Source organism: Ostrinia nubilalis, chromosome 14 (genome assembly GCF_963855985.1).
Source record: "Ostrinia nubilalis chromosome 14, ilOstNubi1.1, whole genome shotgun sequence".
NCBI lineage: Eukaryota > Metazoa > Arthropoda > Insecta > Lepidoptera > Crambidae > Ostrinia > Ostrinia nubilalis.
Window position 1 is genome coordinate 10,782,315 of NC_087101.1, and position 64,835 is coordinate 10,847,149.

At 37.4% G+C, this 64,835-nt stretch overlaps 4 protein-coding genes across 4 annotated transcripts; 2 read left to right on the plus strand and 2 right to left on the minus strand.

The window, feature by feature from the left end:
* Positions 1-17,109: 17,109 nt before the first annotated feature.
* Positions 17,110-17,783, minus strand: LOC135077875 (helix-loop-helix protein delilah). The gene has a single exon (XM_063972415.1). It carries the CDS (start codon positions 17,766-17,768, stop codon positions 17,436-17,438), a length of 333 nt encoding a protein of 110 aa, XP_063828485.1. The 5' UTR covers positions 17,769-17,783; the 3' UTR covers positions 17,110-17,435.
* A 3,575-nt stretch (positions 17,784-21,358) lies between these two features.
* Positions 21,359-24,147, minus strand: LOC135078156 (inhibitor of nuclear factor kappa-B kinase subunit alpha). Its single transcript, XM_063972739.1, has one exon. It carries the CDS (start codon positions 24,082-24,084, stop codon positions 21,745-21,747), a length of 2,340 nt encoding a protein of 779 aa, XP_063828809.1. The 5' UTR covers positions 24,085-24,147; the 3' UTR covers positions 21,359-21,744.
* A 176-nt stretch (positions 24,148-24,323) lies between these two features.
* Positions 24,324-27,701, plus strand: LOC135077876 (zinc finger protein ZFP2-like). The gene is made up of 6 exons (XM_063972416.1): positions 24,324-24,554; positions 24,631-25,480; positions 25,683-25,865; positions 26,316-26,469; positions 26,784-26,930; positions 27,330-27,701. Exons 1-6 carry the CDS (start codon positions 24,420-24,422, stop codon positions 27,619-27,621), a joined length of 1,761 nt encoding a protein of 586 aa, XP_063828486.1. The 5' UTR covers positions 24,324-24,419; the 3' UTR covers positions 27,622-27,701.
* A 4,223-nt stretch (positions 27,702-31,924) lies between these two features.
* Positions 31,925-56,059, plus strand: LOC135078166 (arylalkylamine N-acetyltransferase-like 2). Its single transcript, XM_063972751.1, is given in 5 exon segments — positions 31,925-31,969; positions 38,021-38,223; positions 51,371-51,382; positions 53,498-53,767; positions 54,264-56,059. Coding segments are annotated over 4 exon segments (918 nt in total). The 5' UTR covers positions 31,925-31,969; positions 38,021-38,028; the 3' UTR covers positions 54,705-56,059.
* Positions 56,060-64,835: the final 8,776 nt, after the last annotated feature.

The window sequence follows — 64,835 nt, forward strand, 5'->3', positions numbered from 1 at the left end:
TAATTATCATCGTAAGTTTTTGCGTTGCCGACCTCGCATCGCAAAACTGCTATGATGATTAAATCTACATTTAATTTGCTATAATTTATGATTATTAGATAATTTCTTTAAGTCTACAAGGTACATACCCTGTTTAATACAGCGATTACCTTATAACTTACTAAAGATTTTACACATGCGATGCGATGCCAAGATACCAAGTGGGTACACTATTAATTACCTACGAATGTCTACTTAGATTTTGTTTTTATTACGAGCGTAAATTTTGAATGAGCTTGGTAATGCATACAAATTGGTAAAAATGGAAGTATCAAACAAAATATAAATTCACTAGAGTTGAGAGTGTTGAGACTGTTTCAGTCATTGCGAAACTTTTTTTATTCGTTACCTACCTACTTAAATTAGATGTCGTACATAAGTGGTCACTGTTTTGGTAGAAAAAAAATGTTTCAATTAAAATGTAAACGTTAATTTACGCGAATGCTGCGACTGAACATGGCGCCAGTGACTGTGAGAAATACCGATTATAACCCTTGAAAACTAGCGCGTTGAATGCATTCGATTAAGTACTTAATCATATTAGATGAAGTACCGCATCATATTGCTATTTATTTATCATACGTATTTATTGAATTTCTAGTATTAAAAACAAACGAGTTAATTGGTTAATCTATTTGTAGTCCGTCTAGCGTGAAATCTTAAGAATAATGCTGTATCTTCAAAAGAATTAACAGCCCGTGACGCGCAGACGCGTGAAAAAAATATGACCGACAAAAAATATTTATTTTCATTAAATATTTATAACGAAAAGAAGATAAAATTCAGGGTTATCTCGTTCGTATGTTTGAGAAAAAATATTTAAACTGGGTAAGTATAGGGTACCTACAATACCTGCTGAAATACCTTTTTCCCGGCTTTCCTATCGAATATTTGATTTTAAATTGGCTACATAAATAATATTCTGTTTAAAAGTTACGTCATCTTTATCATTTTACATTGTTTTAATTTAAAAAACATCAATGAACGACTTTCATTGATATAAAACGTCGATATAATTATTTAATTGGGACCAAACACATAATCATTTAATTGTGAAGGAGAAATACTACGACTAATTGAAGTGGATATCTTACGTGGGAATTGGAGTATTGGACAAGCTGTAATTACGTTTAATATAAAATAATTGTTATTTTTCTACTACGAACAATCTACAATAGTTTAGAGTTAGAATAGTGAGATCTTTTCAATGTAAAGATTCGAGTAAGTAAAGGTCTGTTTGTGCCATTTTTTCAACTTTTCAGTAAATACCCTAAGCATTGGTATTAGTTTTATTAGTTAAGCATTTATTTTGGTTTCTAGAGAGAGATCAAGTTACCTATATTGTAGGTAGGTAAAGTTTCTGGGATAGGGACAAGAACAAAACTTACGATTTTTTAAATGAAATTGGCAAACAATTTACTGAAATGAAGGTATTAAGTAGGTTTAACCTACGTTGGAAAAGAGCTTTCGCGGGCGCAATTAACGGAGGAAATGTAATTAAAATGACTGTATGTGAACACAAGAATGTAAACTAAAAACCTCTTGCATTACAAATGCCATTAAAACTCGAGAAAATATGATAAATGACCTATAGACCACGTTCTAAGTATCACTGACCGGGTTTTTGTTGGAATTTTTTGAATTACAAACCTTGCAGACAAGCGAGTGTTCTGCAGTTGAGAAAAACTTGTATGATGGAAAATGTGTCGTGTATCTTGTTGGATAGAGGTGGTGTGGTGTCCTGTTAGCTGTAGAGATGGTTGGTGATGTTAGAACTAATGTCCAATTAGCGCAAACACTAGAGTTTTCTTCAATGAAGAGAGAATTCTGTTACAAAGACGCGCGTTTTTGCGCGAGATAGGTGCGCTGGCGCTGCTGCTGTCTGGCTAGTTAGTGAGGTGCTCAGTGAACGAACTCATGAATGAAGTCGTGTGGAACACGAGAAGTAAGCGCCGTGAAGATTAAATGATGTTATTCACATCTTAGCTTGGATGCTTTTGCGTTTCGTGCGTCAAATTAATTTTAGTTGAAACAAGCAACATTGTTAAAACTAGGCGACTTCGCTCGAAAAGTTAAATATTAGGTAAAAATGGTCTTGGTATAGTCTTGATTTGCGTCATGGGTACAACTGTCACCGCTCTATTTGGAGCACTGCTACCTGCACCTGAATTTCAACCTGTTACAAAAAGTCCCGACTCGCGGAAAAGCTTTTTTGTAAAATTTATGGCTCCAAATAACTAACTTCCATACACACAAAACCCTCAATCAATTCAATATCAATTTAAATCTCTAACACCAAAAGTAATTGGAATTGGTAAGTTAATCAGGCGTGAAAACCATTAGTGTAGAGTAGAGTCACTATTATTTGTTACAAATATCAGTCATTAAGTGGTAGGCACCTAACCACTTGCTGACACGTCGTTTTCTGCTATGATTGTACATCGTCATGATCTGCGCTAAAATCTCAAACCAAGAGCTAGAATTAAAACTATAAAGGCAAATAAGAATTTAAATAACTAATTAATTAACATGGTAATGTAATGGGCTAGATAAAAACTCTATGCTACCCATGTGCGACTAAAGCACGAGTTAAATTGCATTCTTTTATCTAACTTATATCACCTTCGCAAACTTATGTAATTGGATCCATTCATAAAGTAATATCTTTAAGCGTTTCAGATATATTTGACGGTGAACTATTTCAACTCCTATTCAAAGATTATTAACGTTTGAAATCACAAACACTATTTACTCCGATAGTTAATTTTAATGTACGCAGTTTGTTACCTAAGACAGGGTCTAGTAGGCTTTACAAAGTTGTTCTTTCGCTTGATAGTTTTGTTCGTAGTCTTTGTTGCTTATACAATAAGCGTTGAATCCGTGATAATTTTTATGAGACAGCTGTAGAGTGGTTTGGTCGTTGTCAGGTTGGTTCCATCCTTTATATGGTAAATCTGCATCATTATGCAATAAGGGAGGGCGATAAAGTTAGGGCTCAATACTACACACCTGAGTGAGTAATGATTGACGCCGAGCTTGGGCAAGTGTGACTCTGACATAGGTTTACCTAAAAGAATCGATGAAGATGACGAGACACGGCTCCAAGTAATACAATTTTTGTTTTCAACGAACATCATCCAAATCCAAAGCTGAAGAACTTGAACTTTATGTTTTGTTAAGTGACATTTCCAAACGACTCTATATTTCGGGAATGAGACTTTCGGATTTATCTGTTTAAAAAATGTATTTCATAAATATTTTTTTAAACAGATATTAATCCGAAATTTTTTAAACAGATATTAAAAAAAAAATGAAATCACAATAACTATTATAGATATTACGAGTATAATGACAGCCCTAACAAGTTTGTGATACTGAAGATGTACAGGGTGTCTGTGTAACTGTAACGGACACTTTGGTAAAAACTTAAAACAGCCCAGCAGACCATGTTAGCTATACGAAGCACAGGAATTTTGAACGTGGAAATTTAAAATTCTTTTTTAGAGTTAAATCATAAATCTAATGTAGGTACTCATCGAAATTAATTATTGAATGTAATGAAACACTTTAATTTTAGTGCAAGATAGATAGAGCGGCTTGAGAATGCAGAGTAATTTTGTCAATTACTTACACCCTGTGTGTAGTTACATTAAATCTTGCCGTAAATGTAGAAATTCGACATAAAGTTATCAATCAGTAGATCTTTTAATCTCGGAAAGCCGTCATAATATATTTCGAGTCAGCGCGTATGGTCCTAGGCCATTTATGGCGATTGGCGAAGCTGCCGCTCGTGAGCACACGATTGACTCACTGCGTTAAGTTTAAAATTATTTATTTGTTGACAGTACAATAAGTAATGTCTATTAATGGATTATGAGTAATTTTTAGGTCGAAGAATTCTCATAATAGGTATTTTAAAAACATTAGCTACATTATGGCTCTGAATTATCCTTTAGGGCTGTATTTCAGTTACAATGTTTTAAATAATAAAAAGCTTTTAATATGCGACACTGGCAGCCCTAAACGTCTTTCCCAATTGGCCACACGTTCACCATTCCTAATACGACAATGTCAGGTGGACAAACCCTGTAATTTGGCAAATAGACCACAGCACGTGAACTGCAAAAGTACGAGCAATTTTAGGACCTATGACCTCTCTATAGAGGATATCTCAGCATCTGACACGGGCAAACGTAAAATTGTTTTATCGGGAGTGTCACGACGTGTGCAAAAGCTCACGATCAATAGATCATATTGTATTTCTTTATAAACGCTAACAAAAATGAGCGCATGACCATATCCTAACCTAAGCTGCCATTATGGATAGCGTTAGCGACTGGCAGGCACGTAGCAATTTTTACTGGAATAGAAAACTGTTTTGAGCTTTGGAGGCGTGGGAATACGAGCTTTTAATAGAGAACCCCTACCATCCAACACTAGGGTAGACGAAGTTAGTAATTTGACCTGACCTCTATGTAGGTGGGTACCTAAGTGATTGATAGTCGATTTTATGACCGGATTTGACTTAATGGGAATTTGTTTACCTACTCTGAAAGCTCTGCCTATTTTTTTACGTACTTACCTAACATCTTTTTGGTAGCTCTACCACAGAATATTAATCAGGCTCTACGTAAAGTATGCTTAGATTTTGCATTAAGTACCTTATTAAAATTCGTGACTCCACCGAGATTATTGTCCCCTTTTTCGGCTAAACAGGCATTTTAAACACAAGTTACGATATAATTAAGCATTCGTAAACGTTGAAACACGTTAATTACAAACGCAAATAGCTGCCTACCCACATAAAAAGTTTTAGCATGTCTAAGCACTAATTTGAATTTCGTAATCGCGCGTCATCGACAATAAGTAAAAAGTTGTCGATGAGTAAGCTAGATGATTGAACAACTAACTAAGACAGGTCCATAAATCCTTACCATCATCTGACAGAAATCAGTGGAATCGTGCAGTTCGAAATAGCACTTTATTGGAAAGGGTTAGAGTTGAAGGAAATGCGCTGTGTGCTGCTTGGTATCTAGGTGAGGGTTAGGATATTTTTCTCACACTAGATGTCAACGCGGTCGGCGCAGGCGCCCGGCTTCGCGCCTCCCGCTGCGTAGGCGCAGTTCACAGCCTTAAAAGCTAATATGGAGCGTTATGGTTTTTTCTAGATTAAAATAGTTTAAATTCAAATCCAAATTCATTATTAGTGTAGGTCCTTTTTAGCGCACTACAAATATCGAGTAGGGATCTAGGTAGATTGCCCTAATACCATTTCTGACTGGTGTTGAGACGTTTCGTTTTACATTTGAAATTGAAATGCTTATTTTTTTATCGTTATTTGCTGATTTGTTTCTCTTACTGAGCTGTTAATAAAGAAAGTAGTCAAATACAGTATATTGTATAAGTAAATATAAAAAACCTAGACTCCGAGTCAGGCAACAAGCAGAATTTTCTTTCTTTTTCCATTACCTGAAAGAAAAATGCGTCAGAAAATTAATATATCGTTCAATTTACCAGTCTACACTATGCCTTATCAGTGACAAAACAAAATAGTAACATATTACGAGTAACTAAACCTTCCAATGCACATTTATCTTTAATTGATCACGCATTACACGGCTCCAGTGCACTGAGAAAAACCTTAACTCGCAGTGAGAGGCTCTACCTACTGAATAAATAACATATTTTAGCGATTTATCTGCTACTTGATGATATAAAACTTCGTGTTCATATTATGTTTATGATTTGTTTATAATTCAACAATCTTGTAATTTGATAAGATTAGAAGTTTTAGTCGTCGTTCTCACGAGCTTTAAACAAGCTTATTTTGCGCGCTTTTACATCATTCATGTAAAATAATCAAATGTGCAAATACTTAGTTACCCAGCAGATAAAATAATCTTGATTTTTATAGAAACTCGATGGAGGGTAAAAATTTTAAACAGCCTAGTAGAGGTAGAGGCGTTCAACGACTCTAATCTAGCAGCTCTATGTCCTATCTTATCTCCGAATAATGCAATATCACTAGTGGTAGAGCTCACACAGTTTCAATTAAAATGTAAGGCAGAGAGCCAGAGACAATATTGAAATAAATTAACACTGTGTCTAATATATTCCCGATCCTAATATGGCTGCAAATATTATCTACCCGCGGCAATTAACGACTTAATATCGCATAACGTGTGGCATTATAAAACTGGCATGTCTACTTTAGTATAATACACAGTAATTGAAAAAAACAACTCCAATGCCCTTTTAACACCAAAGGCCTCATTTAAGACATGTCACACAGCCCAAGTTCTTTTAATTATCCGTAATTACGTTTGCGGTTTCCATATTTGTGATAAAATGTCTTTGTGCCATGTTAAAATATTTTTAAAAATATCCCCATATTGGTGTGATACCTTCATAATCGTTTTCATTTTTATGTGTAAGGGAGTAAGTAATAAAATCCACCAACTTGATTTTGTTAAAAGTTTACAAATCTCCGAAGTTTAAACAAATACGAAAATGCTTAGTTACACTTAGATACGTGGCTGTTTATATGTATAACACTAAGTGAAGAAACTAAAAAATATTTAGCTATATAGGACTGCGAATTTTTAAAATGGTTCATAGCGGTGAAGTAGTTAAGTAGGTACATCCACGATAGGCAGCCACGATGCTGTTATGAATATTTCATGCACCGTCTGACCACCTGAGACGAATTCATTCCACGACACTGCAAACATTATCCGGTGTAAGACCCGAATTTATCGCCAAAAACGAAGTCCATTGTACCAACCGAAAAAGACATAAAAGTCTTCGGAACTTTTTTGCCATAACACCGTGTTCGGCCCACGACACCGCCCGCGCATTTTGCACAATATTCAAAAATGTCGACCTGCATGACTGACGTCACACGACCTTGCAATCGTGATTATTATTCGTAAAAATCATCCTACACATTTTGGACGGAACATAACTTTTATTTAGGCATGAGCTTTTTCAGGAAGAGAAAATTATTTCGAGTTCGCGATGGAATCTGAAAATTTCACTATTACAGATTAATGAAGTTTGACATAATTTGTGTTTACGTTGTCTAATGATGGTCCTTCGAGCCTTCGATTAAATCATAGGTAACCTAAAAATGGTTAAAAAAGTAACAAAAATCAACCTCCGAATTAAAAGATAACGTAGAGTCGAGTTGAGGAAAAAATAAATTAATGTTTTTCGAGAAATCTGTATGCATGAGAAGATTATTCATTCAATGACGCCTCCCAAGTAACATTTTACTCCATTTAAGAGTTCACATTTAGTTCCAATGTGTACTTAAAGCATTAGTACAGTTCACTCGTGATGTATAAGCTGTATTATTGCAATTAATTACACCTATACCTGTCTAAGGGACTTATAGGAGTGTAGACTAGTGTAGAGTTATACTTTTATACGATTGTTGGTGTTATAATACTCTAACAACTATCCTTTAGTCAGCCATCTGACTAAGAGCATTATAGGAGGGTAGAGATACGGCAACCACTGTTTAACGGCCTACTTGTACGATGTTATAGAGCTAGCATTTTAATAGAACACACGTGGTCATTTATAAAGCCAAAGGCTGTTATGTTTACTTGTTTTAGACTGTTATACAGCTAGTAGCTGTAGTAGGACTTGTTTGTGATAATTAAAATAACCTTTTTTTACTATCTGTACAAAAGTGTTTCAATGGTTCGCATGTACACTGTAGGCTGTTAAAAGGACTATATGTGTTGTCCATTAACATCAATATCAGTTTATTTGTCCACAAGTACTACTCTTATTTGCTTTAAGCTGAACACGAATGTGAATGTGATATTCTATTACACATTTCCCCAAGCCTGTTTTTAGTTGTTCATGGTGGTTCTGTACATGATGCAGAGGAAAATATTATGCCTGAACCTGAAATTTCCCTTCAAAATATACCAGATATCAGAGTGTGATGATTGCAGTTCTTGTGATAGTGAATACCATTTTGATTTGGACAATTATTTAACCTTTCGCAAAAAAAAAATAAGAACATGGGCTATTGAAAATCGTATTCCTCATTCCGCTTTGAATAAATTATCAAGCATAATAAACGAATTTAAACCGGGAACACTACCGTCTGATGCTTTAGGTATTCATACTTGACTATTAGTCTACCTGGGCTAGGCGATTTAACGGACATTAATAATTTTTATTGCGGATCTCTAAAATTTCAGTATTTGAAAGAATTAAAGATACACAATTGACCTGAACTAGGTACACCTTAAAGCTGTAGGTACATAAGTTCACATTAGAATAAATTTATAGACATTAGCGCTGTAGTGGTACAAATGTGGAACTTCATATAGATAACAGCATTCTAACAGAACACATGTGAACCTAATATACGCTCACCGCATTAAATTGGAGTTATAACAGTTCACATAGCCGTATTTCATTTCCACCATTTTGTTCTACATAACCTAAAATATTTACCAAATAAATCTCCAAAATTAATGCAGATTTATCACAAAATTCGCAGATAGAGCGATTGAGTTTTGGTTTCATGTTATAATTAATTACCGTAATATAATTATAATGCCAATCCAATATCAAAAACTGAAAATTGTAGATTTCCTCTCAGCCAGTTTTAAATATTTTAAAATGAATATCGCGTTTTTACAGAGGCGCGTGTGGTGACGGCAGAGTAGAATACATTTGTCACCAACCCCTACTCTTCCCGCGGGTGTCGTAAGAGGCGACTTAGGGACTACACATCAAACAGAGAATGGGCAGCAGCGCTCTCTGAAAAACATCAATCTTTTAAACTGCGATCTCCAACCCGCCTGCCTAGCGTGGAGATTATGGCAAAACCCTCCACTATAGTGAAGGAGGCTCATAGTCCAGCAGTGGACTGTAAAGGGCTGATGATGATGATGACAGAGGCGCGTAAATATTTTAGCTGTAAATATGTATACATTTCACGATAAAGTTGCATTCCCAATGGCATTAACATTATTAAGTATTTAAAACCCGTGTTATTATTTGCATAAATGATTATCCGCCCGAGTTGTTTCCCTCTTGGCACTCACGTACAAATACCAAACTAATATTAAAATGTGGAAATAATTTAAGACACACGTGAACTTTAGGTAGCATTGGAGTACTTTTGTCGGACTTTATAACTTTGAAAGCTGTGCATTTAGCCACTTGTTACTCTTTATTGTCCTCACGTACGTTGTATGGTTCACACTGCGTCCCATATAGTGCCGTAAGTCAGCCTTAAGTACGATGTTACTACTTAAACTGCTATTGTAATGCTATTATACTGCTAATGTACAGCCATAGTGAACTTAAAGCTGTCTAATTTGTGCCCAAACTGGTTCTATAAAAGCATTATAGCAAGCTATACAGCTCGTATACAGCTGACATACACAGCTTGTGGAGTACATGTGAACGACTATTGAACTCTTAAATGGAGTAAAATGTTACTTGGGCTACGCCTTTGATGTCTTACTCATTTTCTCGCTATAGTATTGCTTTTATATTAATATAGTTATAAAAATAAACTGCATTATGCTGTGAGGTAGGACCCGTTTTAACTTTGACCCCTTTACAACTCTCAACTCATGTTACCATGAGTAATTTTGTGTATTCTTCCAATATTAATTCAGGTTAATTGTGTTGTTTTCTTGTTAATTTTGACGTATTAAATAATTTTCCTGTTAGATTTATAGTTGCTATTATAAACAAGTCTGCAATTTTACGATACTTACGTAAATCGTTCCTAAACACCTTACTTAGGTACATCTTATTCATTGATAAGACCGGTAACTATATCAGTAGAATTTGATTGACAATCTAGATATAAAATGACTATATTATTATTAACTAAGTTATAACCTAAACTTCGCAAACGATTCTAATAAAATTACAATAACATGTCCTTATCTGGGTACCTCACCTAATCCAATGATTGAGCTTAAATCAAGCACCGAAGTTGGGACTTGTATTGCGTTGGCATCTACTTACATACTATGTTAGGCTAAAAATGCAAACTTATGCAATGGACGTGTAATGCTATAAAGAACCAACGAGCAGTATCCCAACTCTTGCCCGTTTTGGTTTAAGCGGATTGCTTTCCCACCAAATACGGAACGAATGACAGTCCACTGAGTTATGTTATTAAATGACATGACATACGTTCCAGATGCGACATCGGCTTACCCACATATCATTTTGATTTTCGGTTGCGTTGATAGTGGCATAATGCTGTCCATCAAAGTGTTAGTAAATGGCGGATTGATTAAACTATTCCCATTGCTAAATTGAGAATGTGCGATCGCCTTTAAAGGAAAGTCTACTTAATATGTTGAAATAGGAGTAATCAAAAGCTTATTGAAGACGCACAAATTATCCTGGATGGCATTCTTGGGATGGGAAAGATGTTCGGTTGATTAGGGCAATGGCAAGATCGGGTTCTGAGTTACATCGATCAACACAAGCATAAAAAACTGTTTGGATTGCAGCGACTTTGCTTCGTAGGTATACTGCTGAAGCATCGAGTTATAAATAGGGGAATTATAAAACGAGCGACTAAAAAAAAACTTTGCGACTGATGATGGCATACTGTTTTAATACCTTGAGCGGTATGAATTTGAGTAAGCGAAAAATTTACCAAACTAACGACGAATATTGATCAATAATAAAATCCAGAACGAGCTTACAAAATGTGGGTTTTGATTATTACATTTCAGACATAAAAATACTATCCGGGCGACTAAATTACTAAGTGAGCGACTAGAAATACAGAGAGGGCAACTTTAATATGAAGATACATTAGATTTTTCTAATTGAGGTTTTACTGAACGAACTACAAAAAAGTTAATTGTAAGCAAAGTTTTGTGAGCTGCTTTATTAATGATTATTGGTTACTGATATTATATTTGAGGTCTCATGTTTTTTATTTTGATACGCTTTATTAACCCATTTAGACCGATAATTATTTTTGTAAATAAAATTTTATTTTTCAGCAAAAACTTTCAAAGGGAAGCATAAAAATCATGAAAAAAATATTTTAAAAAATAATCCATAAATAGGGGGCCGTGGGGAGCCCGTACCATATAGGGTACAGTAGGTCTATAAGCATGCAAAACATACTCGTCGTTCAAACAGTTTTTATTGATTTTTGTATGATATAAATTAAAAATAAAATCACATAATCACCAGTATCATACTTGGCATATCTTGTAACACGTTTTCTGTGATACTAACCACGTTTGGTTCTTTTTTCCTACTATCTCCGAAGTTAGTGAGGATAGCTGAAGAAGACCTGGCTTCTTCTGACTTGTTACGTTTGGTGCTATTTGTAATCGCATTAAGCAACACGACGATGGAAATTCAGCAAATCCATCGAAGAAAACTCTGAGGGTAATTATTTACATTGAAACTATCTTTATCGCCTGAATCTTCGTCAGTCTGATCATCATTAGCGGTCATCAGACAAGACAGCAGTAGAAAAATACCAAAATTGTTTTCTGTTTGCTGAATTTACCAAATTTTTCATGAGTTTTGGCAATATAGTGAAGCATCAATAGCCTAAAACAAACAATAATAATAAAAAATAAATTCTGTTTTCTCGCATGATTTGCTCATGCATAGACCTACTGTACCTTATACGGTACACCTATTTTAGACTGGAATAAACCATACAAAAATAATCTCAATAATATTTTATTAGTAATCATGATATATATTGTACTCTATTTTTTAAATAAAATTGATAAATAATATAATTTACCATAAATAATAAGAAATACACCTTCTTGAATACATTGTAAATATTTTTTTTATTTTCTGTCGAGAGGTTTCGTAAATATTTCCAAAACCACTTGTTAAAACATATTTTTAAATATTTTTATGTAAAATAATCACTTTAAGCTTACTGTCACCATCATTTTTAAAACTTAACGACAGTTTGGTATTTCAAAATATTTTCAAAAAGATACTGTACCACATAGGGTACGGTAGGTCTAAATGGGTTAATGAAAACTACAGATTGTTACAGCACGCGAATTCGAATGGGGGCGGGGCGACTCACGGTGGTCCCGATTTAATAAAACATGGACATTGATGCTAGAAGCACGAAATTTTTTTTGATGGTTACTGCTATGATAACTAATAAGGCAAAAAAATATTACAATCCTACGACGTCTATTTCGTAGTAAAAAAAAATAAATACATATTTTTTGTATGGAAGAAATTACGTTTCTGTAATTTTTTCGAAATTCTTAAACGATGTCAAGATGCCGATCACACATGTTATAAAACAAGTGATTCTGAGTATTTCATGCGAAGATACTTCTCACTTATCTCTGCGTACTTTTGAGTTATCGAGGGTTGAAAAATCGATTTTTTTATATTAAATATTTCCACGAATAATTGCCAAAATTAGAATATGGTGTATAAGGGACACCTTTGATGACACATAACAACGACTCGCACTCGCGCGCGCTCGTATGCATCAGCTTTTAATAAAATAAAATAAAAAATTAAGGGAAATATTTAATACAACGTTGTATGTATAGGTCCGCTGGCCGTCAAAAAGTAGCTTATACGAGAGGTTGCCCAATTTACAATATGTCCATCATTGATAACTCACACAAATATCATCTCTCTCTGAAGGATAACAAGTTTTTTTTGTTTCCAGAAGCTTTTGATAGGATGGAAGCTCATAAATACTCTTTGAAATGAGAATGAATCTCAAATTGCGATATTGCCATTTTGACAAATTACATGATGTAACTAGCGCTAACGTTTATCTTCAGGTAGACACAGTTTTAAGTTAAAAGATTGTCTACTATTTCACACTGTTTTTCGTTTTGGAACAGTTCTTTGATTATAGGTAGTCGCTAATTTCGTTTTGTTAGACTCTTTCAGTTTAGCACATAAAGCGTAAACTAATTCCTCCTCAGAATGATCTAAAAGTGTTAGAGAGCGCCTCTTCTTCTGCAGAAGAAGAATTTTGCATAAATCTTCAAAAGGTTTTTTATTTATACCAGAAGTCGATGGTTGCACATCTACTTCCGCAGTCTCATCAACTGGAGCGTCTTCCTCGGTGTTAACGTTGTCTATGCGTTGTGTTAACTCGGTAAAAAAATTTTTTTAAATCTATATTTTTACATTTCGGCCAGACCATTTCAGACTAAAATGACGAACGTATTGGCATTGAATTTTCTTCCGAAGATTTGAGTAATTATCAAATCATTAAGTCGTAATTTTACAAGAAATATATCAAAGAAGATATGGTCTGCTTCCAGCAGAGCCCAAAAGACATTTTTGCACCAGAATTCGCATTGGCTAGACTCTGAAATTGTCTGGCCGAATTGTAAAAATATAGATTTAAACAATGTTTTTTACCGAGTTAACACAACGCATAGACAACGTTAATACTGAGGAAGACGCTCCAGTTGATGAGACTGCGGAAGTAGATGTGCAACCATCGACTTTTAGTATAAATAAAAAACCTTTTGAAGATTTATGCAAAATTCTTCTTCTGCAGAAGAAGAGGCGCTCTCTAACACTTTTAGATCATTCTGAGGAGGAATTAGTTTACGCTTTATGTGCTAAACTGAAATTTAGAGGATTTAGGACGCTATTTGGATCAAATATGTAATTGCTCAATGATGAATAATAAATAAATAAATAAATAAATAAATAGATAAATAAAGACGAAGAACAGTGTGAAATAGTAGACAATCTTTTAACTTAAAACTGTGTCTACCTGAAGATTTACAAACGTTAGCGCTAGTTACATCATGTAATTTGTCAAAATGGCAATATCGCAATTTGAGATTCATTCTCGCTTCAGAGAGTATTTAAGGGCTTCCATCCTATCAAGAGCTTCTGGAAACAAAAAAAACTTGTTATCCTTGATATTTGTGTGAGTTATCAATGATGGACATATTGTAAATTGGGCAACCTCTCGTATAAGCTACTTTTTGACGGCCAGCGGACCTATACATACAACGTTGTATTAAGCCTACTTCACTAATTTTTTTTTTATTTTAGGAAAAGTTGATGTATACGAGCGCGCGCGAGTGCGAGTCGTTGTTATGTGTCATCAAAGGTGTCCCTTATACACCATATTGTAATTCTGGCAATTTTTGGTGGAAATATTTAATATAAAAAAATCGATTTTTCAACCCTCGATAACTCAAAAGTACGCAGAGATAAGTGACAAGTATCTTCGCATGAAATACTCAGAATCACTTGTTTTATAACATGTGTGATCGGCATCTTGACATCGTTAAAGAATTTCGAAAAATTGACAGAAACGTAATTTCTTCCATACAAAAAATATGTATTTATTTTTTTTTACTACGAAATAGACGTCGTAGGATTGTAATATTTTTTTGCCTTATTAGTTATCATAGCAGTAACCATCAAAAAAATTTTCGTGCCTCTAGCATCAATGTCCATGTTTTATTAAATCGGGACCACTGTGCGACTGTCCCGAATTTTTAACAAAATATGTATGCAAACACGTTTTGGGTCTAGCAATTCGGCTCAAACCAACAACACCGCCACTGGAAGCAAAACTGATACCTATTGGACAAAAAAGAAAACGAGGCCGGCCCGCTAAGTCCAAGCCAGCACTTATCATACAGTGACGATGAGTGGGTAGAGCTCCTCAATCCTCATAGGTACCAATCAATGAACCTTATTAATAAGATTACTTTTTTTTGGGTTGACAGAAGCGACTAATTTTTTTTTAATTTTGTTTTTTTTTGTTGATTCGATTTTAGAAAATACAAATTTATTTCATTTTTCGTAATACATTGTTTCATTTGATTACCTACCCTTAAATTTTAATGATTTATTTTTTTCGCTACTAGAATAGTGTTCCGTCAAATATTTATTTCATAAGATCATTTTTTATTTAAATGTGGACTCATAATACGCTGCTCATAATAGTATTTTTCAAAGTAGTTTTTGCATTCGAAACACTTCATTAAAGTTAAAAATACCGCTCAGTATAAAAAAAGCATTTGCCAAATATTGAAAAAAATGCAGGACCTAACGTTGACACTCAATCAAATATTAGGTCGCTCAATTATTATGAAGCTTCTCATTTTGTATTTTAAGGAACTCAACTTTTTTTTTGTAAGTTGCTGTTCTTTTGATTTTTCGTCACTCGCACTCAGTCGCTCACTTAGTAATTCTTTAGCCCACATTAATTATTTTTGACACTTACAACATGAATTTACAGTCACTCGTTTAAATACTACCCTTATAAATATAGTATTTTTTACCTACTTAAGCTCTACAGTGAAAGAAGTTAGGTAAATTGTTTTAGTTAGGTAAAAATTAAAAAAATAATTCGTACCTACTTACCCCCTTACTAATAAAAAGTTACACAGTTGTTGAACACTGTTTTAAAATGAAATTTCCATACTAAACGTCACTTTAAAACATTGTTCAACGAGCGTGTAAGTTTTATTAGTAAGGGGGTTAGTGTTTTACTAAATAGTGTCGTACGACTTTATGTTAAAGTATCATCAATTAAAAGTATCCTAGCTGTTTGGTAATCTTTCTAAAGATGTAAGATCTGTAGAAGGCTCCGAAATTTACGCCTAGAACATCATCTGAATGACCTAGCCAACGGGCAGCATGGCAGAGCTTCATTGCATTTTATCAAACATCTTTAATCTAAGATGTGCCACATCGACTGCACTTATGTAGTCGCCTCACTCGTAGTCGAGCATTACCAATTTGATGATTTCGACTATTAACTTTGGACGTGGGTGTCTCCGCTCTTGAGTTCAGCGAATTACCAGCATGAGATTGTTCTACGCGAATCTCATCAATCAATCAGTGCAATTACCAGAGCTTTCTTTTTTTCACACAACTTTGGGACGTACATGGCATAACTATACAGTCGTCTGTTTGTTTTCGCATCTTAATTTTCATGCAAGTACCTACATTAGCAAGGCATACAGGTGACACTAAATGAATGTTTTTATATTTTTTGGGTTTTAATGTGTTTTACGAATTGATTGGCACGTAAGAGTTAAGTGTCTCTAAACTAGTTTGTTATGTATAATAGTTACATTATCGTACCTACACATCTTTGGCAGGTTAGCTAACTTGAAAGGAAGGGTAAGTAGATAGAAAATTTCCCGAATCCCGAGTAATCATCAGAAAAAAAGAACTAAATTTGTCATGGACCTTAACAAAAAACTAAAACGTTTATCCAATAACAACTTGCCTTTAGAACAATGAGAGAGATCGATCCGCGTGGGTACATAGGCGGAGCTGTCGGCTTGCTGACACAAGGTTCTATTCTCTTTGGGATCGTCGCGAAATGGGACTTTGTTGCCCACGCTTCCGGAGGCGATGATTTACATAAGTGATCATTCCGCATCATTGGGCAACTTGGGTACGGGAGCATTGGGCAATGAATTTTGGTCATTTCCTTTATTATTCTACGCAGTTTGGCATGTAGACGAATGTCCTGTTCCTGACGATGACCCAGTTTCCTGAGCTGTTTCTTTCTGTAACGCAGTATTAGAATTAAAATGTAAGTTTTGTTCTTTAGGTCGTTTATGTGCGCCTCTAGTGTCAGAAATCCTAGCTTACTTAGATATTATGTAGAGATATAAATCATTACTCTACTAGAACTCGGTTTTACAAGTAGGTAGTTATCCACCTTTTATATACTAATGTACTTTTAATGATAAATACATGCATTAACCAGTGAGTAGAGTCAATACTAATTTCTTATCAATTTCAGGCAGGCATGTCGACATTCTACAAATTAATATTATTCCTCTCTTATTTTTCTACATATACAGTTTATTTTGCTGCATAATGTAGAGTCCTAATACCAGTTATAGAGGCATAAAGTAACATCGCGCCATTTAGTTAGAATAAACCCTCTTAGTTGAAATAGTAAGTCCTAGGTAAAGCAGGTAAGTAATCCTGCCTGAAAGAATTCTACCCTGTAAGTCAACATACTTTTTTTATATAATTATGTTAAATTGTAGTTAAGTAGGAAGGTTTCTACCCAGAGTTAAACCATAACAATTTATATTAACGCTTTTAATAATTATTTTTAATTGATAAGCACAAAGAAGCCAAACGAAGTCGCAGAAAATGCGAAGTGACTCGAGCTAGTTTTGGTTCTTTTAGCACAGAATAAGATCACGACAGAGAACACAAAAAATATGTTTAAAATTAGAAATTACAGTAACAATAACAACTTTTATTATAAAAATAAATAAATCTCAAAAATACATCTTTCATAAAAGTAAAATAATAGTTAATATTTGTAATATGGCAGAGTGAATTACAAATACCTAATTTGATAAAACATCAGTCCCGTGAGCTGAACACACAATATCACTTCACTGTCACGCAAATGTCCTGTCGATGTACTCGCAGTCGAACTCCGCGAAGAACGAGTCGAAGGGCGACAGCGAGTCCTCCGCGAACTCCGACGTGGTCTCCTGCTCCAGCTCCGTCGAGAACTCGGACAGGTCCGAGCAGAAGGGCGAGGGCCAGCGCTCGGGCCGCGGCTCGGTCTCGGAGTCCCGGAGGGCGGCGGAGAGGGCCGATATGTAGCGCATGGCGAGGCGGAGCGTGGTTATTTTGGTGAGTTTCTCGCAGGGGACGGGGTTGCCGGTGATGGCGGCGGCGGGCACGGCGCGGCGCAGCGTCTCGAAGGCGCGGTTGATCTCGCGCATGCGGCTGCGCTCGCGCGCGTTGGCGGTCTTCCTGCGGTACTTGCTGAGCGGCTGCGGCGTGCGGCGCGCGCGCGGCTCGCGGGCCCTCGCGGCGCGCGGACGCAGCTGGTACTTGTCGTGCTCGGGCATGGAGTGCGGAGCGCGCGGCCGCCCCACGCGACGTTGCCGCCCGCGCCCGAATTCCGCTTGAAAAATACGCTCACTCCGCCCACTTGCCCCGCTCCGTTCATGTACATTCGCTATCAAAACGCTTATTCCTTTACTTACCGTCAATCGAACGATTAGTCACCATAATGTAGATAGGTACCTACTTGATTTCGGATTTTTGTCACTGGCGGATTACCTACCCAAAATTGCTTAGGCTCTAAGCCTTAAAGCATCAACGTCTTGGGGGGCACCAAAAATATTGCTAGCACATTAAAAATATTGTCCGCGAATTTAAGAGAAAAGTTGCAAGTCGCATTTCAATCTGACACTGATTATACAGGGTGTTAGGTATATGGGTATATGAGCCGACACTAGCCCATGTTAACATGGTCATATAAATGGTATGGTGAAGTCAGAAATTTGATATCATCATTTTAATTTTTTTAATTTTCATACAAAATAAATTTTATAAAATCAGATTTGTATGAAAATTAAAATAATTAAAATGAAGATATCAATTTTCTGACTTCACCATACCATTTATATGACCATGTTAACATGGGCTAGTGTCGGCTCATATACCCATTTACCTAACACCCCGTATATTTTTCTTTGTATAAACACAGTATAAACACTTTCACATCACGAAGTAAATTCCCCTTTTACGTTAATGACAGCAGTGCTTTTAAAGCTCTTCATGAGCGACAGCAAAACCAAGTTTCGTTTTTAACAGTACTTCTTATTATTATTCTGTGATTTATTAACCGCTAATGTTTAGGACCCAATAAAATTAATTCGTGAATAAAAAGTCGAGAGCCAAAATATTTTAGACCTTTTCCAACTACAATTTCAGAAAACTTTTGTAGCTAAGTGTACCCGGTCACAATGAATGAACAAGCGAGCAGTAAACCTTATTTTATGCAAGTAGGTATAGTTGCTTGCTTTTAAGAAGATTTAAAGTCCGAATCACTTGGCTCGATTCGGCGTTTCCGTTGTCACACCTATATTGCCGATGGCTAATTGTTTACCGACCTTGCTTGGGCTTGAACAACGCGTGGGCAAAAGTTTACCGTGTAGGCGCCTAATAATGTCACAACAATAATGGTCATTATAATGGAATTAGGAAGAGGTTCATAACATTCGTAATAAATAAGAAGTCTACAAGAGAACTCTTGCCAAAATAAGAGTAGTTTCAGTTGTTAGAACCTACCTGCTTATTGCCTGCGTAAGTATTGAGAAAAATCTAAAATTTTCAGACTGAGATAAATTAATATTCATCAATTTCGTAATAATTGTTAGGTAAAATAAAAAATATAGTATCACGATTAAACTACTGACTGAATAAGTAACGATAAAGCCGGCTGAGAATTTAAAACAAAATTCACAAGAAAACTGATAAACTGTACTAGCAAACGCCTTTGCTTTTTTTAGCATTTAATAAAAAACCATAGGTAAGTATAATTTGGCGCGTATTAAAAAAAAAAGAAATCATTTGAATCTTTGAAAACTTTGAACTTTCAAACTTTAGGCAGAAATATTAATAAAATTAAACGTTATCAAGCCTCGTTGTTGGGAAATTCGCAATGGAATTGCAAGCCGAGCTTTTGCTCTACCTGGATAAAAGGCGTTTTTTATTTGACATGGGAGATCGCAGCGAAGAATTTTTAAAACAACTTACCGTGGAAACAGTATGCAAGTGTCCCCCGTTGAGATATATTTTAGAAATAGATGTAATGGATTTACTGAACCATTCCCCGTGCGTTGGAAAGTTATTATTGGATGAACCTATAAAGTTTCAACGTTCCTGCAACAAAATACTGTATGCATGTTTAAAATCAATAGGACATGATTTGTTAAGCGATGTCCAAGTTACACAAGTAGCTGTAAATGTAAGATTAAGGGCTTTACCACGATTATTAGTTGGATTAAATCCACGATCATACCCTGGTCTTGTCCAGTTTCAAGGGCTGCTTTTAGACATCTCAAAACCTATGCCCTCTGTTTATCACACAGTTTGGTCTTGCCCAGAGCAGTGTGACGGCAATGAAGTTATCGTGCCCTATATACCAAAAACACCACCGAAATGTTACATTTGTAGAAGCGTTCTCTTTGAAAACAGTGGACTGAGAAGATGCGGAGAGCAAGTTATCGCAATGTTTAAAGTAAAACAAGAATTGCTGATAAGAAAGTTCAAAATAGTCGACGATTTGATTATCAAGCTGAAGCTCGGATCAGTTTTCAGCATCACCGCCACAGTTTTGAAGAAGACAATGGATGTATGGTCTTTGGAAGAAGTCGTGGCCTTACCAGCCCCTATGACATCGGCTGTCCCAGCAGACATCAGCGAGTTATACAACATTTGCGACGGCATACCTTGGAAGTTTATATACTGCCTAGCATCTTCAATAGGCGTAAATGTATGTCCACTGAACTGCTTTATGCATCTTAAAATAAGTCTTCTGATGAGTTTGACGAGTGTGAAGGCCAACATGGTGACCGGTTCAAGCATCATTCATGTCTTGGCGGCGGGTCTGGATACCAGCATCGTAGGAACACTAATGGAAGAAGGTGCGAAGCTAGCCGATACATCAATAGCGTTGGGATCAAGTAATTCTACTGTGTCTACTGCACTTCTTGGGTCTTCTGGTGGAGTATGTTTTATGCCTTTACCTCTGCACACCTACAATCAAAAGTTGACGTCTGCAATTCTTTCAGCAATAGAAAGTGGAGAAATCTCACACGAGTCCGGTAGAACTAAACTTCGAACAGCAGTATGGGCCCAAGGGATGGACTTTAAAAAAATAAGCCTTTACAATGTTGCTAGCGTGTTTGCTACAGTCTGCCGCGGCGACTACGGTGAATATCAAGATGAAATTGTCGAGTTTCAATTGCAACGTTCTGTGGAACCGATAAAAGTTACTTTTGAAGAGGTGCAAGCAATAAAGGATGTTGCGTTGTACGTCGACCTTGTGTCTGGGATACAAGTTTCCTTGGATGGCGCGACGGAATCGTTGTTGAGGAATTACTTTTTAGCTGCTCGTAAAGAAAGGACTAGAGGAGTGTCGATAGGCAGCATGGAGTCATTAGTGGCCACGTGCGTAACGTCAGCGCGCCTATGTCGTCGGACGACTGCCACTATAGATGACGCAATATTTGCGATTTGGTTGCATGTCAGTGGGAGTCCAGAGCCAAGATTCGCTCCTGATGAGTATCTTCAAACACCAGCAGATATAAAGAAATTGCAAAAAATATACAACCAATTTATAATTTGGTTAGAAGAATTTACTGGTAATTGCTACGATAAATAGAATGTTCAGTCTTTGCCTATTTCAGATTTACTTTTAATACCTTTAATGTAGTATGAATAAGAATAAAGTTATAATTTAAATAATAAAATTTATTTTTAACATTATGTTTTATTGATAATCTCAACATTTAAAATAATAGTGACACACAAAAGTACATATTGAAAACAATGCAAAACTTTCATATAAATTCTCATAGCACCAAAAATATTATTAAAATCCTTATAGCAAAATAACATTACCTAAGACTAGAATATATTATGTATTTGTATTTATTATGTAGATTTAAAAAATATATTAGTGCCTACAATAATACAATTTATTGCACATTATTTAGAGCAACAGTAATCATATTAAAGTAACATCTTCTCCTACAATTATGTTTTAGTAAAAATTATAGTTACTTAAAGTAAGGCACATTTAAACATTAAGTACATTACTAAGAAAGCACAACACAATATTATGATAAGTAATGTCGTTATGAGTAACAGCTACTTTTATCAACAGATACATATCCAAATAATTTAATCTTCAGCCAAAAAACTGAAGTCCAATTTTGCTTTATTGTGTAAATAATTTTTGGATGTCTTAAACTTTTCAGTGAGCTTAATGTGATTTTGTCTCAATGTTAAACTTTCTTCAATGAGAGACTTAAGATTCTCATCTTCTTCAACTCTATTTGTGCTTTGGACCATTTTCATACAGTGTGTAGATACTGGTTCTCCAATTTTAAAGTTACTTTTTTGAATCGAGACTACACTGTAAGGAAGATCTACTAAATTGTGAGCATCACTGCTCAAGAGACTTATGGTTGACCACATACAGTTGGATAGTTTATCAGTGAGGGAATTTGAGTGACTGTCTAATGTTTCAGAAAAATTTGATGCATTTGTAATAATTTCCGAAATTTTAGATAATTCAATACTCAGATCTTTAATGCTGCAGTAGAATCTTTGATTTCTAATTTCCATCAAAATTTTATTCCTTAGTTTGAAGCAATCTTTAATGAGTTGTATGACATCACTAATTTTATCTCTTCCTTTACTATCATTATAATTTTCAATTTTCTTATAGGATACATACACTGTTTGTCCTTTGGTAAAAAGTGCTTGATAATTAAATTTTGAAATAAAATTATTAAGATCTGTAGATAGTCCTTCTATTCTACGTCTAGCTGCTGATTCGAGCCTGACAGTCAGTTGAGACCAAGCATTTTGTAATTTACTGATATCATCACTCAGTTCATCTGCTTCTTTAAATAACTTTTCAAATCCACCTAATAGATTGGTTCCAACTCCATTTGCTTTTAAATTTTGCACATGTTCTTTTCCCATTGTAGTAAACTTTTTTAAAGTTTCTTCCTTTACATGAAGTTTTCCAATGTTTTTATCAACAAAATTATGTCTCAAAACAAGTTCTTTGCTTTCATTTTTTAATGACTCTGCTCTAACAAATAAGCCTTTTATCAGTGAATCATACAGTTCCATTTGAGACATAACAAAGTAGAAGCCATTCCTGTGTAGCAACTGACAATTTTTGAAGTTTTGTATCAGCTCAACTGGTAATGAAGGTTTTAAAGACCTTTGTACAATCTCTGGCACTATAATATCTGATTTCTCTTCAATTAAATATTGTTTGTTGTAGAGATATACAGAAATGCTATTTTCGTCCCAATATTTCATAACAGTATCTTCACCATCAGTGATCACATAATTCTGTGAAATCAATATTTGCTCTTCCACTGGAATGTGTGTGTCATCTTGAATCCACTTCTTTAACATAAAAGCTGTTGTTTTATCATCAATTTCATAAGCATAATGAGTCAATGTTGCAACTGAAAATACCTTCATAATCTTCTTACTTAATATGGTTTCCAAAAGATTAAATATAACTACATTACTAGATGTTTCTTTCTCTTCCGAGGGTATGTTAAATGTGACTTTTGAGGGAGCATCTCTTCCTCTTAGCTTGGGGTCCCACTCTAAGGCAACCTTTAACCACTGCTCTAGAGAAGCCTTAAGTGGCTTACTTATAAAATTTTCAGGAAACATCTCATTTGAACACTTAATATCACCATGGAAAGTTTCATAAATGCAAATATTGTCATGTGTTTTGACTTTTACATGGGCCATCCATTGCACTGGAGCCATAAAAGGCAAAAATGGCCGTGTGCCACATATCACCTCAAAAGCGAGAAGTCCAAAAGACCAAAAATCTACAGAGTTGCTGTATGTCTTACTGTAAAAAATCTCAGGCGCCAAGTACTGCAATGTTCCTACAAAGCTGGCACAAACTGAGTTTGAGTCAATTTCTTTGGCATATCCAAGATCAATAAGTTTGTATATAACTTTCTTCTTACCTTGCAATCCATTGTCCATATTTCCTGGACCATCCAAAACATGAATAACAATATTCTCTGGCTTAACATCCCTATGTGTTATTTTATTATGATGTAGAAACTGCAGTGCACTTCTCATATCACCGAGTATTTGACGGACTTGGACTTCTCTCAAGCCATTGCAAGATTCTGGTAAATTTAGGTATTGTCTCAAATTTCCCCCAGCACAATACTCCATACACAATATTGGAAGTTTTGATGGATTTACAGGCTTTAACCCCTCCTTGAATTCGGGAGGTAACTGTTTTGTTCCTACGATGTTGGGGTTCTGACAGTTTTGTAACATTTCTACTTCTTTAGTCCATCTTTCTTTGTGTTTTTCAGTGAGTTCATCACCCCATTTACACGTTTTAATAGCAAGTCGTTCTTGAGTTTTTTGATGTTTCCACAGCACAACTACACCAAAGCTGCCTGAACCTAGTACTCTATCTTTAATCCAGTCACCAATAAACACTAAATTTTCCATTTTAGTAAGTATATTTTAAATGAAGATATTAGATTTACGAAACGAACCAAAATAGAAACACGGAGATCCCCACAGTTTTTCCGTTTAGTTTTCTGTCAATCTGAAAGAAATCTGTCAAATAGTCGACTTGTCTTGCGTTTAGTTGCTCAGAGTAAAAAAAAACTATGCAGCAGAACATTAGATGCATGAGTTGGAACGGAAAGTGTCAAAAATATTGACATTTGATTTGACAGATTTTACGAAAAAAGAGTCGTGTTTGTTGTGTTTTTTTCTGTATTTGAATCAAAAAATGTTATAAAAGACTTGTTTTTGATATAGATTCTAGATTTAAAATAATGGAGACTAGTTTTTCTTGCCGTACGTGTATGAAAGAAAATAACGCGTTTGTAAATTTGTACGAACCCTTTAAAATAGAAGAAGAGTGCAACCTACCGTTAGCTGATGTGTTGACGGAGTGTTTTTCATTACAGGTAAAGTATTGTTAATTAAGTTTAATAATTGAAACATAAGCTCTGTAACTATGTTACTTATTAATCTTTTGTGTAGGTGTCAAGGGAAGATGGACTGCCACAAAACCTTTGTCAAGATTGTGCTAGACTTCTTCAGCTTTTGTTCAACTTTCGGAAACAAGCCATTCAAACTGAAAAAGAGTACAGAAAATTGCTGGAAAGTCGCCTTGGAGCCGAAATAAAACATGAGAATTTTGAAGTTGAACTTAAAAATGAAGATGATTATGCAGAACATTATGATGATTTTGTGCCAGGCGTAGATGTTGATAATGATGCCCCTAAACTGGAAATTGAAGAAAAAGAATATGAAGAAAAAACGTGTAGTGAAAAAAATTATCAATGTAATTTGTGCAGCAAGGAGTACAAAAGAGAAAAAAGATTTTTGAAGCATCTGGCATCACACAACAAACCGGCTGTACCTTGTGGCTTTTGTGGGAAAACTTTTCCAAAGCAGTCTACATTGAAAAAACATCTAGCTAAATGTTGTAAAAACTATAACAGGTGTCAAATATGTGAAGAGGTTTTTGAAACTGAGCCTCTTCTTTTGGACCACATGAAGCTTCACTCTGCCGTTGAGGTTAAAATTGAGGGTGAGGAAAAATTCCCATGTCCTGAGTGTGAGAGAGTTTTTAGTAAAAGCAGGTCACTAGCGATGCATTTGAAAAAACATAGAGATAACAAAACACTTGCAGTATACAAGTGTGATACATGTCATAAAGAGTTTAGCACTAAGACATTGTTGACGAGGCATATCAACTTGCACAGTGCGGTCAAACAGTACTCCTGCTCCAAGTGCCCTAAGATGTACTCAAGAGCTGACCAGTTGCAAGTACACCTAAAGTCACATGATTCAGTTAAACCATATAATTGCCAGGTTTGTGGAAAAGGTAACTATTTTAAAAACTGTTTATTCGTACAAAACCATTACGTGATACTGATAACGGAGCCCATACTGGATGATTATAGGCACATTATGAATAATATTGTAAGTAAAAAAGTGCCAACTTTGAGTGTGGGGTCCTTTCCATTCTCATTTTGAATTACTTTTTTAATGCTTCTCTTTATGACATATTTCAAACATTGTTACAGCTTTCAATCAGTTATGTAGCCTGAAAGACCACATTAGAATCCATACTGGAGAGACTCCATACCTGTGCTCCCAGTGTGGCAAGGGTTTCCACAACAGCTCCAATCTACGTCAGCACATGATGCGCCACACAGGCCTCAAACCTTTCGCCTGCAAGCTCTGTCCTAAGAGTTTCTCTACCAAAGGTACGTTAACAAACATTTTTTATTTGATGTTTTGTATTTTTGAGACATGCTTGATAAATTCAGTTTGTACTCAGCTGTATTTTTTTAAATAGTGCAAGTATACAATGCACTGTTGGTTGGTGTACCTTTTCAAATAAATAAAAAAATACACAGTGTAAAAAGACAATGATAAAAAAATTGGATTGGCCATTGTATTGAGAGATTTTTTTTTATTTCCTTTTATTCCTATGAAATCTCAACCTTTGTAGTAATAGGAAATACATAATTATTTACGATTTCATCTCAGATGACCAATTAGTCCTTGTTCAGATTTATGAGAAATAAAGCAACAACAGTTATAACAACAAAAAATTTTAAGAAAGTGTCTTATGTTTTCTTTTTTTCACCATCTGTCTTCTTGCATCCCAAAGTTCACCCTTTATTAATACAAATGCTTACTGTCATCTTCAGGTCAAATGACATGTCACATGACGACACACACCAACATCCACCCCTACAAGTGCGACGAGTGCGGTGCCTCCTTTACGAAGCCGACGTCCTTGAAGAAGCACAAATTCATTCACTTGGGTCTGCGACCTTTCGGTTGCGATACTTGTAATATGCGGTAAGTGTAGTAGGGTAGTTGACTTGACACCACCAATCAAAATCGTGACTCCTATAGATTTTGTATAACAATAGGATTCTATCGTAGAGTAGTTAATTTACTTCTAATAAATAATTATAGTTATTTTGAGCAGCTGAAAATGTTTTGTAGCTGAAAAGTAACATGATTTTAAGATTTAAAAATAAATAAGTCTAAATCTAAAAATATCGAATTATTAATGCTAACTCCCCAATAGTCCCTTTCACGAATGTCAATTGCGTTAAAACAATTCGATTCCATTTCCCGGCACCGCGACTGTAAATTCCCTGTTGCAGGTTCACATGCAAGGACCACCTGAAGCGGCACGCGCGCATCCACACGGGCGAGAAGCCGTACAAGTGCGCGTACTGCGAGCGCGCCTTCACGCAGAGTAACGACCTCGTGAAGCACACGCGGCAGCACGTCGGCCAGAACATATACCAGTCAGTATCAAAATCAAAATCATCTTAATAGAAACTCGTTCTTCTATCTTCTGGAGTATCAGCTAATATCAGTATCCTAGCAAACAGTCTTTCACAGAACCTAATACAAGTCAGTATCAGTAATCTGAGCAAGCAGGATGAAACTTTTGAGCCAAAACTCAGTATATCAGTAAGGGACTTGTTGACAATAAATATGTAATGGGGTTAAAATTGTTGACAAGATTTCAGAGAACACTGCCAGCTATTTTATGAGATCGTTAGTCCATTGAGCAGGGGAAAGAAGCATCTTGTAATATAGAATAATGGCCAGTTAGAAAATAGCGTCACTTTAATGCCTAGTAAAATTGTTCCTAACCAGCAAGCAATCCAAAACTAAACGTATTTTTCTTCTCTCCACAGATGCACAGTTTGCGAAATGAGGTTCAGACTCAAGAGTGAATTAAAGCAGCACTACCCGGTTCACTACGTTAACGGAGACCAACTCGCCACAATCCCAGTAGGGAAGGATAACCTCGCGCCTGTAATGATGCTAAAGCCCAATGATCATCCGAGCGAGCCCTCAGAGGGTAAGGAGTTCCCCAAAGACAATGTAGACCCGACCATCATCATTAGGATCAACAGGAACGGACTCGATAAGAATGGACACGCGGGGGACATCACTATTAATATCAGTCCGGATGAGAATAATTGAGAAACTGGGAAATTAGAATTTTTAGTCAAGTTTGATTTACATAATATTTCAGTTATAAAGAATTTTCATTAGGATTTATTTTCTTTGAGTTAAAATAATATTAAGACTTACAATTTCTTATTTATTTTCATAGTTACTAGTTTTGTCTTTCATTGTCCAAATGTTATTCTTTTATTCCAAATGTATTTTCTGCTGAGTCAAGTCTCTTATAGTGTTTAATTAAATAAGTAAGTAATTAGTCAAGTTGTTTTAAAACTAAAGCTTTAGGAAGCACTGCTGTTTCACAAACAAATGGTAGTGTATAAGATGCCTTATTCTCTCTCACTAGTTATACAATTTTACAATGTTTTATAATAAGATTTACTTAAGAAGTAGTTAACACGTCGCTAAGCGAACTTAAGATATAATAATCAATCATTATTAAAACGATTAGTATAAAATTGTCAGTTTTGTTGTAATAAACACCTAAAGTATTTTTAAAATTAATTCACAATTATTAATTGTTATGCGATTTGAAATCATTTCATTTAGGTATTTATATTTGGCTATGCGATTATAAAAGTATTGTAATATGGATGGACTTCTAATCTCTTATTTAAATGCAATTGCTCACAAATTACACTAGTATTAACTTTAATACATATTTAAGTTGGCTGTCATATTATTTAAGATCGTTCGTTTCTTACATCGAAGACTTTTAGTTAGGTTCATTATTTACATAATATAGAAAATGTTTATGCTCTCTGTGACTCGTTGTCTGAAATGATACTTGAAAATCGGTTCTCTTCTTCTTATCCCTAGCTCAAATAATGGGAAAAGGTCCCATTATTTGGGGTCGGCTCTTCTTGTTCTGAGGCGCCAGGACAATCCAAATCAAGTCCTGGGTTGTCGAAATGTTTGTCTGGGCACGTCCTTGGCCACCGTGGACCGCCAGGTGGCCAGTGGGCGTCCTTTCTAATTATTTGGCATTCTAAGGCCTATTTTACGACATGGTCTTCGGGGCGTCTCATGTCATGACCGAACATCGTATGCGGGCCCTTGAAATACTCGAAACTCGGTTGTAAAACTTGATTTTAAATCGTGCAAACTTATTTTGCAGATATGTGATAAAATGTTTACATGAAGTGTTTTTCGAGAAGTTGTGTCTTGGCTGACGGTGTCAAGATGTCAACTACCAATTTGTATATTCAACAACATATGAGACGATTCGGCGATGCATAGGATTGTGTCTCGCTCGAGTCCCTAATATATACTTACGAATGTTAATAAATTAAATACTTAATACCCATTTTATTTGTAAATATTGTTTTAGTAGTTAATCGAAATTAATTGTGAGTTGGTTCAACGGATTGGCCCAAATGTAAAGACAAATTTTATTGTGCTAATTATTGTAATAGGTAAAGCATTTAATCTTGTACAAAAATTAATTTATTTCAATTGGTTACTTTATTTATATTAAGTTAGGTTTCCCTTTATTTGTTTGTAATTTGGTGCATTATGAAATACACTAATAGATACACCCATCAATATGGTTTTATTTATTTTATGCTGTTTTGGTCGTAAGAATTATTTTAGTATAAAGGACCTTGCAACCGCTTACGGTTGGTTGGTGTTGTTTGAATTCCATTGATATATTTCTGTTGCTGCTATTACAATAATATGTTCTAAAAACAATCCATACAACAAACCGGATTTTATTGACGTTTATTGCTCGAAAACGTTAATTTCAGGAACAACCTATTTACAAACCTACCTACAAAGAGGGCTCGGAACAAAATAAAAAGTTCACGCTTACAACAAGGTGACATTAGAATTTTTAGAAACGTGCACTTTTATACTCGTATTAGACCGATGAATTTTAAGTTTCGGTAAATGCTTACGTTATAAAATTAAGAAACAAAAATTTAGGATCAACCATTATAATATGAGGTGTAGAGTTCAGTGCCCCTAAGCACTAATAACTCTCGTAATCATATTCCATAATCAACCGTAGCAGGCGTTTTTTTTAACACGAAATAAACGATTAAAATCATCAATAAACGATTCCTATTCATTGCTCTATGATTACCATCAATCCTACCACACGAGAACGATATTTATTCGTGCTCCGGGTACTGAATGAGGATGTAGTAAGAATCTAATGAATTGATTACTGAACGTATACGTGTGACAGGGACTGCATAATCGGTTATGTTAGTGTGAAAGAGATAGACCGAGAAAACTGAGTGAACTTATGAAACAACGGAAGAGTGAACGAGGAAATTTAAGGAAAGCCTGAACGGAGGAAACTAAGAGGGAAAAAGTTCACTCACTTATTTCCTGGGGAATTGCTGGGAAGATGATATTTGAACTATGAGTTATTCGGATGATAAGACGTAGAATTCAAATGAAAGTCTCTTTAATGTTTCGCTCTACTTTACGTTATCCTAAACAACTTATTTATTCGAAACATTAAGGGCTGATTTTTCAATCGTCAGATATCTTTTAACTGCAGAATAAACTTGTCATTTTGACATATTTCCCATACTGAAACTGTCAATGTGCCAAACTTATTCTTCAGTGAAAAGTTATCCGACGATTGAAAAATCAGCCCTAAGACACATACATCAAGGCGGTCTTATTGCTGGAATTCTTTCTCGGTAGGTAACTAAATCCGTTGGTGTATCACATAAAAATGAATAAGTAATTGACCATACATTAAAAATTAATTAAAATGTTTATTTACTCATAACTGAACGAGAAAGTACGATCTACTTAGCATAATGTTCTGGCTAGGCGTAAGTCACATTCAATTCGCGCGTAGGATTCTTCGCGAAAATGAAAGGCGAAGCATTAAAATTGTGTTCTATTTTGATGGCTGTAAGATCCAAATCGAATCTGAAGGCGCTAAGGCACGTGCCCTCATAAGGAGATTCCAGGATTACAGGGGAAGGCGGCGACACATATAAACCTTGTTAGAACCTATTTGTCAACCAGTTTGTCTCTACATTGAATCGAATTTCGTTCGCTATGTTACGCCTAGTTAAATTACATCGATCAACATTAAGTAACCTAATGTACTTCGTAGTAAACTGAAGCTAGCCCATAAAAAATAAAACTAATGTCCCCATTAAAGACGTAATAGCGTGCTTTAACAATAATTGTTATAAATAATAACCAAATTAGTTAACGCATTCAAAATACAACGGCCTATGTTTCTTTTATAACGCATTATAAATTGAGCAACAATCAAAATAATTGACACAAATGACTCAATTCCATTTCTTTAATGGCTTCCAACTTGCGCTGTGGGAGATCGGTTGCTAAAAGAATCAAATTATTTATGGAACCCGAAATTCGTGAAGCCTCCAAACACAAACGGAAGCCATAAAATAAAAATTACTTCTTAACTTTTACTTGAAAATTGGTCTCGGTAGCCTTTTGTAAGCTTTTTCAGCATTCATAAAGCTTCGAGCTTTATAAGAAGAGCTTTGACGGTGCACAACGGAAATTCAATCATCTCTGGCGGAGCTCCCTTCCTGCCCTCTGTATGCATTTACAGTAACAAAATATTTTATCGATTTTATGCGCCGTGCGTCGGGGTACCTAGATGTATCTAGATATACTTTGATGCCAGAGATGTAACACCCTAAAGGTACAAATAATAAATGAATAGTAGTCCTTGTTAGGCATGATAGTGATTGATTGGCTTGATAGTTGCTTCGTCAACTATCTATTTCACTAACTTAAAAGCTTTCCACGCTCGTATCTTAACTGAATTACTTAGTATTTCCATTAAGAAATCTATCCGTTACTTACCTTCTTATTTTCTAAGATACCTCACTAATGAAAATTCAGCCCTTAATTGGCATGTGAAAAGTAGAAGTCGTACATCTTGATTTAACTAATTTAAGATGGAGATAAGACACCTACCAAATATCTTATTCAAAACCCAAAATCTTTTTTCGTTTTTTCGCATTTCTAGAGATACATACCTGAAAACCACGATAATGTTATCATTAGTTTACCTGCATACTTCTAAACTAAGATAGGGCACAATAGTTTGAAATAAAGTTGCTCCAAAAGTTGCTTTAGATAATCAGTTCGAATTGTATTAATTTCAATTAAACAAACATGACAAGGTGCTTACTTTCAGAACCAAAACATAAGTTTTTGGTAGGGGTGGTGGCTCTATTTATCACTTCAACGAAAGTTACGGTACCTTAAGAATGAAATTAGGATTTAAACGTAGGTAGATTGTAGGCCTTGTCGCGTCTGCGCGATATTCTTTGTCGGCCGAGGGCGGGCGGCGCGAGCTCGACGGGAGCTGTTATCAGTGCGCAGCCAGCGGCCGGGAGCGCTGTACGAGGTGAGTCTGCACCATTTACTTCCCAAAATAATAATAATTTGTCACCTAAACACTCATTTGAACTCAAAAATCGCTGAATATAACACAGAATAGACAATTTCAGTGATAATTCAGCCGGTAGAGACGTATGCACTTTGCATTTCAGATCGGCCAAAGCTTTCATCTCGATTCGATAGATGGTTTTACTCCATATTCATCGATGAACAACCAATTAATGAAGCGAAGCGCCGTTCGGAGTCGTGATTTATGGACATCAATCATTTGATATTAACTTTTTTATGTACTTACTTTTGCGTTTAAACTACAACGTTGTAACATTTTATGATCTGCGAGCGAGATGATATTGCATGTTTTTGTTTTGACGACAGATGCGGATGCCATTTGTTGCATTCGACAACATGGCGGTACAAGGTGCACTTTATTACGCATGACAAATGTATGACCTGAAATTCAGGTCTTGTACAAGTTTAGCTTTTGAATTTAAGATTAACTGATATTCAACACATTTTATTACTAGTTTGAAGTAAATAAATATTGTTGTTATTACTTAGTTTTTTTAAACTTAGGGTAAACTACGCAATACTTAGGACACCTATGAGGTCGATAATTAATTTAGAGTTGAGTAGTTTTAGTATAAAGAAGGCAGTTTACTAGCGAATGTTGCACGATCTTACGATTTAATTTGAAAACTTTAAAAACCACCTTTTTGCAATAAACTGAGAGCGACTAAAAACATTTTGTAGCACAATTGAATAGTCATGAATAAGCGCGAGTTCTTAATTGTTTCTAACTCTCGTTGAGGCGCGATGTCGCGCAACGTTGCCGCCATGTTGTGCGACAAGTTCTTACGTCAATTTTCGCTTCTTGGCTAGGCTTTAGCATAATAAGGTTTTAAATATGCTAAAATCTAATATTTAAATAACATCGAAAAGCAGGTTACATTTTTTGCGAAGATCGGCTTCTTCAAACTTATACATACCTACGTGAGCTTCCGATTTTATCGCGAAGATTAAAAAAAATATGTAGGTAGGTACTTACTTGTACTTCTATTAGATTATTTTGTGATGCGAGGCAATAAATCGGCCATTCTCAGATGAGCTAGTTTTTGCGTGTCCGGGCTGTTAAATCGTTAAAAATGACAAATTAGAGACATACAAGTATTTTTATATGTTACTTAACAACCCCATCCAGTTGTGCATTAAATCATAGGCCTCTATTTTAAGTATTTGTGACTTAATTAATTACATGAACCTCTGTTCTCTAATTACCGTTACGCGTCCGCACACCGACTTAATGTTAAAACTTGGCTGTAATTTTTATGTCGTATAGATTTGGTTTACTCCATTCAACATTTTAAAGAGTACAAAAGATTGTCTTACGCGTAGCAAAATATCTATTCAATAGAACCATTCTGTAAATAATTAGAATTAAAAAACTGCTTGTCCGAGCGAAAGTCCTAATTCCCGTGACGTTTTCTGTTTTTGGGCACACAAGCCTAAATAATAATATTTGACACATCATTTACGCGCGCGGCGCGAGCCCTTAGTTAGTTCTAAGACCTGTTAGCAAGTAGACGTCTATTGCGTTGGCGTACCGTCGATGAATTGCGTAAGAGTATAATTACCATATCTTTGGTTTTCAATTTTTCTATTTACCATGTCCTTATTTTTATACTCGATTTTTGAAGGTAGATCCACGTTGTTAATTTAAATAGATTCAGTACTTTGGCCTTCATACGTTGTAGTAAGACAGTATTTGCATACGCTGAAGATTTTGGAGATTTTGAAGAAAAACTGTCGTTTTATAATTTCCATGTACTAATTACCGTATATTTATAATCACCGTTGTATGAAATTATTACCTACAAATTGCACTCACGATTGAATAAGTATGATGATGAAATATACCTAGACCTTCGCATAACAACTGTACGGACTTTTCTTCCAATCTGACAATCAAAATTTTAAAAAACTTTCAATAGAGTAACCTCGAAATAAATTCGATTTCATGACAAATGTTCAGCTTCAGTTGCTGCATGGTTGTCCACAAAATGAAGTTACCTGGAGTGAAATCGGGGCTTTCTGATGGCCAGGAGATGTCACCCCTGCATGAAACATGTCTCGTACCAGATATTTATTTTTACCATTAGTATAATTAATATTAACATCTCAAATCATTAATTAATTGTAATATAATACCATTAAAATCTATCCATAATACCTTTACCCTAAGAAGATGAGATTTTTCAACAGTAACACTTACCTGGCGTGATCACATTAAGAACAAAAGAGAACAAATCAACAGACAATGGGACTTTTCAAGGCAAGAGTGCATAGGCACTTTGTACCATCCTAAACTGCATCCTACTTGCTTTGTTATGCATAGAAAAAACTTCGTGATATGCAATGGGTACTGGACAGAAGAAGCTTGGAGAACAAACTATATACAAATGGATCCTAAAACCCATGTAGACATGGCATCGACTTAGTCCTTAGACTTATTTACCTTAGACTTACTTATCCTACTCGCAAATGTAGAAATCCTTTAACGTTTTCAAAATAAAGTTTTAAAAATCTTGAGCTGTGCACCTTGGTTTACAAAGTCCATTGAAGTGATACCAAACGTCAAAGAGGGTGTGGAAAATCCTGTAAAGCTTACAACCAAAGACTAGACCTTCATGCAATCTATTTGTTGCATCCCTTCTAAATTCTAAGAATTCTGCATTTAGGCTCGGGAGAAAGCGAATAGCATCAATCTGAAAACTTATTGTAAAAGAATCGAGGTGACAAATCATAGGATATACTGAGCTAGAACTGTCATTATTACAAATTCAATTTAATCTGATAATGGGTGATGGCTGATCGCAGATAGATTAAAAAGTAAAATAAAATTTGTGAGATCTCCTGATCCATTATCTGTACGTTTAATCGTTTGTACCACATTGAAATCAAATAAATGATGATTAAGATTCTGATGAAAAAATGTGCCACGTAGCCCCTTCTGGCCGAAACTAAATGTTCCTGTTATAGCCTTGATTATTGCAGTATACTGAAAATATATTGATACAATAAATAATAGAAACGAGTGTTTTCCTTTTTCAAAGGGTTATTAAGTGTACCTACAGCGTTTTTTATGACGCTTTATATTTGTATACAAATTTATCAATGCAAGATGTTGTTTTCTTGCGTTTTTACATCTTTTTTCTAATTACCGTTAGATTAAGTATTAGCCTTATCTAATTACCGTGACTATAAAATTTTTGGGTCTCATTTGCGCGAAAACCGCTTGGAATAATTTGACGCCTTAACGATTGTTAAATTCGTACTTTTCATGTGGTTCATATTTAAATGCGTTTAAGTCAATTAAGCCAAATTTCAAAAATGATATGGTAATTAGGCTGAGAATGCCTAATCGTGAGAATGACCGAAATACTTGTCTTGCAGTCTAAAATTCTCGAAGTAATGGCCGCAATATCGCGACAGGTCCTCAGGAATCCGGCCCTCTCCTCTTCTTTGACAAAGCCTCTTCAATAAGCAGCTGCCGCACATTGCGCTACGAAGGCATTCGAGGCGGTATAACTTAAACTTTTATGAGTAGGTACCTACTCACTTAAGACGTACTTGCAAAGCTTAAAGCTTGAGGAAGTTCATAATGTTGTTAGGAGTTTTGATGCTTAGATTATCAACTTGATTAATATTTAATGTTGAGAACGGTTTATTGGAAAGGTCGAAAAAGCTAAAACATTGATTTAATGAAACTGAGATATTAATTTAACATTTAGTGTAGGCGCACACCGTTGATTTTTCGTCGGCCGATAGTTTAGTAGGGCAGTTGATCAGTATGGGCACTTAGATTAATAAAACTCTAAGTATGGACATGTATGGGAATGCGCACACTACGCCGATTCGATTTGGCCGATTCTTCATACAATTTAAAATCGGGCACAACTATCGGCCAACTAAAAATCAACGGTGTGCGCCTACTCTTATATGCACCTACAGTTAAAATAAATAAATATAGTTGAGGAGTATAAGCAGTTCGTTTTAAATTCATGAAAAATACCATTCGCTCGAGTCAATAATTATTGAGCAGTGCGCATCCGCATCTCACTAACATTTTCACCGCGTTAAAGAAAGAGCGCCGAGAAACAAAAAAACGACAAACGCTAACTACATTAATATTTCTAGTATAAAAATATAAGATAAAACCTCCTTTATTATTTTATCCTTAATGGAAAGACGTCCAACCTTGATTTCTTCAATATCAACTTGAAATCGATATATCGGCTCAACAATAGACTCTCCTTCGAAGCTCCTTGCTCTGTCTGGTTGCCTGAGCAACGGCCGTGGGCTAACGAGCCGTGATGGAGCTAATTCTATTCTGCTTGTCTGTACTGTCGGGAAGCTTAACGTAAATGGGAAGGTACACTAATGTACGGACTATGGACCCTTCTGCTTTAATCTTTGTTGCAGACTTGTTACCTACTTTCGCGCCCTGTCAGAGCTTTTAGATAGCTCAATACTTAGATTTTAAAAAGTTTCTAGATTTTGCATTACTTAGTTATTTTTATAAAAATACATAGATCTATACTTTTTAGCGCATCCGACGAGAACTGAAACTGAATTCAGCAAATTGTGAACGAATTTTAGGACTACTCGAGAATTTTCAGAGGTTTCAGTAGACAAAAATAAGAAAAACGTGTGATAAGCACAACTATTACATAATTAGAAACAGGCTTTATCGTTTATAATATGCATACTTGGACTCTGTATACGAGTAGAACATTTTCTATTATTCGATCAAGATGACCTTTGCGGCGAATTAACCTATTCAGTGTACTTTTCTTCCAGGTGACCTGATTTATAGACAATATCATACACTATTCTTTGTTTGATCGATATTAACTCGTTATTACGATCATTAAGTGACATTTCGTATTTTGTTTCTGAGAACGTTACCGTATTTGTTCATCAATATTATTGCTAGATCAATAAGTAGGTACGCATGGTCTAATTCTTATTGCTGTTTTCAATCAATTGATAACTTCATTGACTGAAAACAGCAATTCATTTTTAACGGCCATGAAATAAGTAAGCCTACTTATTTCAGTTTCCGATTCTTCCCTTCCTTCCTAAATGCTACTGGAGACTTTTACACAGTAGTGTGTGAAGCCAAGTGCTGAATCGAAATGGTGGCCAATATTACACGAAATCAAGCATCATCTTGAAATGCAAACTTTTAGTCGACCCTTATTGTTAAAAATTAACAATTCTTAGTGAAAGTTAAAATTGATTGAACATTGTAATGGATTGCCTCCTTCATGCAACGATACTCGTAAAATATTTTAAAATACTTTTCTGTTGGTTTGAACAATAAAGGTTACTAATTATTATGTTGTTTATTAATAAATATCACTAAATATTCTCGCTAACGTATTCTAGAAGCCCGGGGCTTTTCGGTAAGCTGGTCACGGTCGATTAAATGAATATTGCGAAGGTCTGGGGTCCCGCGTGCCCTTGACCCGCTGGCTGACTTGGGGGAGAATAAAGGAATTGAATATTGATTATTTTTGATAAGAAACTGCAAATACGGCAGAATAAGTCTGATAATGAAAAGCTTTATCAAGGTTATTTCATGCCTGGTAAAATAAATCTTTCAGTATACAATAATTAGGTAGTATAATAATTAAAGTATGCCTATAGAATAAATTACTTAGTTACCTACTTATAATAACTCTTTCACGAATTGATAATGCCTTAATTACAAACTATAGTAGAATATATCCCTGAAAAAGTTCATAGACTCGACTCTACATAGTAACTATGTATAAAACAAAGTCGCTTTCCGCTGTCTGTCCCTATAGTATGCTTAGATCTTCAAAACTACGAAACGGATTTTGATACGGTTTTTTTAATAGATAGAGTGATTCAAGAGGAAGGTTTAACTATATGTAGTATGTACCTATACTTAGCACCCGTGCGAAGCCGGAGCGGGTCACTAGTAATGTAAACATTAGTTTTGCAAGTACTTGAGAAACATTTTCGTGTTCAGTTTCCAGCATGACGATGCAGCAGCGTTGCGAGACGTTGACGCTGAAGGTGGCTGACTCCATCATCAACCACCTGCGGGAGAACTTCTTCGCCGATGAGCCTCTGAACAAGGCGGTGGGGTTGTGCGAGCGTGGACAACCGCACGCGGCCTTGGAGGAGCTCTGCACGGCCACTTTGGAAGATGGGCTCTCTTTGGCCACTTTTGCCGACGAGGCCAACCGAAAGGTAAGCCAACTCTTGTTTTGTGTCCCATATTAGGCTACTAATAGAGCTGTCTTGTGAACGGCGGCAGTATAACGCAATTAAGAGCGAGTTTGTAACGTTCTGAGAGCGGGGCAAATGCAGTTCGAGACTGGCTTTGTACAGCTGTCATGACGGATAGACTGTCCGTATAAGTAAGTGGAAATTATTTACTCGTATACCTACTCTTACTTACGAGTACTACCTACATATTCTGTGACAAGAAAGTTTTGGAGCTATTAAACTGAACTGCATGCTGAACTGTATGTCACCGACATTGAATTTTTTATTCTCAGCTACAAAAAACGTGGCAAATATTTGCTTAGTGATAACCATCCAAACACAATTTTAACGATCTGCGAAGAGTAGGTACACCTACACGTGCGTGAGTATGATTTCAACACAGATTATTTATAGAGATTTTCCTCTTATAGGTGGTCCGTCTCGTAGCAACCAGCCTCGTAGCCGTAGCAACCCCCGTAGCCGCGCCTCGGCGAACGGTGCCACAGTAGTTTGATTTTAAAAATAGGTGGACATACGATCGAAAGTCATAATTTCATCGAAACAAAAATTGTTTTGGATAGCATTTTGAATGCTGATCAACATTTGTTATCATGCATTAGAGATGGGTTATACTAGGTAAATTTGATACTAGGTGCACCTATTCCAAGTATTTATTAATACTCGATCCAAATACCTGTTCCACCTAGTACGTAGTAATTTAGCATACTTGACGCGACTAGTGCGGACTAATCCAAGTAATATGACTTTAAAATACAATTTTCTTTGAAAAGATACAACCGTAGTATGAATAATGCAATTTGAAATTGAATAATAATATAATTCCTCCCTTCATACTTCAACAGGCTTTGGACTGTCAACTTAAAAGTTGGCGTATTTAAAAGATATCAATTTCATAAAAATATTTACATACTTTTTTCTTATTTACATGAATATGGTTTGACTACGTTTGTGTGCGTTTGCTTCGTCGCGCTCAAATTTGTTTGGTCAGACAGAGACGGAGTGAATCTCTACGTTCGCACATAAGCTTAGCGAGAAATACTAGGTGCGCGTAATACACGACTACGGATTACGCAATAATAACCTCTATTACTTTCAGGGTAGGGTCGGAAATCGTGTAATTTATAAAATACTAGGTGGATCAAGTATTTTAAAAAATGGAATAGGTGCCGCCTAGTACTGTAAAATACCTAGTGTGTGGATCTGTTCTAGTAAATACGTCTCATCTCTATCATGCATTTTTAGGAAAAACGAGCCTTTCACGCTTAAAAAAAATATGACAAAAAAATTTGTATGGAGAAAAAACGTTTTTATTTTTTTTCTGGCCACTGTTGCAAACTGTAGCGGTCAAACCTTATGTAGTCGTAAGTACCTATGGTGCCTAATATTACTACATAAAAAAAATTTGCGGGCACGCGCGGCGAAGCGAGTAATGGACATGCAAAATTTTAAATATTTTTATTTATGGATTATTGATTTTAATGCACTTAAAGTAATTATTAATAGGAAAATAGACTTAGTCTAACTTAGTACAGCCCCCTATTACCTCATTTCACACTAAAACCTTTCAAACTAGAACCTAAATTTTTAGGTACTAGGTAGCCTAAGCCGATTATTGACATTATAATATTCACTACTGGTCTACTGGTTATGGTGTAAGGTGGATTAGGTAGATATGTACCCTTTTACCTAGGTATATACCTACTTCTTGGCACGTATAATACCGACAGACATGATTAAAAAAAAGTCTTCAAGCAAAAACCCTTGACTTCAATGGTCATGAAAGATTTTTTTAACTTTCTAGAGTAGTCCTGAATAGATCCTTAAATCATTTTGACTGTCATAATCGATTATAGTAGGTAGCGGGATAGTTTCAATTTTGATATAACTGTAATTTCCAGTTTTCTGATAAGTTATATACTTATACTTTCGCAAAAAGTGATTCTTTTTTTTGGCTCCTTTAAAGAGTTGTAAGTTCCTTTTCCTTCGTCTATTAAAAAAGATAACGTACATAACACCTTCATCAAGTAGCCTCAAACATAAGGTTTGAAATTAACACCTTTATCCAAGCATCGAACAGAGAAAAATCTGAAATCCGACATTTATCACCTTCTTCCATTCATGTCTTCAATTATTATCTTCGTTCGAAAAACAATCAAAAAATATATTTTAACCTATTCACTTTGGTGTCTACTCTATTTGTGCGTGTATGAGGGTCCATAAGATAAAAGAAACGTACACTTTAGATGATGATTTATTAGACACTGACTTGTCACATAAGATCTCAAACAGTTTTGTATAACGCTTTACATATTAGGAATACGTATGAGTAATCTTGCTAATGCCCGCTACAATACATCCCCCTTTCTTAAAAATAAAATACATGGTTAAACATTGTAACATACATGGTTACATAGATGGTTAAAAATACAATACCTATTCAATTGCTTTAATTAAAAGATAACACTTTTTGAAATAAGTAGGTAATAGTTAATAATAGGTACCTACATACATGAGTATACATAAACGAGTAGATACACAAAATACGATTACACAATTATACGATTACACAAATGACTTTTTTTTTAAATTTGCGCACTTTTGGAACTTTGCACTTTCACTTTTTCACTTTACACTATCACTTGTTGTGTGTGCTGGGCGTGAGGGGAGTGGCTGATGAAGCCTGACTCTCCTCTGCGTACTGCTAGCACAGGAAGTTCTTGAAGTTCTCTCCTTACGTATCTTCCATAGTTTCTTTTCACTCTCTTCCAATAGAAATATGCGATAATTATGATGATGAATATGGTAATAAATATCAGGTAAAATTCCATTCTCTCTCTATCCATTTGTGTAGCGGCGGCAGCGGCGGCACTATTTCCGGCTCCGGTTTGGGCAATTATGATTTTTTCGTCAGCAACTTTACTTTGACTTTTTCCCATTGTAGATAAAATCAATTAGCAAAAGTGATTCGTGATTACGGGGCGAAGCGCACACCAGGTTTGACTATTCGTCCCGATCTAGTGACTTTGGGCTCATTGTTTACATTCGTCGTTGCCTTATTTGTCGCAACGGGATCATCGGGTAGCACGACCTTATTTGTCGCGTTCGCTTGTTCATCAATCTCTAGCATAAATGCAGGTTTTAATCGATCTATACTAATTATTTTCTCAGTCTCTCCTTGCAATATTTTAAAATATTTATCAGTCTTGCAAATAACCTTATACGGACCTGTGTAAGGTTGCGTTAAGGGTTTAGTCACTGAATCACATCGGACAAATACGTAGTTGCACTCATGTAACTCTGGATGTACAAACATTTTTCCTTGTTTAACATTTCGTTTAGGCACAGATGACAAGTTAATTATCTTATTTCGTAACTCCTTTAAAAAATCAGGGCTATTGGAAATTTCTCGCGTATTCGGCTGGAAGAAATCTCCCGGTAGTCTAATGGTTTCTCCGTATACCATCTCGGCTGCGCTTATCTGAGTATCTTGTCTTATGCTTGCTCGTAACCCTAGCAATGCTGATGGTAACTCTGATACCCAGTGCTCTGTGTTTCCTCTACACATAAGTGCTACTTTCAAAGAGCGATGCCAGCGTTCCACCATACCGTTCGCTTGAGGGTGGTACGCGGTAGTTCTTAATTTCAAAATGCCCATTCTTTTCGACAATTGGTTGAATAATGTAGACTCAAATTGTCGACCTTGGTCTGTCGTTAAACGCAAGGGACATCCAAAACGTGCAATCCATCCTGAGTAAATAATATCGGCAACTGTCTCAGCGGTAATATCCTTAACAGGATAAGCCTCTGGCCAACCTGTGGCTCTGTCTATCATAGTTACTAGGTATCGATAACCATTGCAGTAAGATAGTGGACCCACAATGTCCATGTGTAGATGTTCAAATCTGTCACTATTTTGGAATTTTCCTAGTGGTGATACAGTATGTCTTTGAACTTTGGACTTCTGACATTCGAGGCATGACTTAGTCCAACTCGAGATGTCCTTGTTCATTCCTTTCCAGAAAAATCGATCGGTGATCATCTTGCGTGTTGTACGTATGCTTGGGTGGCTTATTTCGTGTATGGCTTTGAAAGCTGATACGCGAAACGCTTGTGTCAAATATGGTCGGGCCGCTTCTCTAGAAACTTCGCAGTAAATCGGGATGATGCAATTTGGAATAGATATTTGTTTAAAGTGTAATGTCCTCGATTGCATCAGGTTTTTTAATTCAGCATCGTTACTTTGTTCTCGGGCTAATTTTTGGTAATCGATGGGTGAAGGCATGTCAATAGATGCGATGCGAGATAATGTGTCGGCTACAATGTTATCAATGCCACTGATGTGTTGAATTGATGTACAAAATTGCATAATAAAATCAAGGTGTCGTATTCGTCTCGGAGTGTCGTTTTTTCCAACTGTGTTTTTCATTAACGAATATACTATCGGTTTATGATCAGTATAAATCGTTAAGGGTCTGCCCTCTATAAGATGTCTAAAGTGTTGTATCGCCATGTACATTGCAAGTAATTCCCTGTCGTAGGTACTATAGAGTTGTTGTGTATTGCTAAGCTTCTTAGAAAAGAAACCTAAAGGTTTCCAAGTATTGCCATCTTTTAGTTGCAATACAGCTCCGGCACAAGTATTTGAGCAATCTGTCATCAATGATAAAGGGGCGTCCGGCGATGGAAATGCTAGCGTGACAGCTTCCAAAAGATTTTGTTTACTTTTTTCAAAGGCGTTGATACTTTCTTCGGTCCACGAAATAATAGTTTTGTCTTTTTTCTTTGAATTATGTAGGTAGTCATTTAATTTTGCATGTATTTCCGATGAATTTGGCAGGTGATTTTTGTAGAAATTAATCATTCCCAGGTATCGGCGTAATTCTTCTACTGTCTTTGGCCTAGGAAATTCTGAGATGACCTTGACCTTTTCAGGTAACGGCTGCAAACCATCTTTCGTCACACGGTATCCCAAGAAGTCTAGTTCCGTTTTGCCGAAGTCGCACTTTGCCAGGTTTATTGTAATACCATATTTGTCGAGTCGTTCAAACACTTGTCTGAGGTGTTGTTTATGATCAAATTTTGATGACGATGCAATTATTACGTCATCTAAATATATAAAAATATTGGGTAGTCCTTGTAAAACTTCATCATTTAGGAATCTTTGGAAAGTTTGAGCGGCATTTCTCAAACCAAAGCTCATTCTCGTAAATTCATATAATCCAAAAGGTGTTGTGATTGCAGTTTTTTCGATATCACTGTCAGCAATTTTCAAATTATGGTAAGCTCGTTGTAGATCAATCCGTGAGAAAATGGTTTTTCCGTTTAACAAATAAGTACAATCTTGGATGCGTGGTATTGGGTAGCGATCGGGTTTCGTTATCGCGTTGAGTTGACGATAGTCGCCACAGGGTCTGATTTCACCGTTCTTTTTATTCACTACATGAAGAGGGCTCGCCCAACAGCTTTTTGAAGGACGACAAATACCCATTTCCTGCATACGTTGAAATTCCTCTTTTACTTTTCTATATTTGTCAGGTGGCAAAGGTCTCGGTCGCGCGAAGACAGGCGATCCCGTTGTCTCAATATGATGTACGACAGAGTGACGTGGCGCATCCTTGAAGCACATAGGTTTGGTAATGTTCGGATATTCCAATAACAAATCACTATATTCACTATTGCAGTCTATTGTTCGTATTGAAAAGTTATCACTTAATGTCACTGAGGCGATAGAACAGAGGTTGGTAACAGAGTCTATAAGTTTTTGTTTGTTCACGTCCACTAACAACTTATGATTACTCAAAAAGTCAGCACCGAGGATTGGTTGCTTGACATCGGCTATCACAAATGTCCAACGGTATGGTCGTCGAAGTTTAAAGTCTAAATCGAGAGTTTTAACACCAAACGTTTTTATTTCTGAACCATTCGCTGCATACAGTTTATAACTATCACATTGTCCAAAATAACGTTGTTTTTGAGTCACTGGTAAAACAGATATATTTGCACCTGTGTCCACTAAAAATTTAAGTCCACTGTTATTGTCCAATAAGGTCAGGCGGTGAACAGGATTGATGGTGCAAATCGCCGCCTCCGACTGCACCACGTTTAGTTTTCCTTTTGTTCAGGTTTTTTCCACGCACACGGTTCCACACATTTAATTGCTCTTTGTCTAAATTTATGATGATAGTAACATAGCCAGCCTGGACTGTCCGGCGTACGGCGGCTCATGTTACGGGCACGAGACGTTGAACGTGATCTCGAGCGGTTATAGTTAAACCTTTTATATTGATTTCGACTTCTCTCCATGTCTCTGATTTTTAAGCTCAATTTAGCTATTTCGGCCAAAATGAACGAACTGTCACTGAGAGGTGTTGAGTTCACTTCTGCCACTTGTAAAGGTCTTGATGTTTCCATAATTTTATCCGCAACTGCTGCCAGGTTCTCCAGGTCTTGACTCTCACTCACTGCTAGCACGGCACGGACGGAAGAAGGCAAATGTCCTTGCCACATGATGCGAAGAGTTTCGTCAGGAATCTTTTCACGGGCCAAATCTTTCATTCGGCGCAGAAGCTGTGAAGGTTTCTGATCACCTAACTCCATACCACTCAAAAGTTTTTGAAACTGTCTTAACTCTGATTCTTCATAAGCCTTCAATAAACGCTCTTTCAATGTGTCGAACTTTTTGGTATCTGGTGGTTTCAATAATATGTCACTGACTTGCTGGATAACCTCTTTCCCGAGCTTGGCTACGACGAGGTTGAATCTTGCCTCATCACTCAACTTTTGTGGTCCCAAAATGGCTTCACATTGTATAAACCACAGACGCGGCTGGTCGCACCAAAATTCCGGTATTCTCGACGAGACTGTTACTGATGCCAATTCGGTAACTCCGCTGGAGGTGGCAGTGCTGGTTGATGGTCCTGTTTGCGAATTCATGTTGGTCGGGGTCACCACTTTGGTGTCTACTCTATTTGTGCGTGTATGAGGGTCCATAAGATAAAAGAAACGTACACTTTAGATGATGATTTATTAGACACTGACTTGTCACATAAGATCTCAAACAGTTTTGTATAACGCTTTACATATTAGGAATACGTATGAGTAATCTTGCTAATGCCCGCTACACACTTATCTTGAACAGAGTGTTCGAAATAATCTAAGTCACTCACATACTTTTTCTGAAAGAATCCAATAGGCAGTTAGCCAGTACACCAAAATGTTATCACATTATCTGCACCATGTATCAGCAGTTTGTGTACGTTTGCTGGTAGTGATAGTACGCAGAACTAACGGCCGATGGGTCAGCAAGGTTCTGGAGTGGAGGCCACGTACCGGAAAGCGCAGCGTAAGACGTCCACCCACATGGTGACTGATGACCTCATACAGCAGGAAGGCGCTGGATGCAGGTCGCCACCAACCGGCCATTGTGGAAATGATGATGGATGATGAATAATGTGTGGAACAGGGTTGCGGGTATTATGGCCATTTATGCTAGAATTATTCGACTAACTTTAATAGAGAGTGATAAAAATGTATTGTTTACTATAACCGTTCAACCCTTACTGAACCCACTACCTACTGTAATCGATTATGACAGTCAAAATGATATAAAGATCTATTCAGGGCTACTTTAGAAAGTAAAAAAATATTTCATAACCATTGAAGTCAAGGGTTCTTGCTTGAAGACTTTTTAATCATGTCTGTCGGTATTATACGTGCCAAGAAGTAGGTATATACCTTGGTAAAAGGGTACATATCTACCTAATTCACCTTACACCATAACCAGTAGACCAGTAGTGAATATTATAATGTCAATAATCGACTTAGGCTACCTAGTACCTAAAAGCTTAGGTTCTAGTTTGAAAGGTTTTAGTGTGAAATGAGGTAATAGCGGGCTGTACTAAGTTAGACTAAGTCTATTTTCCTATTAATAATTACTTTAAGTGCATTAAAATCAATAATCCATAAATAAAAATATTCAAAATTTTGCATGTCCATTACCTACTCGCTTCGCCGCGCGTGCCCGCATTTTTATGTAGTAATATTAGGCACCATAGGTACTTACGACTACATAAGGTTTGACCGCTACAGTTTGCAACAGTGGCCAGAAAAAAAATAAAAACGATTTTTCTCCATACAAATTTTTTTGTCATATTTTTTTTAAGCATGAAAGGCTCGTTTTTACGAAAAATGCATAATAACAAATGTTGATCAGCATTCAAAATGCTATCCAAAACAATTTTTGTTTCGGTGAAATTATGATTTTCGATCGTATGTCCACCTATTTTTAAAATCAAACTACTGTGCGGTGGCGCGGCGCCGATCGCGCTGTTTTGCTTTATTGTGTAGGTAGCGCGTGACCCCTCGCCCTCCGAGTGGAAGGGGTCTGAGAGACAGTGCGATCCGCTGATTTGAAAGCCGAATTAAGCTGGAGGGTGGACTGTGACGATATATTCATAATGAGGGTTCCCAGGCGTCCGGATAAAGCCGGACATAGTTAGGCTTTTTGATTGCGTGTCCGGCCGAAATAACCGCCGTCCGGCTTGTCCGGCTTTTGTTAGGCTTTTTATTAGACTGCCGCGCCAGGCGAAAGACGAGCCACAGAATAATATGAAGCGCACGCATCAGGACCTTGGACAAAACCGATGATGATAGTACTCACTCGGGAGCTCACTAATTGCAAACCCCCCCCGTCACATGTCCGGCTTTTAGGGTAAAATGTCCGGCCAAATGAAGCACAAGAGTCCGGCTTATGTGTTTTTGGACCTGGCAACCCTATTCATAATGCATTCAACATTCAATCTTGACCACACATAAGTACATGTATACTTATATTTGATTCATAGTCGTTTGGGTCATAGTGGTTGGTTGCATCGCGCCCCCTATGTTTATGATGTGTCACGCTCTCTGTATTCTTACGATTCCCCCTACTAATGTCATTAATCAATAACACTAATTTATTTAATAGCACCCGTCACCAACCATGTAACAAGCAGATAAACAAATTAAAATTGAATGAAGATTAAATTGATGTTGATGTTGACTCAGCATAACTGGCGAGAGGTAGAGCAGAACAGACCAGAGTGGAGATTCTTATTGGGGGGCCAAGACACACTTACCAAATTCACACACAGCTAACTTTTCATCACCAAATTATAGGTTATTACTTAGTCGGTGTCTCCTAGTAGGGATGCGCAATTCTTGGCATGCCCTTTCGAGCATTTCACGAATATATTAGTCGGTGTCTTCTCGTAGGGATGCGCAATACCTACGTACTAACAGCAAGGGCATCTGCGGACGACCAGCTTCTTGGCATGTCATTTCGAGTGTAATGATAAATGCTGTGTCCAGGGCCGGATTAACCATCTCGGGGCCCCTAGGCACAGCTCGTTTTGGGCCCCCCTTTTTTTTGTCGCGGAGGAAATGCTTTGCGCACCGTCACCACTGCCGGGGGACACCCACCACCACCCATGGCCATGCCAACCTTGCGGTTATAACTGGCCGAATCGCGGGAGATGCGCGCGGAACTGCGTCTGCCGCTTGACTCCCTACAAATTCTTTGATCTATTTCCTTGTCCCTATGCGCTACTCTCCCCGTTCTGGGGCTGCGACTATCACAACAACGGGTGGCACCCTATGGCGCCGAACTGTTCGGTGCTGTCCTCCTCGCATGCCACTTGTACGCAAACGCCTTGAGCCGTTTGAAGTTCGCCTCTGACGCAACAAGATCGGGGTACCAAGCGGGGCCGTGCGTCTCCAGCACGACTCCCTGCAGCAGCTCCTCGCGTATGTCCCTATACAGGGTGTTAGGTAAATGGGTATACAGGGTGGCCAAAACAGTGAGGTCTAAAAGAAAAATTTAGATTCCTTACATCAAGGTGTACCTAAATCACCCCCATGTATATTATACGATTGTGCTTAGTTTAGCAGATAGAGTTAATTTTGTGATATTTTAAAATTTTATGACCTAGTAGACTTTAAACATTTTTATCTTTTTTTTGGGTTGACTTTTTTCAGATTTCTTTTTTTCGACAGATTTGTTATGAATTGCAGATGTTTGAAAAAAATAATCACCTTCCTATCTTTGATTCAAGATACAAAAGTTTTGCTAGAAACATTAAAATTATGCTTTTATCAGAACACTATCAAATTTTCAACTTAAAAGTTTAAGTAAAAAAAAGAACTTCCATAGGTCCAAAACCATTTTAAAAACTGCGCCGTTTCCTGAACATTCATAATAATACAAAAAAACATGTACTTAATAGGCCACTATTTCCTGTAATCGGTCCACTAAAGTGGTAAGTCGGAGATTCCGTTACATGTTTTTGACTTTCTTAGAGTGAATTAATATTGGGAATCCTCTAAGTTTACATTACGTAGAACAGATTTAGAGCAGTAACTGGACAGAACATGTTTTTATTCTCAACGAGGAAGCTCTTGCCCTTCATCACACCTGGTGGAAACTGATGATTAGGCTGAAGGTGGAAGGGAACTTCAACTACAGAGGAACTATGGCTTCCTACCTCCAAATTCCGGAACACATTGTTATTTTAAGTAAGTTTTGATGAACATAAACCATAGCCATAGTTCCTCTGTAGTTGAAGTTCCCTTCCACCTTCAGCCTAATCATCAGTTTCCACCAGGTGTGATGAAGGGCAAGAGCTTCCTCGTTGAGAATAAAAACATGTTCTGTCCAGTTACTGCTCTAAATCTGTTCTACGTAATGTAAACTTAGAGGATTCCCAATATTAATTCACTCTAAGAAAGTCAAAAACATGTAACGGAATCTCCGACTTACCACTTTAGTGGACCGATTACAGGAAATAGTGGCCTATTAAGTACATGTTTTTTTGTATTATTATGAATGTTCAGGAAACGGCGCAGTTTTTAAAATGGTTTTGGACCTATGGAAGTTCTTTTTTTTACTTAAACTTTTAAGTTGAAAATTTGATAGTGTTCTGATAAAAGCATAATTTTAATGTTTCTAGCAAAACTTTTGTATCTTGAATCAAAGATAGGAAGGTGATTATTTTTTTCAAACATCTGCAATTCATAAAAAATCTGTCGAAAAAAAGAAATCTGAAAAAAGTCAACCCAAAAAAAAGATAAAAATGTTTAAAGCCTACTAGGTCATAAAATTTTAAAATATCACAAAATTAACTCTATCTCCTAAACTAAGCACAATCGTATGATATATATGGGGGTGATTTAGGTACACCTTGATGTAAGGAATCAAAATTTTTCTTTTAGACCTCACTGTTTTGGCCACCCTGTATGAGCCGACACTAGCCCATGTTAACATGGGCATATAAATGGTATGGTGGTCAGAAATTTAATATCATCATTTTCTTTTTTTAAATTTTCATACAAAATAAATTTTATAAAATCCGATTTGTATGAAAATTAAAATAATTAAAATGAAGATATCAATTTTCTTACTTCACCATACCATTTATATGCCCATGTTAACATGGGCTAGTGTCGGCTCATATACCCATTTACCTAACACCCTGTATAGGGGACAATCCCACAGTATGTGGTGACGGTCCTCCTCGAGCTCACCGCAATCGCAGCTCGCACTGTCCCTTAACCCCATGTTTCACAGCCGCTTGTTAAAGCAGCCGTGCCCCGTAAGAACCTGAGAAGTCACATAATCTGGTTCGACCCAGCGCATGCTGAGTCTCCCAGTCACGTCGGGGATTGAGCTCCCGACCCTTCGTCTCTCCCTTCCACCTGGTCTGCCAAGTACGCACAACCGACTCCAAAATTTCGCGTTTTCGCCTGCTCATCTCGTCCTTGGCCGCAGTCTGGCGTGCCACCTCCGTGCTGCCAGCCCGGATCACCTCGAGGTCCGCGGGTAGTACGCCGGCAAGCACCGGGAGCGCGGCTGTGCTGACCGACCGATAGGCTTTGGTCAGTAGCACCAGTGCAGGCCGCTGCCCCCGGAGAAGGGTGCCGCATACGGATTTCACCCGAAGGCGCTCGTGCCAGCAAGCCGATGCATACGTAAGGGTTGCAACGAAAGTGCCCTGGTACAAGATACGTAGGCCATGATATCGAATGCCCCAGGAAGACGCCGACACGCGCGACATCTTCCCGAAGCATTTGGCCGCGCGATCTACGATCCTTTGCGCATGCATCGTAAACAGGAGACCGCTGTCGATTACCACTCCTAGCACGGTTGTGGCGTTCACTGAACGGACCGAGGCACCCTCAAAGCGAATGACCGGGGGTCTCTGGAGTTTTCCCCTGATCGTCATCATGGATGACTTGGCAGGGGAAAAGCCCAGTCTGTTCCGGACACCCCAGTCGGTCACCAGACTTAGGGTCTCGGCGGCCGCTGCTTCAATGGCAGCCCTCGAGTTTGCCTCGATCAATATGGTGACGTCGTCGGCGTAAGCCACCATGCTGACTCCCCCAGGCAGCGGCAATCGCAGCAGGTCATCCATCAGGACGTTCCACAACGTTGGTCCGAGCACAGAACCCTGCGGACATCCCATGGTGGAGGCCTTTCACAACACGCGGCTACCCGTGATCAGGCCCACCCGGCGCCCAGAGAAGTACCCCGCTAGCATCTTGTAGATGTTCGGCGGGCAGCCTCCTCTTTTGGCCTTGACCATGATCATGGGCCACCACGCGTTGTCGAACGCACCAGAGATGTCAAGATAGACAGCTTGGACATAGCGCGCTGTGGACGTCTTGCCAGCACCTATAACGGCGTTAAATGCCGTGACCGTGGACTTACCCCGAGAGAATCCGTGTTGGCAGTCCGAGATCCCGTTGGAAATCTGAGGCGCACAGTATAACATTACACGTTCGAGTAACTTGCCTAGGACAGAGAGAAGCGTAATTGGACGGTACGCTTTTGGGTCAGTGAGTGGCTTTCCGTTGCCCTTTGGCAGGACCAAGAGACGACCGTCCTTCCAGACGTCCGGGAAGACGCCCTCGTCTACACAGCGGGCATACACCAGGTGGAATTCCACTGATGCAGCGGCCCAGACTTGGCGCAACATCCTGGCGGTGACCCCGTCGAGCCCTGGTGCCGTGTTAGGCAATTGCCTAATTATGAATCCCAGGTAGTCTCTAGAAGCCGGGGGACAGGGTGGTGTGTGGGACTCCCGGCGCCCTAATAAGGGAAAAGGACGGGGTATACCTACTAAAACCTCCGCGGCGTTCCGTCGTAGCCCGAGTGGGGGTGTCGCGAGTATCCGGCCGTAGCCTTAGGCTTCCGCGACACCACGCTACAGCGACAGCTCACCTACACGGCGGACCCTACACGTCCCCCTTGTGGGGGTCCGACGGGAATGCCCGAAACGCCAAGCCGTTCCCGTCAGACGAAGGTGACAAGGGTGACCCCGCACCCCCGGCCTGCTGGCCGCCACCTGGGGGCAGAGTAGAACGGTCGTATAACCGCCTTCTCCGGTCCCTTCTCCGTCTGCGGAGCGATGGGGCGAGAGGATGGTTCTCCCGCTCGCGCTCCGCTGCCTCCTTCTGAAGGATGACCTCTTCGCAAAAGGAGGCGACCAGCATCCTTCACTTCCCAGCATGGCGATGACCAGGCTCGGAAGCGAAAGATCCCGGCCCACGACCGCAGTGAGGACACGGCGCTGCTCCTCCCAGCCTGTGCAAACCGCGAGGGTGTGCTGCACCGTGTCATCCGCCGCGCCGCATTTGTGGCACGTACGGGGATTCCTGTCGCCCGATTCTATGCAGGTACGAACCGAAGCAGCCATGCCCGGTCAGCACCTGCGCCAGACGGGACGTGAGGAACCCGTGCGGTCTTACCGTCCAGAACAGGACCAATTGCGGCCAAACTGAGCGCGAGTCATGTTTTCGTGACGGCACCGCACCGCTCCGGGGCCGAGCGCTTTCCACGCGCCTTCTGGTCTGCCATCCAGTGATATATGACAGACAAGACCCCAGCTTCTAGCTCCCAAGGAGGAGTACCAGTGAGGACGCACGCCGCAGCGTGCCCTACCGTGCGGTAGGTCCTTGCGACCCTCTGCGCTATGGCCCGCTGGGGTCTGCGCAGAAGGGCAGCATTCTTCCTCTTGTTGAGTGCGTCCGCCCAGACTGGGGCGCCATACAGCGCCATGCTCCTCAGAACGCCGGCATAAAGTCGACGACACCTTGTTTGTGGCCCTCCCAAATTCGGGAGGAGCCAACTCAGTGCGCTGGCTGCCTTGAGGAGGCGTGGCGCTAGCCCGTTGAAGTGCGGGCTAAAATGCCACCTCCCGTGAAGTGTGAGGCCCAGATATTTCATTTGGCCTTTGACGTCAATCCTAAACTCCTCAACGCGTCGGGAGGGTCGCGCTGGCCCCGGAAAGAAGAGGGCCTCAGTCTACTCCAGCGCGACTTTCAGGCCGAGGCGTCGTATTCTGCGAGCGACTAATGTGCCGCCCGCCGACGCCAGCCGAGCCTCGGCCCCAAATGTCTTCTTCGGGGAGTGACCAGAGTGTCATCCGCATAGCATGTGACACTCATGCCCGCGAGAAGGACGCTCCGGAGGAGCCAGTTGAAGCCTAGGTTTCACAAGAGTGGACCGAGCACCGAACCTTGCGGAACCCCGCTGGCTACGCCGCGCCATTTGAGCTGGCCGTCTCTGTTAACATACAGGACTTCGCGGTCCCGTAAGTAATCGGCCAGCAGCGCTCAAAGGTACTGAGGCACTCAGTGATGTTGAAGTGCCTAGAGTATGGTGGGATGAGGGATGGTATTGAAAGCGTTGGCTATATCGGATGATACAGTCAACACACCCTCAGCCCTCTCCCTAGCCTCCACAGTGAGGCTTTTTAGCCTCTAAAGGGCGTCGACCGTCGACCTGTCATGTAAACCAAAGCAGTAATGCCAACGTCACGAAAATTAATTAGGTTCCACAATATCGAAATATGACGATTGAATGTGTAAACCAAAATAAGGCGACGTTTTGAGGTGGTTTGAGTTTTGTTGCATAAAAATAATCTTTAACATTTTTATTATTTTTTTTTCATTTTTTTATCGGGAGTGCTGGGCCCCTGGTCATAGTGGGCCCCTGGCCATAGTGGGCCCCTAGGCACTGGCCTAAAGTGCCTTATGGATAATACGGCACTGGCTGTGTCAGTAAAATTATTTATTTCAATTTCTTTAGGTCGCTGCGCAATCTCGTTAGTTTTTAAGCGTGCAGGTAGAGTTTTTGTGGTATGAGCGTCATTCAAACTCACACATTCAAAACTTCCAGGTCTCCGCAGTGGCCTTGAATGGCGTCTTATGACCCGGAGACATCGAGGTGTCCCTGGCGAAACTGAAACAATCGACCGACGAGAAGTTCAACAAGATCTTCACCATCCTGTACACCGTGACCCGCGACCTGAAGCTGTTTTCGAAGTTTGACGTGGACCGTATCCTGGAGTGCCGCATCATCTCTGTGTCGGAGACGGAGAGAGGCAAGGGGGTGGCTAAGGCGTTGATGCAAAAGACCATTGACCTCGGCCGCCAGGAGGGGTTTAAGGTTTGTATTTTTGGTCTTGTCATCATTGCATGTAGGTACGAGTATTATTTATAACCATTTGTAACCGTATTCTGGCAAATAAATGATTTATTATTATTATTATTTGTGTAAAGATGTGTTGTTGGTAGATCTTTGAAATAAATAAATGAAAATTAACTTAGCCGAAAAACTCGTACAAGTGTTTTCTTAGAAGTAGGTTTACATAGCTTCTTCTAATGTAGGTACGAGATGATGTAGAGTCTAGTTTCACCCACTAGAATTTTCTAAAAAAAACACATTAGGTATCTGTGTTGATTTAACAGTCTACGTACTATCTGTGGTTACAGTAGTTCCATAGCTAAAGGTTTTACATGTGAGATCAGAATGATGAAATTCAGAAAAGTCGTGAGTTTTTCCGGGTCGAATTCAAAACGTTGTACCTACGAGTACATAGGTGTCTCAAATCATTAAAGTTTTTACCAACCATCGTCTTAACCCAAACCAATTTCCATTCCAGCTGTTCAAGGTGGATGCGACCGGCGCGTACTCGCAGCGCATCTGTGCCAGCCTCGGCCTGCGCGAGCTGTGCAAGGTGCCCTACGCCAGCTACCTCGACGACGCCGGGAAGCCGGTCTTCGACGTCCCCGAGCCTCATACCGCTCTCTCCGTCATGGTCCTCGAACTAGAACCATGCCTCCGCAAGGTCCCTCTCCCCATCATGGTCACAGTAAAGCAGGAGCCGCTCGACGAGTCCGAGCTTGAACAACTCAAGCAACTCGACCTCCGCACTAAAAAGCCTCTCGTTGCGGAGGCTGACTCCACAGTGGAGGATCCCGGAAACCCGGAAGATCCTCCGAAGGCTCCTCCTGCTAACCCTGAGCCTGCAGAGGAACCTGCAAACGATTCCGAGCCCAGGGAGCGTGATCCTACCATCCCCGATTCTACCAATACTGAGTAATCTGGTAAGAAGAAGTAGCCTTTACTCTTAGAGTGGCTATTTATAATGGAGCTGCACCAGCTCGGATTAAGGGTTTGTTGTAAGGGCTACTTAAGTTTTTAGCAGAAAGGTTAACATTTTAAATGCTACCTTTATTGCTGTCAAAGAATCAGGGGACTGGACACATCTGCCAATCATGGTGGGTGCATGCATGCTTGATTATTTTGTCGTCTAATAATATTCACCAACTGGTGAACCATATTTATTGGAAGGGGTATTTATTTGTAACCCTATCACTGTTGTAGTACTGTCACTATCTTTGAAAAGAAGATAAGGCTTTTTTTGTAAAGGAAATTGTCAAAGTTCCCACACAAATTGCTCTAAAATCATACCAAACTTGCAAATTGTTTTAAACTTCAATTATTTTTAAAAACAGCAACCATTATTTAAATTTTATTTTTACGACAGTAAATTAAATGGAATTGAATACAATTCAATCAAAAAAGTAATCAATGTGAGTGCTTTCGAGATTAATTTTCATTTGGGACTTACAAATACGACCTTGGATTATTGTAATCTCTTATGTTTATTGGTTTTAAGGCGAATTTAGACAACTTCCTTTTGCGCCAAAGTTTATGTGTATGATGTTTGTGTCTAAATTGCTGGTCTAGTAATAACATCTCACTTAATTTCATCAATAAATAGGTATTCTACAAAGCCTTTATATGAATTCAAGAATTATTTTGGCCTAATTACAAAAACACTGTCTGTCTCCTATGAAATTTTATTAAATTTATTTAAATTAAGGTATTATTATGGTGGTGCGGCACAAAGTATTTTGATATAATTATACTGTTTAAAATAATGTCTTGTTTATATGCGGACAATACGACTTTACATTTATAATTTAAAGTTAGAAATTCTAAAAAATTACTCAACAGTTCTTTAAAGTTGATATTATTTAACTGATAATATTTAAGTTAATTTATTAAGATGTATATTTTTACTTAGTTTTCTTAAAACCTTAGAATAGTTGAGATTTAATATTATTCGAAAAATAAAATGTTTATTTTTACATCCCCTTTTCTATATTCTTCATAGGAACTATACATGTCTTTTCAAAAGATATCACTTACTATTATATTGTACGGTGTTATCTCGTAATCAAGTATTTAGAGTCGATTTACGAGATGACTGATACTTCAACGTTGTTTTGTAGTATCTTTACATTGTATACCCGTAGTAGATTGTGTGTATTTAGCCATTAGGGCATAGTAACCGACACGTATGCATTAATCATTTTCCATGTAGGTACATGCAACATGTATGTCGGAGGTGTCAAGGTGGAACGATATTATACCTAAATTTTATGTAAATGGCGTTTTATTTCAATACCCTACCACTCTAATTTATGAAATATCCTAAATTATCCTCATCATCACGTTCTTGTTACTTTTTTACATAACATCGATACAATACGACTTATATTTTTATAGGATAGTGCAGTCTGACTTGAATGATCGACAAAGAGTCTCTATATTATTTAAAAATGATCGACAAAGTTGAGTATAGGTAGAGCCTCAACTTTGAATTGGAAATCTCCGGACGTTGTGAAAATCCTTGAGAGAGGCCTTTGTTTAACAGTGGATATCTTTCGGTTGACAATAATACTTCTGTTTCTGTACCAAATAAATAATTAACACATGCTCGCTATTCTCTTGAACTTGACAAGACTAGATTTAACTAAGCTAGACATAGAGCCATTCAACGTCGTAGTGAATTTTCAGGTTGCATCCTTTGCTGACATTTTAGCATTATGATGTGAAGTGAAGAAGAAGAAGTACCTACAACCTACAACCATCAAGATGCTCTTCTTGAGTTCATAATTATCTAGCGATAAGTAATGGAATGGATGGAATAACTGGAATGGGTATTACGAATCTATGTCTTAATAAATTATACAATTTTATATTATGAAAATATAAAAAATAGAGACAATCGATATCGAACAACCAACCGAACCGTTTCTTTTAGACCTCAAAAATTTCATCAGTTAAGTGTAAGGTGAAAAGGAAAGTAGGAAACCTTCTCAATTAGTAATCAATTTATTGGAAAACAAAATATTCTAGATGAATTGAAATGTAAAATGTAATGAAGACAAACTTTAACGGTATTTAATAAGTCGGGACCCCAGTCAAAAGTACCTCTAGGTAGATTCAGCTTTTAGAACACCTATTTAGGGGTTATTTCGTAGGAAACAAACCATTAAATATTTAGCAAATCCCCCATAATTTGTCCTTATGATGGATTGGCGGTTAAACCAGATGTCCCGATGCGACAGTTAGGTAGAGCCTATCGTTCAACCCTAGTTTCAGGAACACCTACGCGGGTTCGCGCATAATCGAAGGCTTTTAGCGTGGGCGGTCCTCCCTAAGCCTGCCTTATTAGCTTTGGGAAAGATTAATCAAACTCACTGGACTAGGTGACTACATTGATATTTATAAAGAGATAACCTTGGATTTAGGAATAATATCCATACTAAACTTCTTTTCTTAATTTTGTATAATGGATGAAATTAATTACCTACTAAAAATAATTAAATAATAAGTAGTGTAAGGAAAGGATAATCTCAATCGATCACGGTGCAAGTGTGGTTGTGTTCCCTAATGGATGAAGCACATGATATTGTACCCTGCATGCCCAAACTGCACGCAGGAAGATTTTTAATTAATGCTACTGCCACTCTTGTAGCAGAGTTAGGGGCTGATACCATGTTTGTTATCGACACGACAACAAGAAGAAGAAGAAGAAGTAAAAAATGACGTCAACTCATACATATTTATAAATAACTAATCAAAGATTCTAGGATTTATAGGAATTCGGCTTATTTCACTACTGAGAAGTACTTAAAGGTTACTTTATGAGAAACATTGAGCCTAGATAAACAGTTATGTTAAGTTTTATCGAGAATTCTAGATCTATTTGACCTAATTTAGGCTAGCAAATAACGTTACACGTGATTTATAATATTATGAATGGAAAATTTTAGTCTTGCCTCGGGTATAGAACTAGAATAGTTTAACTTTTATCCACAACACATTAAGTATGTAAAGGATTGATTGAAATAGGAAGTTTCCTTTAATCTCATAACACTCATTTAATTAATAGTGTCTACTCTTAGCCTACCCTATAACTACTTTAAGGGGGTTTAATAAGTTCAACAGATAGCTTAGCTAACTTACTACATTATTTAACTTATTTTACTATCTCTGGAGCTTAAAATGGATACCTTCGGCCTGATCATCAAGTGAGATGCATGCAGGTCAAGACCTTCCTGGTAGTGGATAATAAAACTTAACAACGGATTGAAACGGATAGAAATACATACAATCTAATAATCTACATTTAGCCTAGACACCAAACCAGTATAGGATAACCATCAAGTGTACTTCTAAATCAGAAACCTCACAGTCATTCATTTCATTAAAATTCTGTAGATCCTGGTTACACAGGAGTTAACAATGCTAGGAAGACACAGAACAGACGTAACGAATAGTATACCTGCTGCGCCTTCAAGACTGTTACTTATTATAATAGCTTGCATATTTCGCGTCAAGAGGAACAAACATTTGGCAGCGCTACGCAAGCAAGCAATAATGAAGTAAAGGCGGCGCCGCACGGTCCGACAAATAAGTGTCTTGTCTGGGCCGCTGCCAACAATTGATTGAAACGCACTACCTCCCCTCCTCACCCCCACCCGGCTCAGAACGTGATGCATTACGGCCGAAAAATAAATAATCCTCAAATGGATGCAGCGCCTAGCGTCTTAGATCGAAAATTGGGTAACTATTCGTACGTGTTTATTAGGATGTACATCTCATGAATTGGAAATCTAGAGTATTTTAAAGCTTCATACTTGGCTTGGTGTTACTATTAACATTAAATAAATATTCACTTAGTATAATTTAAGACTGACTAACTCGTAGGTTGCTAAAAAAAGCTACTCAGAAAACTTCTCTGAAGATGTAATCTAACAGAATATTTAAAACGAGAAGGAATATTCTAGAAATTACTAGTTGATGGAAATTGTTAATTGAAACGAATAAAAATCTAATGCAATATTTATTATTTCAAATACTAGGTACTTACTCAATATCTTAGTAACAAGTGTAACAACGTAACAAATCATCTACAAGCCCGGAAAAACTTTGCTACGAACTTTCACACCGCACGCTCTGTGTGCTACTGTGGTGCTACGAGAATGCTACAGCGTTACGAGATTTCTAAGGATGTAAAACCATTTAGAATTAATTTCAAAAAAGTGTTCTTAAAAGCAACCGTTAAAATTAAATGTCTATTTCATGTTATAATAAGGAATATGTTTGGTGTTACTGTTGTTAGCAAATAAAATTATCCACCGCTAAAATACGCCCAATATTATTACACAGACAATGAAAACTAGCAAACAAGTTCTTAATTTTCAGCCAAATAAGCAATTACCAAACTAAAAATAAGCAGAACTTTGAGAATGGTTTCTAGAGCGAATGATTTGGTGCAATTTAGATCTTTCCAGAAATGCGGGCGGAGGCTTCAGGCTTCAATAAACATTTAAGAACATTGGATAAGATAATCGGAACGCGTGGGAAATGTTAAATAAACTGGTGAACTGAATATTATAATAAGCAGAATAATTAGGTTTAATTTAACCGGAATAATTATGAACTGTTGATCCATGAATCCCCAGTCATGTAAAATTAAAAGAGAATTCATAAACGTTTCAGGGATAAATGAATTTATTTATCGAGAACTCAAACTTTAATTAATTCCAAATAACTGTCAACAATTCTATTACGAAAAGGTTCAATCGTAATGTGCCTTCAGAAATAGGACACCTTTGGGACATGCGAATTCAGGGATAATTATATTATTTTAGCTAGTACCAATTATTCACAAAGGCTATCTGTCTGTTATTTCATTACGAATGTGTTTTATCAAAAATGGCCTGACTTAACGAGCTATATTTGGGACGTGTACAAGTAAGTGCACAAAAGGGCCTACACGCTATTGAAGAATTTGGTAAAAGCTAAGTTTCTTGGTGGTGTGTTCCCCATTGAAGTCGACAGTGATTCACCGCATAACCCTGGGTATATAAGCAGGGGCTTCCCGAGGACACGTCAGTCGAGGCTGGGCTGTGGGGGTGAGCGCGTCAGCCGCCGCTGCGAACTTTTTACGAGGATCGCGCTATGGGAACTTTCGCGAACGAGGTAAGTCCGTTCGTAGATTAGTGGAGGTAGTGAGAATTTTTGGTTATGAGGGAGTGATGATAGGAAAGAATATTGACAGTACCTACTGTAAGTTGCACTAATTTAACTTAAACTTTTGGGGTTAAATATTTTCTTTTTAAAAAGGACGTCCAATATCTACATTCAGGGTTATACCTAATGCAAATGAATGGTTGCCTATTTAATTTTGTCAGAGTAAGTTTTGTATTACAACGTGTTTGTTGTAGAAGTAAATAGGATTTTGCTGCATAATTCAAATTGCATTTACTCTTCATAGAATAATCAGGTCTCTGAAATACCTTAGTATAATGAAAGTTAACAAGCATTTCTATCGTGATCGAGTTCTAGTAACTGGTAGTTTATCTTTTATCGTCAAATATTTGAAAAAAAAGTTTGAAAGTCGTGGGTTATTTATAAAATTTTGCGAGAGCCTAAAGGTTATTTGAGTAGGTAGGTCCATCGTTATTAAGAATAGATATTATGCTGAAAAAAATTATAAAGGAGCTAAAGTTTTTAAAACTTTGTAATCATTTCATAGGATCCTGGATTGGGTTTCTTGGAGAGTAAAAATTGATGCATTAAAACTCAATGATAAAGTAACTAATGGTTAAAAAAACTTACATTCAGGGAGGACTCAACTAAAATAATACACCTAATAATATAAAAGGAACCACTGCAAAATGCTTTATAACAGCAACGAGAATTACATAATTGCATACAATAAAATGATTACTGATATTAATGCATTTGAAATTACAGCTATATTTCTTAACTATAGTTTGAAAGTAATACATAATTAGACTGAGTATTAGTATCACTCGGGGCAATAATTAGATTCCTTAACGATACATAAGCGGAACAGCCGGCGTTTTCCCGCGCTTATCTATTAATTTTTCAGAGAAAACTCGAAGCATAGGTACAAAGCTCTAGCAACACGGGCTTGTAGTTGTGTAACGTGGTTTTAATACCGGTTATTTTATTGTTGACCGAAAAAACTAGTTTTAAACAGTAAAAAATGTGATAATATATTTCATATCAGACACATAATGAAATGGCTTATAAAACTATGAAATTTTTTATGCGATTGCACTAATATGAAAAAAATATTGATATATTGAATAAATGTGTTTTTGGTGGTTAGGATAAAGATTTCTCTAAAGCTCAAATTTTGTTTGTTCCACAATGTTCGAAATTGGAATCACATTTGCATCCTATTGGAAAATTCAGGCATGCATTGCGGTTAAATTAAAATTTACCGTCCGCCACAAAAATAACTATTTTAGCAGTGTTTTAGTACTGTATCCATTCGTACCGTTTAGAAAATCACATTAGATACCTAAGTTGTATGAATGTTATACTAATGTGATTGAAGAAGAACTTCACTTGTGATCATAGTTCCAAACGAGAGTTTAGGCGCAACTTTTATAGCGTAAAGTTATTCTGACATCGGATCGTCGGTATTTTTAGTAACGACGGAAACATCAGTCTACCACGCGATTTTCATTTTTATACCCAACTTAAGCTGGGTTGCACCGTCTTACTTTAACTTTGACAAACATCAAAAATCTGTCAAACTCCATACAATTAACACCAGTTATCGTTAAAGTTACGGTCAAAGCTTGGTGGTGCAACTTAGTATTTTTCTGGGAAAAGAGAACTAAACATAATATTTTTCCATTTTATCAATAGAAGCATTTACAATTCAAGCTTTCACAAACAAAGTTTTGTACCTAACCAATTGTCTTTGAGAAGGTTAACTGGTTGGATGAAATATTCAGTGTTGCTCTATATTCTATTGGAAGATTACAACAACTACTGCGTATTTCTTTGACCTGACGACGAATTTAATCGTATTCAAGGGTAGGTTCTTTAGTGCTTAATTATTTAGGATGCGCTTAACAAAAGTTCTTAAAACATTAAACACAAACGTTTGTTTACAAAGCAAAACAGAATGAGACATTTCAAACAAAAAATGATATGAACCGCAGACAAAGTCCCTTGCATCACAGTGTCACATAGTTTAGAAACATTTAAAATAGAGGTAGGTAACTACGTAGGGCGCAGTATGTTCGAGACGCCAGCCAGCACTAAAGCACGTCAGGTAGTTTATTTTAAGATATAGTTTTATAAGTAGGTTTAAAAACGTTCACTTTAAAAATCAACAGCTTGAAAAAATCCTTTTAATTACTCGTATAAATAATTCCGCTTTTGTCTTCTGAACTTCAACATTTTCCATCCTTAAAGAATACTCAATCTCCATATTATAATACCGGCATGAGAACAATATACATATGCGGTAAGTAGATATATCAAAATGCGATCTAATACCACCACATATTTTTCACCTGCATAATAATTTTGGAATTTTATTTCTCGTCGGCTATAACTCTTAGGTTATTTTAAAATAAATGTCGCCATATCAATTTTATAGCCATTTTATTAACGTTAAATTACTTTAGTGTAATTTTGTATCAAACTAAAAGTTCCGAAAATTTATTGGTGTAGTGTAAGAAATATACATTTGTAGCCTGTTAACGACGCAAAGACGCGGCATACCTAGACGTCGCGTTTTTGTACGAATTACGTGCTGTATGTCGCCTTCTAGGCCTAAGGTAGCTAAACGGTTTGTTTCTATTTAGATTCCGCGGAATATATGAATATACGAGCAAACACGTGTAAGGAGGTCAGGTCAACCATCGCGTTCTATTAGGTCGTCTTTAGTGCCTAAAACTTCTGCGTTCACTGTTTTATTAGTTACAAGTTTCGCTAACTTAGTTAAGTTTTTTTTGTCATAACTATTCTTTATGATGTGTTGTGTGAATCTGAGATAACACAGCGTACGAGGGTTTAGTGTCATTTGGATTAGTTTCACGTGGGGGTTACATTTAAATTAAGATATGTACCTAGTACGTTTGTAAATTGTAATGATTATTGATTAATTTAATAGCCTACCTACTAAATTTTCCGGAATAAAATATACCTACTACAAAAAGTGAACTTAATATTTTGGGCTCTCAGTCAACTTTTTGAGGGAATAAGTTTCCGGTTATTATTCAAATCGTATGTTGCCAAAAACAGTTATTTAGGTACTACTAGCTTTTGCCCGCGGCTTCACCAGCGGGAAATTTAGTTTGTCAGTATATCGTCATAAATTATAGCCTATATGTTATTCTGGGTTATAAACAATAATACTGTAAAGTTTTATCAAAATTCGTTCAGTAGTTTTTGCGTGAAAGAGTAACAAACAATCATCCAGACATCCAAACTTTCGCATCTATACTTATAATAAATCTGTAGAGAGGTCAATTCTGTACATGAAATATATTTTCAAAATAACTATCAGGGGGTGATTAGTGATCGATACTGATACCAAAAATGCAATCAGTAAAATTTTTGTCTGTCTGTCTGTCTGTCTGTCTGTCTGTCTGTCCGTCTGTATGTTCCTTATAGAAACAAAAACTACTCGACGGATTTTAACGAAACTTGGTACAATTATTCTTCATACTCCTGGGCAGGTTATAGTATACTTAGGAATTCCCACGGGAACAGGAATCAGCGGGAAAATAATTTTGTATGAAAAATCTAAACCGCTTAAGTTAGACGCTTGAAATTTGGCATGTAGATACCTTAGTAAACATAAAGCTTAGTTACAACAAGGAATTCCCGAAATTCCCACGGGAACGGGAATTATCGAGAAAATCCTTTTGTATGAAAAATCTAAACCGCGTAAGATAAGTAGATGAAGGGGGTAAAACGGGATCCACGCGTACGAAGTCGCAGGCGGCCGCTAGTTTATAATATTAGTAGGATTAATGTAGATATAAGTTAATATTCCGCTCCATTTGACCCAGCTTAGTAGCGATTATATTTCCAAGTTAAGCAGCTTTAAGTAGCTACAATAGCTTTCTTAAATTTCTGGCACTCCGTAATCACGCCAGAGGGGCCATAAGAATCAATAGTGGCCAGTTACATTGCATAACCGGTGCATACGACAACGGCGATGGCTGCAGTCAATAATTCAAGCGGGCCATGGCTAATTTTAACCACACACACACACCATAGGCCTCGGCCGCGTCACGGCTACGTACGACCTACTCCGAAAACTCTATCGATTTTCTCATTACATAAACCAGTTATTAAAGTCGGTGCTGACTGCATTTGCGACTGATGCTATTTGGGATGACGATAAGTAGCTACTTGGTCCCAAAGTAAGTGTCGTAGAGAGAACACATTTAAGATATTATGTGTAACAAGTTAGTTTATTTTAAAAAAATCGTTTTGTATCATAAGGCGGTCTTTATAGTAGGTTACTTTAGGTAGAGTCAAGAGCAAGAGCCTTGATTACCTTCGATACTTAGTTACTTCTGACGAAGTAGTTTCTCGATATTATTTTTATAAAAACATAAAAATATTTTAGGAAATTCAATAGGCACCATACTTATTTGTTTGATGCACTGTAGTTTTCAAATTTTTGATGCATTTAAAAGTGAATTCAGGCAATCGCTTTGGCTCAAAGCTTTCTAAATTGATTCAAAATCAAAAATTGCTACAAACTATTATTAGATTGTTATTCTAATTCGTTAGAGTTTGTGGACTTTAGTTTTTTTGATAAAAATCTATCGAAACATAATAGCAATTTCAATATTTAGATTAACTCAATTTGCAATCGTAGATGTAAACACAGGGGGCTTAAACAATTCAATGACAATATCACTCTACCTTTATTTCTTTGCAAGACTTGGTGCAAATAAATTACATAAGACATTACAATCAACAACAAGGGCATAGGTACATCTCGAAGGGTTTTGTAGCCATGACTAGTGAGTCGAGAGAATCATCAGTGCATTAGGCAGACTTCGTCACGCAGGTG

Bases quoted from the DNA above. Each gene is read 5' to 3' on its own strand.
- LOC135077876 (XM_063972416.1), top strand. From the start codon at position 24,420: ATGGAGACTAGTTTTTCTTGCCGTACGTGTATGAAAGAAAATAACGCG. The intron at 25,481-25,682 runs GTAACTATTTTA...ACATTGTTACAG, and splicing joins TTGCCAGGTTTGTGGAAAAG to CTTTCAATCAGTTATGTAGC. The intron at 26,470-26,783 runs GTAAGTGTAGTA...TCCCTGTTGCAG, and splicing joins TGCGATACTTGTAATATGCG to GTTCACATGCAAGGACCACC.
- LOC135078156 (XM_063972739.1), bottom strand. From the start codon at position 24,084: ATGGAAAATTTAGTGTTTATTGGTGACTGGATTAAAGATAGAGTACTA.
- LOC135077875 (XM_063972415.1), bottom strand. From the start codon at position 17,768: ATGCGCGAGATCAACCGCGCCTTCGAGACGCTGCGCCGCGCCGTGCCC.